Source organism: Peromyscus californicus, unplaced genomic scaffold, assembly GCF_007827085.1.
Source record: "Peromyscus californicus insignis strain IS unplaced genomic scaffold, ASM782708v3 Scaffold_9__1_contigs__length_137607984, whole genome shotgun sequence".
NCBI lineage: Eukaryota > Metazoa > Chordata > Mammalia > Rodentia > Cricetidae > Peromyscus > Peromyscus californicus.
Window position 1 is genome coordinate 38,156,621 of NW_026294617.1, and position 72,089 is coordinate 38,228,709.

The 72,089-nt window shown below is 43.6% G+C and overlaps 2 protein-coding genes across 2 annotated transcripts in view; both read right to left on the bottom strand.

The window, feature by feature from the left end:
• Positions 1 to 4,380: 4,380 nt before the first annotated feature.
• Positions 4,381 to 41,586, bottom strand: Mindy4b (MINDY family member 4B). The gene is made up of 12 exons (XM_052730952.1): positions 41,480 to 41,586; positions 41,218 to 41,251; positions 39,150 to 39,317; positions 30,567 to 30,686; positions 29,275 to 29,366; positions 27,104 to 27,269; positions 26,442 to 26,507; positions 22,751 to 22,821; positions 20,649 to 20,721; positions 19,819 to 19,980; positions 6,143 to 6,323; positions 4,381 to 4,523 (listed from the first exon to the last, which is right to left on the bottom strand). The coding sequence occupies exons 1-12, from the start codon at positions 41,584 to 41,586 to the stop codon at positions 4,381 to 4,383; spliced, it is 1,383 nt and encodes a 460-aa protein (XP_052586912.1).
• A 24,332-nt stretch (positions 41,587 to 65,918) lies between these two features.
• Positions 65,919 to 72,089, bottom strand: part of Clrn1 (clarin 1) — a 39,526-nt gene continuing 33,355 nt past the window's right edge. The window contains exon 3 of the mRNA XM_052731532.1: positions 65,919 to 66,502. Within this exon, the coding sequence (XP_052587492.1) occupies positions 66,237 to 66,502 (266 nt within the window). The 3' untranslated portion in view covers positions 65,919 to 66,236. The remainder of the gene's footprint in view (positions 66,503 to 72,089) is intronic.

Consider the following 72,089-nt stretch of genomic DNA (forward strand, 5'->3'; position numbering starts at 1 on the left):
GCAACCTTTCACCAGTTACCAAACCAGAAACTCAAAGTCACCCACTCTTCCATCTTTCACTCCTTCCCCTCCCCATGCAGCCTACCTCAGCTTACTCCTTCTCTGTGCATTCCTCAAGGGACCCACTTCAGTCTCCTGTGACTACCCTTAGTTGGCTCTAATCATCCTCACTCACGAAGCCCTAACCATCCAGCCAGTCTCCGCACGCACTCTGGGCTCTTGCCAGTCTGTGTTCACACCAAGGCATTTGTTCAAAATGTAAATGCTGCCAGGCCTATTAAAAATCCTTCAGGATTCTAATGCCCCCTAGTGTAGACTGCCGTTGGGTGGGCCCTCGCCTACCAGTCCAGCTGTTTCTCTCCCACTCTTCACCTTGTTCTCTGCCCTTCAGCCCTGCTGGCTTCTCTGTTCTTCTGGCAACCCCACCACGGAGCTTCATACCCACGTGTTCATCTTCCACTCACCCAGTTACCTCAGCTCAGCCTTGCCACCTCAGCCTAGCTGACTCTTCCTCAGAGATACCTTTCCCCCAGCTTCTTGTAAGACTGGCATACCAGACTCCCTTCCCTGTAAACACTGGCCTCAGTTTTCAACTTGGATTCATTATGGTGGGTTTTTGACTCATGCCACCTCCTCAGGGATGTCTCAGTCCTTGAGAGGTGGGAGGAAGGAGGTGGGAGGAGGGAGGAGGCTTGCTGATTTTGCTGTGTGTTTGGTGCTGCTATTTGGGGATGTTCTAGAAACTTTGGGATTTGAAGTCTAGGTAGATGGACTGGGTCACTGAGGATGTATCCTTGAAGCTACACATTGTCCTGTCCCCCTTCTGGTGTCCTGTTCACCATGATATGAACTGCTGTGCTCTGGTCCACTGCCCCCCCCCAGGATTGAAACCTATGAGCCAATAGAAAGAATTCCTTTAAGTTGTTATCAGATATTTTGGTCAAAGTGACAGGGATACTTAGAAAAGTTGAATGAATGAGTGAGTGAATGAATGAATGGATGGATGAATAAAAGATGATGTCTCAAAGGCAATTATGACAGGTAATAATATTGTTTGTCATTCATGTGTAAGTAAGGTCAGGTGCAGGTGTGACTGAAGGTTGCATGTGGTCGGGACAGCTCAACACAATTCTGATCCAGTTGCTTTGGGTTATTTCTGCAGGATAAGGTACAGGAAACCCAGGCCTGCCCACCCCTTGCCTAGTCCTAGCTGGTCTAGTGACATCAGTAAGCTTATACTTGAAAAAAAAATAACTGGTATTTCTCCTCTGATAATAAACTATTATGCTGAGGAATATACTAGGCTAGGTTTCTCTTAGTTAGGGTTTATATAGTTGTGATAAAATCATGAGCATAAGCAACTTGAGTATGAAAGGATTTATTTTCATTTACAGCTTGTAATCCATCACCAAGAAGTCTGGGCAGGAACTCAAGTAGGAACCTGGAGGCAGGAGCTGATGCAGAGGCCATGGAGGAGTGATGCTTATTGGCTTGTATCCCATGGCTTGCTCAGCCTGCTTTCACAGAGCACTCAATACTCCCTGTTCAGGGATGGCTCCACCCACAATGGGCGGGAGCCTCCCACATCAATCAGTAATGAAAAGAAGCCACTAATAAGTTGTGTACAGGCAAAGCTTAAAGAGATATTTTCTCAATTAAGGGACACTCTGCTCAAAAGATTTCAGCTTGTGTCACACTGACATAAAACTCGCCAGAACAAGGTTGATATTTCCAAAAGACAATATCTCCATCTCCTCATCATTTCATTCCCACTTAAAGGCATGGTCAGTTTAGGTCACTATTCAGAAAAGTTAATATATTCAACTTCATGGCAACAGCCTTTCCCCTGTTTGAGAAGCTCACGGGAAAACAACAAAGTCATTTCCTTCAAAACACAAGATGTTTAAAGGTAAACTGATAGCTCAGCAAATGTAGAGCTTGCGGGGAGTGTTAGAAGCCCTGAGTGAATGGAGTTCTGAGTCAGTGTGTGTTGTTGACATAGGCATGGTCATGTCAAGGACCACAGCTTTAGACCAGAAGAAAATGGCAGATCCTCCCGCCCCCTTAGGGTGAGGCTCAGAAAGATGGCAAAGTCTTTCTGTGGTTGGTGTGTGGATGTCAATAGTGTAGAAAATGTCCATCATGGTTTTTCTCCCCTGATACTTATGGCCTGAAACTGCTCCCCTACAGAGACTGCTCCTACCAAGATAGGCTAAACCTATCCCCTTGACCAGCCATATACCATACACCCCACCTTTTCATTTATCAGGGCACAATAACCCTGCCTCCTTATTCAGCTGTGTGTAATAACCCCACCTTGCTATTTCGCTGTATATAGCAAACATGCTGAACTTCCATGCTATTGGGGTTCCTCCATCCAAGAGCCCAGTCCACCCATCCCAGCTTTTCTGTGTGTCTGTGTGTCTGTCTTTTCTTCATTCCCTCACTACCACAGTCAAGTTCATCCCTGGAGCCATGCTGGGTGCAGCAATAGTTAATTCTCCATCTTAAAAACAAATCCAAATATGAGTGGGTGCTTCACTTCAAGATGAAATAAAAACTCATTTACACAGAATATTGACATGGCATACAAAGTGAAGAATACCTTTATGTATAACAATTGTTACCTTTATGTATAAACATAGGAACTTAATCTTTCCTTTGTTTATTTATTAAGAGAATTTTGTTCCAGAGATAATTTAACATAAATTATAACATATGAGACATGGCAAGCTAATATAGCTATAAAAAAGTAAAAATTCAAAGACCACGGGGGAAAATCAAAGGATAAATAAAGGCAGGAATAGAAAATAAAGGAATTGGGCTATTTCCAGCACGCTGTTGTAAGGAGCGCATCGGACGAGAGTTGCTGTATTTTCTCAGTTGTCATCACCGTTTTTTCCTTCTGCAGAACCCTGCATCTGTTTGTGTAGCAAGTGTACCTGTGCTCAGCCACACAGGAGGGACCACAGTTGATCTCAGAGAGTCATGAGCCCCTCGAGGACCTAGACTGTTCCTGGGACAAAAGAATGTCTTTATTGCTTGGGACTTAGTGGTATCTCTTGGACTGGCTGCTTCCTGACAGAATACTTTCTAACATGCCTCCAAGCTTTCTAGTCATCAACCTCCAAAGAGACAACTTAATACTCCTAGAACAAACTCAAATGTATTTTAGACCCCAACTTCCCCCCCAAATACAATGTCACTAATACCAAACGAGACTAGGGTCTGTAGGGCTCCACTCACTTGTCTGATGTATTTAAAATTCTGGATGAAAGCACCAATGATGAAGATACCATGATCAGCAATCTGAGCCATAGGCTTCCTCTTTAGACACAATTTATTGCTCACTTTGAAGCTTTCTTCTCCACATTCATCTCAGAGTATATACTATTCTTGAGCCAAATGAAAGGGCATTTAATAAATTAATGTGGACACTGAGTGCGGAGACATTGTTCCTTGGAATCTGACCTTTGGTTTCCATATCCAAAGCCCTAAATCTGTGAGTCAGCACATAGGGTGTGGGGTTGGGAAAATGTCTAGAGGCTTCTCCTGTACATCTTCTAGAAAGAATATATGGCTAGTCTGTGCATCTCTTCAGAAATGTGCAGGCATTTAGCATAAGGAAGAAAGATCACATTCTTTAAGGAAGTCTTTTCCTCCCTGAATGCTGAGATGAAATTTTATTTTTGTAGAATCTTATTTTGTGTAGGAGCAAGACTGTCTCAACCTATGTTTATTGCTATAATTTATATCTAGTTCAGGAGAAAGAAACAAGCAGAATGCTGGTAGGAAGAATGTGTCTCTCTGCCTGATGACTTGACCACTTGAGTCTTCAGCCCCCCCCCCCCCCAGCCCTGCCAGAGCTCCAGCCCACAGGGATTAGCCCCCTTTCCAAGCAGGAGGAAGCTCATTTCCACTTTCCTGAGAAGAATCAGCTAATGTGGCTATGTGAGGTATGTCCTTGGAAAGGAACACCACCCTTACCGGGAAGCCTTGAGGAGACTTGAGCTTTTGCCATTGCTAAAAGCTGATGATGTATTCCTGATGACTTCATCCCCAAATGAAAGTGAACTCCCAGCTTCGGTCTTAGTGAAGTCTCAGAAAAAGAGCAGTTTGGAAAACATGAAGAGGAGAGACCATGTTTTCTCTTCTGAATTAAATGAGGGAACCACTATTCAGACCCTGGGATAAAAACATTCTCAACAGCACTCATAATGACTGCAAAGGACAGCCAAGAGAAAAATGAGAAACTGCCAGTGGTATTTTTCAGTGGGGCTCCTGAAAGGGGAATGTAGGAATTAAATGCTCACCCCTGCACTGGATGGACCCTGTCATTCCATTTGTTCTGACCCTTCAGACAAGTTTCTAGTTTTCTTTTTAGAAAAAGGGAATCGTTCCGTTCCAGTTGACAGTAGCCTCTCTCCATTTAGTTCTGACAGCCATTTCCACTGGAGAAAACCGTCTTCCTGATCCATGTTTATCCTCACGGTGCTCCCCTTCCCAGTGATGGGAGTGAGTATCTGAGGATGGAATGGCAGCATTGACATCCAGGCCCATTGGTCTATTCCCAAAGACACCAGCACACAAGGAAAAGAGACAAGGTGGGTGGAGCCGGCCCAGGAAGCCTTAGGACTAAATGGAAGGGATTCTTGCAGCTGGTGTGTCGAAATACCTATTCAGAACTCATCTGTAGGAGCCAGGCTTGTTGTGTGTTGGGATGTGAATATTCATGTCCTTTAATGCAGCATGACGTGACACATAAGATCAGGCATTTGTCACTGATATTACCAGGAAAACAGGTGAAAGGGAAGCTCCTCGCTTTTTAAGAAGAGATGTTCACTTGGGGGTAGAGTCTAGGAAGGGAACCTGGAAGTTGTTTTCAAGGCCTAGGTTTGTCTCATGTGAGCCAAGTGACATTTGAGAAGTACTTCAAATACCATCGCCATGCTTCATTCATTCATTTAGTGGCTAAACATAGCAACTGTACAACTAAAAATAGATATTAGAGTACCCGCTTCATATGGCTATTTAATGCTTGTGTTACATACGCCCTAACACAGTACTCAGAATAGAACATGGGGGATGTTTGTAAGCTGAAAAAATGGAGCTTACTTCATAGGTAAGATAAAGTAAAAACGATAGTAGATATTATATGGCCAATGTCACACTCAAGTACGTGAGTTAATATGCATTTCCCATAATTAAAGAAAACACAGGAGCTGCACAGACATGTTCTCAGCGCCATTTCTAGATGCAGTGAGAACAGCAGGAAGTGAGTTGACCCCAGGCTTCTGATGCTAAATGCGAAGTCAGGTCATGGACAAAATCCCACAAAGGGAGCCAAAGTTGCTGGGCAGAAGTCAGGTTTGTCCACTGTTCCAATCTTGTCAGAGGTGCCAATGTTTAAAGACACCTTAATGTTAATCATTTTTCCTCATGAATTTAAGGAACGGGAGTTGTAATTGAGAAAAAAAAAACAAAAGCAAGCAAACAAACAAACAAACAACCAGCCTGCCTGTCTGTGTTTCTCCCAGGACCTGATAAAGGTTTGCTAGAACGTATGCGCAGGGGATTCCCTGCATCTGGCTCATAGTTTGCCCTCAGAAATGTCTTTTGAATTAATATGAGCAGAACTTCATTCTTTTTTCTTTCTCTTTTTTTTTAATTTGTATTTTTATTTAAGAATTGCATTCTTACTTCAGCTGCTCATGTTACTGGATGATCGCCTTGTGTTTGCTTGTGTACAGGATCGGCCAGCTGGAACTGTGTCTCCTTTGCCTTGGTTCACCTTTCCTGGGGCATTGGACACCTCAAACTTAAAGGCAGGGCCCTGGAGAAAGATTTCTGGAAATTTGACTCCTCAACCTTTATTATCTTATCTAGAATTTATTTTTCTGTGTTCTTTCTAAGGCTAACACATGTACACACACACACACACACACACACACACACACACACACACACACACATTTTTAAGCCCCCTGTGACAATAGATTTAGGCCTAGGCTGGGGCTTCATTCTGGAAACTGAGTCTAAGTATGTCTTGCAGTGGTAGTACAAATAACCACACAGCTGTTAAACAACGACAGCCACATCTCTGAGTGCACTAAAGCACACACTTGGAATCTCAAGTGCTCACCTATTGTAAGACGCACAGGCTTTTTCTGTGAGGGCTGCCCACTGTAAAAGTGCAGATCAAAGACACGCTCCATTTTCCAGTCTGATAAGAGCTGCCTGTTTGTGCAGAAAAGGATGCTGTAATTTCCACTGATGTTGCACAGCCAAATAGGAAATGTGGGAGTCTTCAGCATGCTGCCCACCTGGAACGGGAGAGGAGAATGCAGATGAGCATCTAGATCTTTCTGTATAATGAAAGATGCTGACACCTTCTCCTGGTTAAAAAGAAGTTCGGAGCTTCTTGTTGCACATGTAGCTTGCAGGCCATTGTATGTAGTCTAAAATTTAAAACCAAGGCTTTATGGAGAATGAATTTACACCTACAAATGGTTTGGAAGAAGAGCAATGCCTCACTTTGCTCTGAACGGACTGTACTTTTTAAAATGTAGTGGCCTCAGGGAGGAGGCCAAGCTTTTCTAGTTTGGCTTTAAGGTGAGGTAATGTAAAGTGAACTATAAATATAGATGTGGAAAATGAGAACGCCAATTCTGTCTGTGTCATTGGCTAGTGTAACTGCTCCCAGTATAATTCCCAAGACTGAGTGATGTTCCATGCAGCAGACATCAACTTTCTGGGAACACTAACCATTTATATTGGAGGAAAAATCTTCTAGGAAATGTAAGAAAGACACACTTGTGCACGTGTAGACCTGCGAGTTGGCATGTAGATTACTGGTGAAGACATAGATACAGTAGAGTATATTGTTGGTGGGTTGGAATGGAGAACAGTGAAGAATTCATCCAAGTTAGGTGAAAGTAGAAAAAGACAAGCGTAGAGCAGTGGCGGTGGGCAGAGCAGCGACAGAATGGCCTGACATAGGACAGTGGACTGGTCCTGTTTGTATGTGGGAGCTGCTCTCTTTTTCGTTTCTCCAGCTTCCTGCTATCCAAATGAGGGATCAAGCATGGGAGTTCTTTTTTTTTCCGAGACAGGGTTTCTCTGTGTAGCTTTGCGCCTTTCCTGGATCTCGCTCTGTAGACCAGGCTGGCCTCAAACTCACGGAGATCTGCCTGCCTCTGCCTCCTGAGTGCTGGGATTAAAGGCATGCGCCACCACTGCCCGGGCATGGCAGTTCTTATTGGTCAATTCTTGGCTCTAGGGTTTATAGGATAGCAACTCTGTTATCAGGACATGGTTGATTTTGATTGGTTTTTTAAAGTGGTAAGATGGATCCTCCAGAGGTTGATACCAGTTGTAATATACAGTTCAGTAGACCATGACACTGTAATATGTTGCACTGTTGATGGCCTAGAAAGTTTCTAGTTGTATTTTGTGAACTCAAGGGACTCCTATAGTGTCCCAGACTTGTTTGTTCCCCACATTTGTGCTTGATTGAGCAGGAAGGTCAATCTTGGGTGTTGGGACTGAGGGTCTTTTCTTAAGGTTGAATAGATTTGTATTATCACTGTTCTACCTACTGTAGCTGTTCTGTCAGGGCACTATGGGAGGCAGTCATGAAGGGGACTGGTCCACAAATAAATGCCTGCTGGCCTGTTCTAAAGGCCCTGTTGACAATGGATTGTCTGCTGGTATTGGCTGGAATCCATGCCAAAGCATCATTAAGACCTAGATTTGTTTGATTCTATAGAAGACAAATTTGACAATTCAGTTAAAACTTTGGGCACCAGACGCAGGGATCAGGTAGATGGCAGCCAGTGGTTTCAGAAGGAGTAGCCAGAGGAGCCATTCAAAGTGTTTTTCCCAAGACAGCCAGCCCTGGGAGGCTCTCTTTCAGATTTTGATGGCTTGGCTTTTGAGTCTTTTTCACTACGTCTTAAACCATTTTTTTAACTTGTGTGTACAGCCTAGAGCCAGACAGATGCCTCCTTGAGCAGCCATTATTAAATAATTACCATAGTAGTTTAGGGGGAGGATGGATCAACTCAGTCCTGTATGATTGAAGAACATTTGAGATGTAGTCTAGAGGTCAACTGAAGCCAAAGGCCAGAGACAGGGACCACAAACAGTTCCTAGGTCTAAGGTTCTGGACAGATAGATTACAGGATAGGTGGCTAGCCCCAGCACTGGGCAGTTCCTCTTCTTTCATGACCTGTAAGGAGAAGGGTTTTCTTAGGGCCAAGGGCAGTGGCTAAGGCCTGTTTGTGAGACTGTGAGCCTTTTATCCATACTGAGGTCTGATTTAGAGATTGCTCTTCTGGACCATGTAGGGTCTCAAAAAGAGGTTTAGCCACAAGTCCAAACAGAAGTACAGATCTAGCAGTCAGTACCTGCCATTACCAGAAAGGAACACAGTTGTTATTTATGCCCATGTCCGAGGTTGATTCTTTGAGGTAGTTGGACAAGTGTCACAGAACCGAGAATCAGGATGTACTTGGATAAAGAAGAAGGCATCCATTGAGTCTGGGACTAAACCAGGAAGTTCCTGGGTATTTGTCCTGAGAGAGTATAAGATTTGGTTCAACAAGATATGGAGCAGCCGTGATGGTGCTAGGTCTTATCCAAGTTGGTTGAGTATCATCAGGCCTTTGTCTATGGGTGTTTCCAGGATTTACAGTGGCAGTGTAGGTTGGTGGCCAAAAGTTATGAAAGGAGGCTGTAGCCATCACTGGGCCTCAGTGATGGGCTATTGGGAGCACCTAGGAAAGGAATTAAGAACTTTGAGAAAAACTTTCAGGGGTTTCAGATAGCATCATCCAGGCATAAGGATATCCCAGACCTCAGGGGAAACTTTTGAAAACAACTGTATTGCTGTTTCTGAGAAACTTCACATTTAAGATTATTAAAGTAACTTGGAGTACTTGTAGAATCCAGGAAACTAGAAAGGGGTCACTGGTGCAGGGGAGTGAAGCTGAAAAGGGGAATAATGGGGACGCAGGTTTAGGTGGGGAGAGGGATGGAAGGATGTGGTAGAAGAGGGGGTGAAGGGGGAATAATTAGGGATATTTGAAAAGATCCATATGGAAACTATTTTATAATATATGCCGATATATATGTACGCTATTACAAATTGCTATTGGATATCCACCATAAGTTAATGGTGAGAGCCTATTGCTTGAAGACACCACATACTTTGATCACAGGACGTGAAAAAAATTAAGTTAGAACTGACAATAAAGCTTCCTCCCTGATGACTAGCTTTTATAGTATTGGAAGGTGTTATGGAGGCTTCCAGTGGGATAGGGGTGGTCATTAACAGTTTTACCTAGATGTGAACCTGTGGGTTTCAGTAATGACTCCGGTGGCAAGATATCTCATGGGTATAATAGTGGCATGAGTGTTATAGGGCTAACTAACCACTTTCTGATAGGATTTAAGGTCTGCTCACAGGAGGAAACACATGCCTGGTACTTTAAATATCATCAAGAACCCATGGTTGGAAGCTCAAAGGCCATGGAGTGACCCAACTGCTATTATTTTGCTAAATGGTCATAGTATCAAACTGTCTTCTAAATTCGTAACTCTACACTCATAGACGAGCACAGATCTCAAACATCATCTGAGAATTTCTTTGCGCAGTGGTTGGTGGTTAATGCAAAAACTCACAACTTACCAAAGTATAGAAAATAAATGTCACTGGAGTGCTCAGCCACCAATGGGACGTCTGTATCACCCCTCCCCAGCCAAGGCTCAGGGACCTTCTTTGAGGAAGGGGTGGAAAGATTGTAAGAGCCAGAGGTCAGGGAGGGCTCGATGGAAACAGTGTCTTCTGGACATGACAGGACTTCTGCACTTATGAACTGTCAGCAGCAGTAGTTGCCTGGAAAAGATCTGCTGAAGATCAAGCCAGTCAACATTATAGCAGAGAGGAGCTCACAAGCCCCTGCTCCTTACTGAGAAGCTATTGATAGTTGATGGCTTCTGGGGGAGGGACAGTCAACTTTCTTTAAGGGTTTGGCCCCTAGTAGGTTGGCCATACTTCAGTGGGATTAATCAAAAACAATATCAAAAAAAAAATGTTTCCAAGGGCATAATTTTTGGAAAGTAAAAGTAAGTATGCTGTGGAATAATTCTTCTGTACACTGTAAAGATTTGTCACTGGAATTGGTTTAATAAAAAGCTGACTGGCCAGTAGCCAGGCAGGAAGTATAGGTGGGACAACCAAACTAAGGATGCTGGGATGAAGAAGATGGAGTCAGAGGAGACGCCACCACATGCAGAGGAAGCAGGACATGTAAAAAATGAGGTAACAAGCCGTGAGCCATGTGGCAGAGGGTAGATAAGAAATATGAGTTAATTTAAAGTGTAAGCATTAGCTAGTAACAAGTCTGAGCTATCGCCTGAGCATTTACAATTAATATAAAGTTTCTGAGTGATTATTTCGGAGCAGCTGCTGGCACAGGAAAACTCCACCTACATAAGTATACCCTCACATGTTTTCCCACTATCCAAACTTAGTTGTAGATTAGGTAACTTCATGGCCTTACAATTACATACACAGCTTCTGCAGAGATGCATAGTTGTGTTTAAGAACCTGGCTGCATCTGAGTCAGGCCTTCAAGTTACATAACCTGCTGGTGGTGACCCTGCACCTTCAACAGCCCCTGGGTGTCATAATATTATAGTGCATTTCATCAATGATGTCTATCATTTTTTAAAGACAGGGAAGCATATTTTTCAAAAGAAAGTTTTCCATCATTAAGATTTAAATATTAAGGATGATTTTCTTTTAACTTGAGGTGGTGGCTCATCAAGTTATAATTGTAGTACTCAGGAGGCAGAGACTGGAGGATCACACGTTCAAGATCAGCCTGGGCTGCACAGTAAGTCCTAGACTAACCTGAACCACAGAACCTTGTTCTTAAAATAAGAACAAGGAAACAACAACAAAGCACCAAAGCATCTTTTTTTTTCCTATTTAAAGAGATAAACATGAGCTACTAAGAAAACACCATGATTTCTGCATGAAGTTGGGAAGAGCAACTGGCCTCAGAGCTTGTGTTCCTGGAGTGGAACAGTCCCACATTACCCTTCCCTTCAATCCTTCAGTGCTGTTTGTTCAGGAACCAACTCTATTTTCTGGAAAAGCAAGCTTTGAAAGATAATTACATGTGTTATAGACCCAAGTATTACAGGCTAATAACTCGACACCTTTCCCCACTCAATAGTTCTATTCAAATTGCTTCATTTTCTTTAAATTCTTCAGTTGTGAGCAAACTGGAGTTAATTTTGTCTTTACGTGTTTCACTTTTGGTTACCTAGAAAAATTTTATTATTGTTCTTAAAGTGAGGTTCCTTCCAGTTAATAGGTTAAGGACGACACATCCCTAACCCAGCCAGGACACACTCACAGCACACACTCTTCTATCGGCATGAGAATTGGTGCCTCTAATATAAGGGTAACCTGAACGTGCTGGCTAGTTTTATGTCAATTTGACACAAGCTAAAGTCATCTGAGATGAGGGAAATGCCTCCATAAGGACTAGCTGAGAAAATGCCTCCATAAGATGGGCTGTAGGCAGGCCTGTAGGCATTCTCTTAATTAGTGATTGATGTGGAAGGATCCAGCCCATTGTGAGTGGGGCCACCCTGGGTTGGTAGTCCTGGGTTCTACAAGAAAGCAGCCTGAGCAAGCCATGGGAAGCAAGCTAGTAAGCAGCTTCCCTCCATGGCCTCTGCATCGGCTCCTGCCTCCAGGTTCCTGCCCTGCTTGAGTTCTTGTCTCGACTTCCTTTGGAACTGTGATGTGGAGGTGTAAGCCACACTGAATAAATCTCCCTGTCTGCTTTCCCTGCCCATTTGGCTCTTTTAATGGGCTTACTGAGGATGGGTGGCTGAACCTGGCTTGAGCCACAGCTGGCTGTGACCCCCAAGTTTGAAAACAGCAAGGCCTGCAAAAAATTAAAACAAAGCACCTTCTGGTTGAGTCTAGTCAGCCCTCACCCCAACCCCTGCCCTGTTCTTGGCACTCCACATGCCCATTTGACTGACATTTTTCAGTTCAAGCATTTTAATTGTTTTTGAATAGACATGGTTTACCAGTCACCCCTCCCCCTTCACAGGATTCTAACTATATTTTATTGGTGAGATTCCACCAGTTCTGAATTTGTGCATGTCGCCATGGTAAGAAGGAAATTACATTTGATACAGTGGTACTATAAATAAAAGACCTTTCTCCTTAGGTTCACTCATGGTGTAAGAAGCCCAGTCGCTTGAGTATTACCTTCGGCAACCAAACCCTCTGTAACTCAACCCTTTCTTTAATCCAGTGAAAAATGATAAGGACAGGAAAGATGGACACATGCTGACACCAGAGAGCAAGAATTGAGTCCATGTAGGTTTTCTTTTTGTGCCACTGGTACAGTGGTACTTAGGAAGTGCCTTTGCATAAGGAGCTTAACATTGCAAGGCCCAAGGCCCCAGGTTGGTAATATGAGTAGGAGCACAGTGTCAGAAATGTTGCGCGTTCTTCATTGAGCCCTGGTGACTTCATTGAGCCCGTGTATAACTGTTAATGGCCTGGCTTTCCTCTCTGCCACCTGGAACCCACAGTTGATCTAACTTCTCTGGCAGGGTTTGCAGGTATGTTGTAAAAACAAATTAGATCATGCTTGCAGGGTGTAACCTCGGTGACTTAGTGGCAGAGCGTAGTGAGCATCGCTTCATTGGTTATTTTCAAGGTTGGATTTCTTCCCATCAGGCTCTCCAAAGGGAAGACGTAAAGAGAGAAAAGGGTACCATTGGGATGGAAGCAGGCGCTGCCAGGGCTGCTGTGGGAACGATTCTGGCAAGATCCAAATGACTTTAGTCCCTTCTAAAACTCAGAGTTGATTTCTCTTCCCACTGGCAGGTGTAACGATCACGTGAGCCTCCTAAGGCTTTCCAGATGGTGTTAAACTCAAACTGCTTTATGTTCTCACTTAGGTATTGGAGCCTCACACTAAAACTTGTACCTTCAAATAGAAAAGTAACAGGGAGGCTTCAAAATAGTGCCTCGCCTCGTGGGTAGCTGGCTGCTTCCTGCAGGAACTGTCAGTCTGGTGGGCTCTAGGGGGCTTGCCGTGTCGTCTGATGAGAGCGCCACCCTTTTTTCTTTTTAAATCTCACCCACTGAGCTGTGACACTGGGACAGAAAGATGTGTGTGTGTTTGCAATCTCTGCAATTTTATCACAGAGGAAGAAAAGACTGACTTGGGAAGACAAAGGCAGAGCTACAGAATGGGTTTCTCCTCAGCCACAGAACCCAGCTGTCAGGCGGCATGCAGGTTGCCTTCTGAACTTAGAAGCCTTTTTTCTGCTAGGTTCTCCTCCTCGGTGTGTAGAAATACTATTCAGATCTACTGCATCCACCCTGGACAGGACCCACCAGATGCCCTGAAAGCAATACACACTCAGTTGCACAAATATGGGTCTCATGCAGTGCCATCGTGCCTTGGAGCAGAAAGGAAGGGCCCTGGCCGTGAAGGGTCTTTGAGTCAGCAGCATGTGTAACATTATCCTGAAACCTTTTCATTTCCTTTTTCAAGCAAATGGCTGCTTTGCAAGGCGTTTCCATTCCAGGCTAGCATGTTGTGAAATATTTGGCTTCAGGGTTGACTGAAGTCAGAGCAGATGGGTACTTGGTAAGCACACGTCTAAGCACCACTGAGCTTGTCCTAATGAGGGGGAAAAGTGTTGATACCTGGTAGCTGTGATCTACCTGTCCAGAAGTTGGATGGGGGCAAACACTGTAGAAGGCATATGATTCATAAACTCATAACCTGTGATTCATAAACTCATAACAGCTTTAGCTTTAAACTACTCAACTGTCATACATTTTAAACCCCCTGCCACTGTCAAAATGTTAGAGCCCACCACAGTGCATCTGTAGCAAATACTCAAGGTTGTGTAAGATCAATCTGCATTTCTAGTTGATTTTGAAAGTGCTAATTATAGCATACAGTTCCAAGAACTAGTATTTCTATATTTATAATTTATTGGAAAATGACTAGTATGAAACAGCAGAGACCGTGAGCTTTGAGTGTAGATAGAACAGGACTCACAACCCTACTCTGACATGTAACTAATCAAGGCTTTGGGGCAAGGTCCTCTAACTCCCTCTGGCCTTTCTAATCTCTTAACCGAATGACCGTGCAACCAACTGGAGTTAGGATTATAGTTTTGAGTTATAAGTGGAACAAGACGTCATTGCTAGGAGAAAGTCTGGCAAAACTAGGAGCTCTCTGCCCATGGCTCTCAGCACTATAGAGAATGAAGCCACTCCATAATACACCCCCTAACTACTATCCACCAGGGGTAGTGAGAAATATACATGAGTATGTTTGCAAAATTATGTCAATGCTTCATGAGCTGGGAATTGTTTTTTGTCCTGATACAGGGAGATGCTATGGAAAGAATGGAAAAAAAAAAACCACTTCATGGAAAATCAACTGTGTAATGTGCGTGTTTTGTATATCCATGTTTCAGAAGCTTAAGTAAGATGACTGTTAGCCTGTAGCTGCTCTATAACACATTTTTTAAAAAACCAAACGCAAAGTGCATGACAGCAACATCATCATAAACGTCCTCAGGGTTTCAAGCCATTAGTGTACAATTTGAGGCAATTTTCACTGAGGGCACATTTGCAGGCATCTCCCTGGGGAGAGAACACTGAGTCCAAAAACGAAGGATGAAAAGTCACATTAGTCACTTTCCCCAAAGCTGGAAGCATTTTAGATTTGATTTCAATGTAGATCTTAAAGTGACCCCAGGCAGCCTCCAGCCTCTGCCCTACTTGGAATTGGCAAGCAAGCCTTTGGATGGCGCCCTGTGGTCTCCTACATCGTGCCCTCTCCCCAGCAGGAAAGCTCTTATTTTTTTTCCCTATGTGCTGTGTGTGCTCAACTACCTTTAAGGTCCTTGAAAACATCCCCTTCTTATTAGAGGATATTTTAGGCTCTGCAGGTAATTTTCTTTAGAGCATAGTTTAGTGCTGGATCCCTGCAAATTCTTGACTCTGATGCACTCTACCTCTTCGTGGTGGCATTTTCTCTGATGTGGTCCTGTTCCTCAGACCAGCTTAGCAGCTGCTTTGCAAACACCTGTTCAATTTTAGCCTCAGATATAGCCAGCTGCTTGTTCCCAAAGCCTTGTAAACGTTAAAAGGGAACAAAAGGCTGCCTACCTCGCCAGCACTGACGAGGCGAGGATATGCTGTTTCTTGTAGGTTCTGTTGAAATAGCTGACTTCCCAGTTCTCCTCACAGCATGAATTTAATCACAAAGCCAGAAGATTTTATTTAATTCCCTCCTTCCTTTAGAATAGTAATTCTCATCTAGGGACAATTCTGCCCCCACCACCCCCAGGGGACATCTGCAAATGTTTTGGGGTATCAAAATGGGGGTAGAGCAACTGGCATCTAGTGGGTGCCGCACAAGAACTTGCAATGTACAGCACAGCTCTACAACCATAGACAAATATTCACAGTACCCAAAGATGAGAAGCGCTATCTGGGACAGAGGTTTCTAGCCCTCACTGACTGTTAGAATCACCTGTGAGATTTGACTTCACGTGTCCAGTGTCCCTCAGACGAAGAACACTATTTGGGGTCAAAATGGCTTTTCACTTACAGAACTCCATGCAAAATGAAAAGGCAGGTACTCTTGTTAAAAACTTAGCAACGTAGAGCTCTGTGTGACAGTACAAGTGCCTTACTCATGAAGTTAGTGCTCATGAAGAAGTTTGAGGATGTCCCAGGCATCGATAGTTTCCAGAGCTTTCTGAATGGGCTTAGTATGCAGTCAGGTTGATATCATTGCTAACTAGCATTTATCACTTGTATTGTTCTAAAACAGCAGTTCTCAACCTGTGAGTCAACACCCCTCTGGAGGTCAAACAACCCTTTCACAGGGGTCACCTAAGACCATCGAAAAACAGATATTTACATTATGATTCATAACAGTAACAAAATTACAGTTATGAATTAGCAATGAAAATAATTTTATGGTTGGGATCACAACATGAGGAACTGTATTAAAGGGTCACAGCATCAGGAAGGTTGAGAAGCACCGCTGTAGAATAATCAGCATATGCTTCCTGTGGTCCACACAGGACTCATTTTTGTATCGGGACACAGATCCTCCCAACTAAGTGATACTGAGCAAGCCTAGCTGATGGAAGCATTAGAATGCCATTCATTGTCATCTGCCAAAAATCTCATATGTGCACAGAACATTTTGGCTTTCCATAGAGATTAAGATTCACGATTCTGTTTGCTTCCCACCATCTTAGAGCTCAGAGATCGGGAGAGAGTCATCAGTCATCAGCTCAGAAGGATAAGGCTGGGCAGGTCATGCCCCTGCTGAAGGGTCCAATATCTGTTATTTTTCTACCTCTGTAGGAACTACCTTGCCTTTGTGCCAAGGCTTCTAAACATGGGAGGGGTTGTCCATTGCTGGCATGTGACATAGAAGCCAGTGGCATGAGAGGAAACTTTTAAAACGAACCTTTATTTATTTAAATGTATACAGGGTCAAGCAATTGCTTCGTTTGTATCACCACAGCAGTAAAGGTTAAAAACGATCTTAAAACTGGGTTGATTTAAGGAAAAATAGCAATAGTAGCACAAGCAATGTAGGGGCATGATGCAAGTTATAAACTACAATACTGTGAAAGAGCTTTGTCATAAAAGACGAAGCACAAAAATTATTGTCATTTTTGTGTTCCACCCTTGGAACTTGATCTAGCAAAATTTCTCCATGTTTTGCAAAACAGAATCTTAGCACATTGCTGAGATCTGAGACATACAGAATGTTAGACCATAGACATGCAGTGATTATGTATGGCTAACAGAAAGGCAAAATACATAAAATGAACCCTCACTTCCGCCTGAGTTTTCTTCATTATATTTACTGAAGTCTAAAGTGAACCCCCAGTTTTTCTAGAAAATGTGATTAGGGACTTTATGACTATAATCCATCTGTTCTCATCCAGGATGTACCAAAGTTTAGTCTTTACCATTCATGTAGTGGTATTCTTTGCAGCCATTAAATGCACTAAAAGCTGGATTCTTACTATGTTGTGGATGATTGATTGATAAATAAAACACTGATTGGCCAGTAGCCAGGCAGGAAGTATAGGCGGGACTAGCAGAGAGGAAAATTGAGAGAACAGGATGGTAGAGAGGAGAGGCCAGCCTGCCGTCTAGGGAGCATCATGTAAAGGCAGCAGGTAAAGCCACAGAACACGTGGTGACATATAGATTAACAGAAATGGGCTGAGTATAAGAGTAAGAGGTAGACAATGGTAGACCTGAGCTAATGGCTGAGCAGTTTAAATAGTATAAGCATCTGTATGTTTATTTTATAAGTGGGCTAGGGACTGCCGGGCTTGGCGAGACCTGGAGAGAAAAACTCTAGTTACAAATGGCGCCCAATGTGGGGCAAGAGTTTCCACCTAAAACCTGAGAAAAAAGATTCTAAAACGGAGCTAAAAACAGCTTCCTAGTTATCTCTCTCAAATTGATGGGTTCCTGGTGTGTGCGTTTGACTGGCAGTATGGCAGGAACGAGGCAACTACAAGTGACACATTATGCTGTATGGTAGATTTAGTCTTTGCTAGTACAAACAACAACAACAACAAAAAAAAAGTTTCTGGGCTGCATGCTGCTTTGATAGAAGCATAGAACCACTGTTTCTAAGAGTTGATGGCTCCCAGAGCTGGTGGTGGCCCAGAGCTGGTGGTAAACGTACCACTGTCATGTTGGGAAGCTGAGGTGGGTGGAGCCAGCAGCCAAAGCTGCTATTTTAGTCCTAGTAATGCTGCAGTTTAAAACAATAGATTCACAATAAGACAAATTCAGATGGAATAAGACTTTAAATGTTTTACAATGTGTGTAAAAATGTATGTAGGCTTGAAAGAGGAAAAAAAGAAATATATACAGTTATATAAAGAAATATATAGTTTTTACAAATAAAGTCTTTAAAGAGACAGTAAAGATAGTATAAAAATAAGCCACGTAAAGATGGATATTACACAGAGAATCTGAATTGTGTTGTCTTTGTGATTTTTAACTGCAGAAAAACATTTGATCATAAAAGCTGTTGAGTTAAACAAATATGTATATTTTAAAGGTACCTTGACTTTAAAATTTGGATGTAAGGATATGTTGCTTTGGAAAGGAGGCTCTGCTTTTGTTTCCACAGAAAGCCAGAGGCTATGGATTTGTTCCAGATTAAGATACATCAGGTTTGACCAGCCAAGACCCCCAGAAAGGTCTCTGATGACACCATGGCCCAGATGATCCAACATCCAGAATGGTTTCAAGGCAACTGGCTCAGACGATACACCCTCATGGACTACTCCATGATCCTAAAATTTTCTTTGTGTCCCCATAAGATACAGGGACCCCCTCCAGCAGGAAGTAGTAATAGAAGCTATGCTCAAATTCCCAAATATACCAAGCTGGCTTTCTGTTTAAAATTTTACATTGCTATGGATTTTAGTTTATTGATACAAGTTTAAACTTAATTTTGTTATACTGTATATATATATATTTCTATTCTTGTTTGAGGTATTACATTTATGTAACTCATTTAAATTGTAATGAATAATTAAGAAATACAGATTAATAATTAGTCTTCTATGATCGTCAAACTTATAGTCATATTGTTTTCTAGGTATATATAGATATAATTCAATTAGGTAGGTAATCTTCAAACACTTCAAAGACCTACAGAATATGTCATTTAAAATGTTTTAAAAATTTAGACTCTCTGGACAATGAGACATGTCTGCTCCTGGCAGCACCAGATTTACTTCAGAGAGGAGGATGGGCATTGAAGACACTCCATATGGAGTTTATCTTCACCTTGACAAAAATAGCCATTTGGGCAAGCAACTGTTCTTGCCTGGACTGCTTGATCAACTGGACATGCAGGACCCATAGGAAGGTGACCACTGAACTTTGCTTGGTGAAATGGTCCTTCAGGTTCCTGCTTTGCAGAGGAAACTGCCAGACTTTCTACAGGACACAGAGAGAAGTGACTGAGAGACTCTAGACCTGTGGGCTGAAGACAGATGCCCCAACTTTACAGAGGAACTTTGGATGACTGTCCAGGCTGCCAGCTGTCTCTGTCTACCCTGCAAGACTCCCGAAAGTTGCTTACATCCTTCTTCCATTTCTCAGGTAATAGTATATCCTTCTGGGGTCTTTGATGTAGTTGAAGACTAAATAGTTATAATTTCCTCAGTTATGATAAAAGATAAGTTAGATATAAAACCTTAGACTCACAAATATAAGACAGATAAGATATCTTCTTTAATATTTTAACTATAATTCTTGCTTGATAATTGTTTTGTTATATGTAATTTTACTATGTTAAAGTTAAAACCTTCCTCTTTGAAAAAAAGAAAAAGCTGTGGATGATTGACTGATAAATAAAACACTGACTGGCCAGTAGCCAGGCAGGAAGTATAGGTGGGACTAGCAGACAGGATAATTGAGAGAATAGGAAGACAGAGAGGAGAGGCCAGCCTGCCATCCAGGGAGCGTCATGTAAAGGCAACAGGTAAAGCCACGGAACATGTAAAGCCACGGACATATAGATTAACAGAAATGGGCTGAGTGTGTGTGTTGGGAGGGAGTTATACCAAAGGTACCAAAAGGGAAAAGAGGTTCAGATTTGAATTAACATAGACACTTTTAAACATGGCAAAATACTTGCATTCTGGTTATAGAGTTGAGAGTCAAAATACACTAACCTGCAGGAGTCGGTCACCCTCAGAAGTGTCCTTACCCCACTGCAAGTAGCCGACATCACTGCGGGTCAGGACTCCGTGTAATGTCTCCTCAGACCTTCCTTTCTCATCGCCGTTGAAGACATTTGGACTTGCTCTCCCAGTCAAAATCATGTTTATAACTGCCTAGATCGAATGTTTTGTTAATATTTATACTTTAGTAGCAATGAAATGAAGACCATTTTCTTTAAAAGGTATTACAGAAATGGTCTGGGATGCAGCTCAGTGACAGAGTGCTTGCCTGTCAGGCCTAAGGGCCTAGATTCAACCCTCAGCACAAAAAAGATAAAAAAAATCATTTTAAATGCCCATGTTTTACTAAAAGAAATGCAGCTATGTAAGCACAGTTCTGGAAAAGCATATGTGTGATATGAAATTGGTAGAATTATAAACACATTTTTTAAAAAACATTTTTCCTGAGTCTTAACCTAGAACTCATCCCTCCCACCTACTTACTAGTCAGGTTTTCTTCCTTTATATTTGTTTTAAATGTTTCCATTGTTGTGACTTAGGAACATGGAGCTAAAATGTTGTTTTGTTTTGTTTTAAAATGCCTTTTGTTTTGTCAGATCTTAGGGATACCTGGTGAGTCTTGTCAAGGCATCTCTGTTTCTGAGATCTCTGGCTTTTGTGGGTAATCTGGGAAGGACTGTGGAAACCAGAAGGCAGGGTCTGATAGCAGTATTTCATCTTTCAAAGACAGTGTGACCAGGTTTTGCTCAAGAAGAAAATGGACTTACTTAGAAAGCAAGCCTGATTCAGAGTCTACAAAAGAAACACAGTCTTCCACCTACCTGCCTGCACAGGATGCTTCCAGCACGGGACTGCAGGAGATGAGTGGTGGTGACATCCAGGTCCTTCTGAAGCCTGCAGGATGAGGGGAGCTGTCAGCATCTGGCCAGAAACAGTGATCATATCAGGGAATACAGCAGGAACAAGGCCACTGTCCCTTGCTCATGTCCTTCATGTTTTTACATGTCCAAGGACTAGGACCAGGGTTGCAGAGGTGATGGAGAAGCTATGGTTTGGATGGTGAAGTAAGGAATAAGCGGTAAGGAAGGAAGAAGAAGACACATACAGACACATACATGTCCTACAATAGAATTCCTGTGTATGCTGTATGTAGATGGATTCCAGGCTTACTACAGAAGAGGCTTGTCCTATACGACCGATGTTTCCTGACAGTATGACACATGACCACACCATAGAGTGTTGGCTTAAAGCAGGGCTGAACAGACTCATCAAGTGGAAACCAGAGTGGCTACAACTTCGTTCCTTGGCTTAAAGATCAGAGACCAGGGGTTGGTCCTACCCTTGACCATTGGTCTGTGGTTCTTGACAACCAAGAGAAACACAGTGCTGAGATGGAAACAGTTTGTGTTCTTGAGTTGACTTATTCAGAGATTGGAGGGCATGTCCTCTGTAAATGACATGTAACTGAGGATAGTGCTATTCAAAGTACAGCATAAGAGAAGGTGGTATAGATTTGAGCATTTACATTTTAGTAGTAGCTAAGCACAGTGGCAGAGTGCTATAATCCCACCTATCTGGGAGACTAAGGCAGAAGGATGAGGGCAAATCTGAGTTCAACTTGGATAATTTTACAAGAACACGCCTCAAAAAATAAAATGAAACGTTTTTAAGTGGCTGGGCATTGTAGCTCAGTAGTAGACTTTGTCTAGTGTTTGTGATGCCCTGTGTTCTAATTTCAGCATGCACACATGTGTGTGCGCGCACACACACACAGTTTATGGTAATGCATTTATTTAAACACATGGTTTTAGTTGTTAATCTTGGGGTTAAACCTTAGGCCTCATACTTGCGGGTCAAGTGCTCTAGCATTGAGGTAGATCCTTAGTCCCCTTTTGATAAAACCATGACACACCTATGGAGTCAGAGGACAACTTGTGAGGATCCATTCTCTCTCATACTCTGAGTTCTGTGGCTCACATTCAGATCCCAAGGCTTGGGGACAAGTGTCTCTTACCTGTTGGCCCATTTTGCCAGCTCCCTAGCCCCCCTTCACGCCTTATTTTGAATTAAAATCACACTAAGTTGTCCATTCTAGCCTTAAACTCATCCTGTAATCCAGGCAGACCTTGAACTTGTGGTTCCCTTGACTCAGCCTCCTGAGTGACTGGGTTTACAGGCCTGGGAAGGCCTGTCTACTACATCTTTATCACAGTAAATGACTTAAAGAATTTGCTTATTTATTAATGTTGAAGATACTAATGGGAAGAACATTAATGTTTAGAAACAGGTTCACACTTAGATACGTGTTGATTTAAATGAACTCACTAATCAAATAATGACACAGCCCATACAAACATGATTGTCACAAAAGACAGAAATACTGCTGCAGGTCTTGTAATTCTTCCTTCCCAGGAGCCCCTACGCCTTGTCTGACTCTCAAAATCCTGTGTTTCTTTGAGAGTCTGGAAAAAAGCCTACCTCTTCCATGAAACTACTGTGCATTCTGGAGGACCCTTCCTCCTCTGGAATCCACCAGGACTCATTTTCTCTATGCCACTTTGGGATGTCAGGTGCTGCCTGGATTTCGTCCACTATTTCTGGGTATATCTGCTATCTTCTCCAGAGTGGAACCCACAGAAGATGAGCCCCTCTTCGTCTCTTATTATACTTTCCGTGGTGCCAAGAAGAGAACTTTGCATAGCATAGACAAAAATTAGACATCTAAGGGGTTTTTGTGGATAATAAGATATTCACAAAAGATACCTTGCCTACTCATATGGATGAATCAACTAAAGAAAAAGACATGTGGGCAGAAGACTAACCATTGGATAAAACAGGGAATGAGAATAGTTTCCTACCAAGTTCACATCTATGTGATCCCAATCCTGTTGGCAATGCCCACGTGGACGTTTGTGAAATTTACCTCTCAAACGTTCTGGAGAAGACCAGGCTGTAGAGGAACATGATGACACCGTGACTTCTTTCCCCTTGGAACTGTGAAAACCAAGACCGACACCTTTGTGTAGATGTAACCAACCGTCTTATTAAATAAGAAACACAGAGCCGATTCAGAGAAGAAAGCCAAGAGGTCAGAACTAAGAGTCGTACCCTTCCTGCTTCAGCCAAGAGAGCTCTCTGAAAGGGAGCTACTTCCTGTGTGTTTGTCTTTATAAAGACTTTCAGTTCTTCCTTCTCATTGGTTGTAGACCCATGCTTCGTCACTGCCTGTCTGTAAAGACTTCCAGGTCTTCTATGGTTGGGATTGAGATTAAAGGCGTGTGTCTACAATGCTGGCTGGATCTTTTTACACACAGAGATCTACCCAGCTCTGTCTACCAAGTGCTGGGATTAAAGGCGTGTGCCACCACTGCCACACTCTTGCTATGGCTCTAATAGCTCTGACCCCCAGGCAACTTTATTTATTAACATACAATTAAAATCACATTTCAGTACAAATAAAATACCACCATACCTTTGCTTAAAAGCACTGTGGATAGAGGGCACACATGTGGGTATGACTTCAAGGTCTAAGAAAAGCCCGCCCCCCTTCCTAGTTACTGGAAGAGCGGAGGCTCTCTTCTTCCCAGTCACTCCCTTCTTCTTCACTTGAAGGCCTCCCATGGGCCAACATTCTCTCGGTCTTCAACTTAGCCTTTCTTTCTTCTCCTTCTATTTAGTGATTCTCTTTAAATCACGGCTAAGATGGAGTCTGTTCCCTAGCAGGACCCTTGGAGCCACACTGAGCTGACCTGCTTTGCTGAACATGTCTTTTCTAGTTACCCCACTGAGTTCAGAAGAAGCAGGGGACTCACAGAAAGAGCTTTGGCACTGACAGGTGTACAAAGACAGTTTTCTTCATCGGCTTCTTTAGTTTTATCTGCAACTTTCACAACTACTACGTTCTCTTCCCCCAACCCCTGGGATTTATTGCAAAGGTTAAATGGAATAATGTAAAGTACACATCTTGGTTCTTGGAACATTCTGGGTCCATAGACTCTGTCCCTCTTTAAGGCTGTCCTACCTAGAACTTTCAAAAGGCAATTTGTGACTCCGTGGATCATATCCAAATTGTCTGATCAAATCCAATCCTCTCTGGGGCTAGCTTTACCTTAGCTTTCTGTCAGCTTTCTCCTCACTGCAAAGCAGCCCCTTTGTCTTCCAGGTGTCCAGGGCTAAAGCCTCCTTTGAAGGCACAGCAACAAGAAGGCTTTTGACAAGACACATTTCATTTTCTTCATGGATTAGTGTGTCTACATGTATATCTGTATCCTGGTAGAGCACAGAACCCTCAGGCCTGAGAACGGGTTCTAGAGACAAAGGCAGAAGACAGGACTTCAAATGAGTGTTCTTCGGGGTATAAGAAATGTAGGAGGTGGGGTCTGAGGCTAGTTGGAAAGCTGTTGTGTATTAGTTACCTCAATGCTGCTACAACAATACCACAGACTTGGTGGCTGAAAACAACACTGAATGATCATCTAAGGCTCCAAACCCGGCATGGGCACAGCGGAAGTTCTAATGGAGTTCCTAGCCTAATCCATGGAGTGTGACTTTTTCCAACTTGAAGGACCTGCCCTCATCTCTTCTTCATGGCCACCACCTAGCCTTTTCTCTATCCTTACACCTCCCTAGCTTTCCTACCTCCTTCTTCCAATTGGTAAGGACACTGTGGTTAATTAGGCACACAGTGCAATCCAGAGTCTTCCCCCATCTCAAGATCCTGAGTCACACCTGCCAAGTCCCTTTACCAGGTATGACTCTCCATCACCCCATCAGCTCATCTGTTGGGATTAGCAGCCTGTCAGTTAAATGAAGACGTAAAAGAACGTAAGTTCAGGGTTGCCATCTTTTCTGGGACAAATTCTGATTCCACGATTCTGTTGTGAAATTTCCCGATTTTTTTTTGACATGTACAGATTCAGATGTGAAGAGCTGTACCACTATGCAGGCTGGCGCTCTGCTCATATGAGACGATGTATTTGATTTCCTAGGGTGGCTCTCACACTTTATCAGAAAATTGAATGTCCTGAAATAATAGGAATCCATATCCTAACAATTCTGAGACCTGGAAATTTGAAACCAAGGTTCAGAGTCGGGCAGTGCTTTCTCTGAAGGCCCTGGGACAGGGTCCTTCCTGAATCTTCACACGTTGCTTGCTGAAGTCGTTGGCACTCGTCGGATCGCAGGCCTATTACCCAGACCTCTCTCCATCTTAGCTATGTCTCATGGCACGCTTCCCATGAAGCAGCCTGCAGATTTCCCCTTTACAAACTATTAGCTGTTGAATTCCAGCTCACCCGATCCAGTCTGACCCCTTCCGAACTTGACCACATCTTTAAATGACTACATTTTCAATCAAGGTCGCATTCCTGGGAACTTCAATCTGTGTTTTTGCAGGGCAGGAGGAAGGGGCCTAGGACCTCAGCACTTCACTTGATTGAGGAAGTGGGGTGGGGGGTGTCAGCTGACATCGGTAGTTCTCCTGCCCACAAGCAGCCCTCAGAGCTCTACGTTGAAACCCCTGTCTAAATAAAACGGGGTGCAGGACAGATGCAATTGACAGTAGGTAGAATTTGATTAAGGTCTGTTGATTACAGTGTTGTAGCCGGAAGGTTTCTCTGGTTCCACCTGGAAGGGATACTCCCCTCACTCAGGAAATCGTGCCTGCTCCTCCTTAGTGGGGCTGTGGTAATAGCCAGCTTGGGTTGGCTGACTCGGTGGCCCTCATTCCTCCCCACCAGTACTGCTTAGTCCTCACGGACTTAAGACATTTTCTAATCATGCCTACCCAATTCTTAGTTTTGGACGGGGGAACCTGTTTGTAGCCTCAGCTCAGATCTCTGACCAAAACCCTGTCTCCATTACTTTAACCAAGATAACCTACAGTGTGGATGTAAGTACCCATGCCTAAGTTCTCCGCCTCTATTGCCTTTGCAAGGGGTTTTATAAATCTCAGTTCTGCCCATGTACTCTGCAGCTCCTGGCTTCATGGTTAACCTGCTAATTATCCTCTGCTTACACCGGAGGTCTTTAGTTCTTTAGAAAATCCTGTTTCATTTCCTTCTCCTCTATAGAAGAGCCTTAAAAAACACCTTCCACTTTTCTGCCATTCTTATCCACTACTTTGTCCCCTCTTTACCCAGACTGCAGAAGAGGCAGTGCAGTGGAGGATGTTGTGAAGGTGCCCTCAGAAGAGGTGAACGGAAGCTGCCTTTGCAAGGCCCTAAGTCACTCACTTGAAGTCAGTGTGACCCGTCTTTGACACAGATTAGTTTGCCTCCACTTTTGTTTGTTATTCACGAGATGAGGTAAGCCTGCTTTAACATTTTCCTCCCCTCCAAAGAAATCCTGGTATCTGGCCTGAAAGGTGCTGTTTTCTAGGACTGATTAGCTGAAGAAAGGAGGTGTCCATGAGTGGCTTCTGTGTGATCTGGCCTCTGTCCAGGCTGTGAGGAGGGAAAGGCAGGCTTGTCTGTCTCTTGTTCTGCCCTTCCTCAGCCCTCAAAATGACCTGGTTTTCTTAACAAGCACCACTAGAAATATGCTTTTTAAAAGAATGAAGATTGCGGTAAGATCAGTTCCACATAAAGGGATTACCTCAACATTTAAACACTTACACATTGTAAATGATCATAGATGAATTTCTCAGCGGCTTCTTTCTCTGAAAATTCAAACAGCCGGAGCTATAGATCGGGAATTGAAGATAAAATGAAAAGGAAGATGAAAGGCCTCTCTCTCTAAGAGATCTCATTTCACTGTTATTACCTAAAGGGAGGTTTTTGTTTCATTATAAAATCACATTGCGGAAAAACTGACATCAAACACAAGGCCACATAAAACATACATGGTAAAGCTGGGTGGTGATGGCATCCCTGCTATATCCCTCAATTTTGAGTCACTATGATATCTCAAATAAAACAACTATGAGCAGGTTTTGTTTCCCCTGATAGAGTTTAACTGTCTTTATGATAACAGATAGAGAAATGCAGCTAATGCTTTTCTTTTTGTTGGTATGCCTCAAACCCAGGGCTTAGCAGTACATTTTACCACTGAGATAGTCTAAAGTCCACCAGACCAACTGCAGTAGATTCTTGATTCAAGTGAACTTTGGGAGAAACTTGCCATTTTGGCCACCAGTCACTTACAGCCCTTGGTGACTGCATCCTCTGAAGGTGTCTTTGGCTCGTTCAGGTCCTCAGTGGGGCTGGGCTTCCACGACCATGTGCACACTCAAGCTTCACTGGCTCTTTAGCTAACACAATGGCTGGTGTGCACTTACCCTCTCAAGGAAATTGTTGCTGGAGTAGTCAAGAATTGGAGTGCTACGGATGGCTCTGGTGACAAAACAGATGACGGCCTTCTGAGCTGCTCCTGCAGTCCATAGGATGTCGGCCAGCACGGCAGCGAGAGCTTGCTCCTGCTCACGCTGGCTCAGGTTGCATAAGCTGCAATGCGGGCAGGGGCGAGGGAATTCAACAATGGCATGAGCAACCTGGCCTCCGACGTTTATGTCCTTTTCTGAGTACGGGGGACAGCCTACGGGCTTCCCTCTTGGCCTGCAGTGTGAGGGTGTTGCAGGACAGTATGACCTTCCTGCTTGGGCTATAACTTCAGTCTTCACGGCAGCACATTAATTCTCTCAGCGACACCAGCCTGTCTCATCCTATACACTCTCCTGTTGTGTCTCTGAACTCCAAAATGGCTCACCCTGAACTGCTGCCAACTAACACAGTCATTTTTCAAGTCCAGTCCCAAACTATCCTTGCAGTTTCACCTCCCACATGTCCACTTTGCAAAACCTGTTCCCAGATGGAACCCCAAGGACCCCCTGCACATTTCATTCCCGTGCCTTTCCCTCAGGCACGTGCACATTCAGTTTTCCCAATGCCCCCTTTCTACCTGCTCATGTCTTAAAGAGGTCCACGTCAGCTCACCCTTAGCCATTGCTCACCTCACTCAGTACTTTGCACGTATTACCTAATTTAACCCACGAAAGTGCTCTGTCACAATACTAGATTTGTTCCTGTTTTAGAGGTGAGGGAGTGACAAACAGAGGCTGAGTAACTCAGGCCACCTGGGTCCTGAGTCTCTGCTCTTTACTACACAACTCAGGGCACTATGTGCCCTGAGGACCTCCAGCTTCTCAGGGAAGAGGGAACAATCTTTATTCTGCCTTTTTTTTTTTTTCAAATTTTAACATTTGGCTCACAGAGAAACCCTGACAAGGGTTAGCAGTCTTGGTATTGTTTGTCTAGCTCTATGACGGGACAGAATAACTGCAAAGCTCGCACAGACAGAATGACAGAAAGACAAGGTGCTCACAGGGAGGAGAGGGGACTTGTGACAGGGAAGGTTCAGGAAGGCTACATGGAGCAGGGCTCCCAGAGCAGTGACTTATTCACATGTATTCAATGTTCTAGCCCAGCCAACGCCTAGGCTGTGTGCTTATGCAGTCAATGGCTGTGTGTTTTAGCTCAGCTCTCTTATACTCTCACACGACGGGTGTGTCCCCCATCTTCTTTGGGTCCTGCTCATTGTCACTCCTACTTTTCAACTTTTCTAATGGCTTGGAGTCACTTTGCCCAGAAATGACTAAATGATGTAGTTTCCCTTGGGGGGGCCCTGGCCAATGACTGGCTGGCGTGGGAAGTAGAGAAGCCCTGCCTCTCCACTGAAGGTGGGCAGACCGAAGAGCAATGTGTGTTCCCCAGCTCTGCCCCCCATCTCACTGAGATGTCTGGGGACCACCGCCCCCCTTCAGAGCTTCTCCCTTCTTGTGCTGTTTCCTTGCCCTCTTATAGAGGTCTCCTGAGGGCACCCCCTTCATAAATCGCTTGCACAAAGAATTTACATCCTGGGCTCTGTTTCTACTGCTCGTGGCTATTCCTGGTCTTAGAATGTATTGCACATTGAACTCCTGTTTTAGGTGATAACTTATCTTGCTGGAGGATGATGCCTTTTTGATTTATATCTAATATCTAACATAGGGCTCATGAGAGAGGTTTGCTCGTTTCTAAGTGTCAGCTGATTCTGTAAGAAAAGGGCAAGTACACAACATTGTTCCATTCCCGCCGGTTGAGTAGGAAGATGGCCCCTCATTTGCCAGTTTCTTACATGACGGCTTGAGTCTCCGTAGGGATGGGAGGTTGGCCCTTCCCATCTCATCTGGAAACATGAGCACACCTGAAACCTGGGGTTTCACCTTACTTGGCAGGTGGTCTGCAGTGGAACATGGAATCTGCCAAGTTTATTCTGTGGTAAACACTGAATGTGACCTCAGGAGAGCCCTCCCGGGGGGAACCCCGCCCCTCTGGGAGAACCTCAGCCATTTCTCTCTTCAGGGACGGACATTGTTCCTGAAGCAACCTGAGAATTTCATTGCGACTGTTTAGCATATGAAGATTCTAGGTCATTAGGCCACCTTTTATGTGCTAACCACAGTCCTCTTACCTGTGCAGGTTGCAGTCTTTTCGCTCTCTAGAAAACAGCAAGTGTTTGATGATGGATCCTTGCACAGCCATCTGAATGCTCTGGGCGCCTCCCTGAAGTGGGTAAAAAGAACGGGGAAGCAGGAAGGCTGGAGCTAGGCGCTACCACTCTAGAGGCATCCTTACAAGAAGTAAATCTTAGAACTGGACGCTGTCCTTGCCTGTGCCTCTCTGCAACTTCCCTTCCTGCTGTCTCCTGGGGCTTAGCAAAGGGACCCGCTCCTCCGTGTCCCCTTCTCCGTGGGCTATGGCTGGATGCTGTCACCAAGCTAGAATCTACAGTGACGAGCTTCCTGCCCTCAGCCTGATACCTGGGGATCAAAGTTCTCTCCTACCTGCCGTCACTGTGCCTGGCTTACATGGGAAGGAGGCAAGAAACCAGTTGGCTGGCTACTGAAATTTAGGTGTGACTAGTGACTTCTGACATGGATTACTGTATTTCGAGCAAGCTGGAAAGTTTCTAGATTTCCTTCTGCCTTGTAAATCTTTTCTGGGGGCTTGAAATTTGGAGAAAAGCAGCATAATGAGAATGAGCATGTTATATTTTAAAAACAGCAGGCGAGAGGCCTTGGTGGGTTGGAGCCAAGGTGCCCCATGGCAGGTAAGAGACAGAGACACGCCATGCAGACAGCGCTCATGTGGAGCACAACTGCCTCATGGGGGGGAAAGGGAGGGGGAGGAGGGAGGGAGGAAGAGGGTGGGCCTGAGGAGAGAAGAAGAGAAGACGAGAGAAGGTGGTAGGTCCCCAACTTTTATGAGGGGACTTCACGCATGTGCAGAGAGACCACGTAGCAATGAGTGCTTGAGATTGTCAGGACCCTGAGCCGGCCAAGGCACTGCCTGTATATTGGCCAGATCCTCAAGGGGAGGTCTGAATGCTAACAGAGAAGGGTTGGAGGAATAAAGAGATGCTGACTTGGTTTGAGCCTAAGAAATATTTGGTAACATTAAAAAGTCTTTTATCAGCCGGGCGGTGGTGGCGCACGCCTTTAATCCCAGCACTCGGGAGGCAGAGCCAGGCGGATCTCTGTGAGTTCGAGGCCAGCCTGGGCTACCAAGTGAGTCCCAGGAAAGGCGTAAAGCTGCACAGAGAAACCCTGTCTCGAAAAACCAAAATAAAGTCTTTTATCCTTTATAGTTACACATTCATTTCTACATTTGATTATAATGACACATGCACCCATAAAGAAGCATAGACCAGCAAGATAGGATTAGGAACCGGAAATGACTGAGCCAGCTGTCGCCAGCTGTCACCTTTTCTACTTGTAAAGCAAAAGCCAGATCAGAGAAGGGACGGTGAAACTTGAAATGTGCCTTCCTCCAGTCTCTGCCCAGGACATCGACGGTATTTCCAAAGAGACTTCTTTGCAACATCTGAGAAAGGGGGTAGAAAGAACAGCGAAATAAATGATTCAGCCAGAGGTAATTCGTCCTGGACACAGCCCTCTTGGTGAAGTCATCCAGCCCTGTTCTCATCCATGTGCAGATTCGCCTCAGACTTGAGGTCCAGTTTTCATTGGGTAAAGTCCTGGGCAGAACTTTCACATCAGGTTTCCCTAGGCCACTGTCCTGGAAATTTGGTATGTCTGGTTGTGTCTCTGTGTCTCATTTCCTCTGTCAGCCAGCTCTAGCGTGTGGTCCAACACAGGCCACTGCTGTGTTCTATGCCTCTTGCCCCATTATCTGACTCTGTAATGTCTATTTCTCCCATCACTGAGATCTCCTTTCTTCATCCAGGGGAGGATATGAAACAGGCAGGACCCCATATTCCTGTCCTTAGTACAATAGTAAGTGATTTCAATGATATTCACCAAGAAATCTTGGCTGTTTTCCTGGATACTTTATAGTACACTGAGATCTGTGAGGGACTTTCCAGAAAACAAAAAACAAGCTGCTATTAAAACCCATGAAGCAAAAGGGGAGGGGTCCATTTTGTAGTCACTGTGACAAACTATCATTTTGACTCATGGGTCCAGGAGGTTTGATTGTATTTGTTTATCTGTTTAATCCCATATTTGTGGGGGAGAGACATGACAGAGCAGAACAGGAAGTGTGGACAGGGGAATGTTGGAGGTTGGCTCTTTCCTATTTACCCTCTTACTCTGTCAGGGCCTCCAGCACATGAGATAGTGTCATTCACATTCAGGAAAGGTCTTTTATCACAATATATTCTCGGAGGAAGCCCTCACAGGCATATTGCAAGGTCTACCTCAGTCTCTTAGGTGATTCTAAATTGAGTCATATTGATTATGAAAATTAACTATCTCACTATTCATATTCAAAAGCTTAACAGTCACAGCATGTACTTAATATGGCATGAAGTTTAATTACATTAGGAGCCTAACACTCCAAAACTATGCATAGGCTACAATATGTGACATTCCACAGGATGGTAAAAGTGCCATGAAATAAAAAAGGGAGGAAAGAATATTGAAGTTGCATTACTCAGAAAGGCTTTGTGGCAGAGGCCGGATTTGAACTGGGCTGATAGATGCATGTGTTGAGAATTTTATGTGTTCCAAGCACAGAACTAAGTTTGGAGCAAGTTAGAATAACTATACTAATTTAATTCTGGGTGTAGGTACTGTTACTTGGCAGGATCTGTAAATACCTGGGAGGCAAGCCTGTGAGAGACCATATCGATTGTGTTAACCGAGGCAAGAACGCCCACTAAAAGTGGCTGGGATCCTGGGCTGTGTAAAGAGGAGAAAGTGAGCTGACCATGAGCAGTCACGCTTCTGCTTCTCAGTTTGGGGCAGGTTATGGCCAGCGGCTTCAAGCTCCTGATGTTTTGACTTCTGCACCATGATGTGCTGCCCTGGTGAGTGGAAACAAACCAACTCTTTCTCCTTGAGCGGCTTCTGTCAGGGTTTGTTTGTTTGTTTTTAAATCACAGTCCATGCTTCCTGGCTGTTTTGCTCTGTCATGATGTCTCTACCATGCTAGAATAAAACTCTGATGCTATGAGCCAAACTTAATCAAAGAAACTAAGACACTTAGTATCCTCCTTTTTTTTTTTTTTTGGTTTTTCGAGACAGGGTTTCTCTGTGTAGTTTTGTGCCTTTCCTGGAACTCACTTTGGAGACCGGGCTGGCCTCGAACTCACAGAGATCCGCCTGGTTCTGCCTCCCGAGTGCTGGGATTAAAGGCGTGAGCCACCACTGCCCGGCAGTATCCTCCTTTTATCTAGATTGGGGAGCTGGAGGAAGAGAAGGGGGGCATTTGCAGTCACCAAGCTAGCAGAAACAATGGGGTTGCACCCGTTCCTCTAATATGTCCCCCTCTTTGATTCTGCATGTTCCGTCTTCATGCTTTCTTTTGTTTTTGTGTGAAGATCACTGCTCAATTAATATTTTCATTAGATTAGGCTGCTTTTGGTAATTCAGCGAAGGCTTATTGTAAAAAGATGCTTTTACCATTTCCTCTAGTGAAAAGCAAAATCGCTATACCATCAAAGAAATAAAATGGAAGTTGAACAGTGTTAAGGGCTGTAGCTGGAGTGTGCTACTGTGTCTTGGCTCTGCATCATTAGAGAGGGGGGAGGTTTCAAAGAGGAGTGATATATATTGTCCTTTGCAAAGTCTGTCCCCCTGGCCTGCAGAGTAGGGAAGGGGATAACTTCCTCCAGGACAACAACTCTGTAGTATATTATTGATGCACATTCCTAGGAGCAGAGGTACTCATCCACACTCAAAGATAGAGTCTGACCAGAGAGGAAGATAGGCTCACGTCAAAGGCGTCCTGGATGGAGGGGTGAGACACTGGGAGGGGCCGGGGGTGGACACTGAGAATGGAAAGCACCTGTGGCCGGATCCCAGAGGGCTTTAAATTTCATACTGAGGTGCTTGGTGCCAGTTACAGAATATGAACAAACAGTCTGGTCCAGAGCCATGGTACCTTTTCCTAGCTTTGCACAGAGCAGGTCTCTTGGGTTTGCAGAAGAATCAGGAGAAGCATGAATCTGACATGCTCTTCCCCATGCCAGCCCATGGGCTGGTTTCACAGCTGGAGTTGATTTCTGTCCATCTATGTGCCTACCTTCAAGGAAAGATTATCTTTATAGAGACTAGAAGTGTGTACTTTTCCTTGGGAGCCAGAGCCAAGTAGTATCTTAAAGAAAAACTCTCTGAGCTGGTTCTCAGGGCAAGGATCTGGCAAGGAAAAAGTAGCGAACATGCCCAGCAACTGCTCTTGGAGATACAGGACAGGGTGCATACTGTGGCAAAGAGGCCACTGGCCCACTGTGTGTGCAGGAGAAGCATCACGAACCAATAAGAAGTCTTTCCCCCAGACACAGAGCTTAAATAGCCCAGAAGAAAGACTTTGATAAGCCTACCTCCATCTTAGACTTGAAAGCCGTCTTAGAGTAAAGACAAACTAGGCTCATTCCTGTTTGTGGTTAAATCTCTATTTCTCAAAGATTGAGCTACAACCCACCTGTAACCTTAACTACAAATTGTTCTGTTCTGCCTGTTGCAGGAATGTCAAGCATGTCTTTGTTTCAAAAGGTTGTTATGACCACCTGTTGTTAAGACTGCCTTGTTATGACCACCTGTTGTTATAACCACGTTGTCATGAATACCTCATTATGACCACCTTGCAACCATGTCTTTGTTTCAGGGGGTTGTTATCACCAACTTGTTATGCTTGTGTTCTACTCCTGTGACCCCCGCTTATTTGCCTGCCAATCCCCCATTTGGAAACCCCCTAATCCTGAACTATAAAAACCCTTATCTCATCCATGTCCAATGCTGATCTCTTGAATCTGCCTTTAGACAGAGAAAAGGAACCTGTGTATACAAATTTTAAAAAAGCTTGCTTTAACTAATCATTTGCTTTAATTAATTTGGCCATGACTTGGGTCAGCAGTCTTTCTCCTCGAATCTGTGGGATTAACAGTTTCCAACCCAAGGACTGAGAAGATCCAACTGACTCGACCTCACTGACCGTGGAAACATTCTTATTTCCGTAATAAGAAGTAGGACAGCTGCTCTCATCCCATGCCATGCCACTTGTTGAAGGAGAGGAATGGGAAGGGGCACTGAGTACCATGAGTGATACGTAAATGCAGCATGTCGCCATCCACATGGAAACACCGCCCTCCAATGTGCAGTTGTCTATGCAGTGTGGAAGAAAGCCCCAACACAGATGGGAAGATGCCAGGGGCTGGCGAGAAGAGGGAGGAATGAATAGGAAAAGTTGGGACTAAGAGGGCTCAAGAGTCACATTCAATTTCAAACTGTCCGTGAGCTCAGCCAGATTTCCTGTTGCTGTTGCTGGCTGCCACCCTCAACTTGGCATCACCTTTTAGTTGTACCTCTGTGGTACCCAGGAGCAGGGAGCTGGAGGCCCTCCTAGTCAGTGTGACAAAGATGACCTGTCTCACTCGCATAGTATTTATTTTCACATCAGATATAACTTCTAATAAAATTACTCTGACACACCCTTAAGGATATTCATATGCTGCACTGCCTGGGAACTAGATAAATGGCTGTAAAAGATGACGCTAATGGTTATTAATACTCAACACAATAAAGCACAGTTTAGAGTGTTTCCGTCTTTCCTTGCTAGTTTTCTAGTGTTTGTAACATACACATTCAAACAGGTGCTCAATCATTCTCCCAATATCCAATATCTGATTCAATCAATCAATATCCTTTCCTGTTTGAATGTGTCTGTGTGGCACTTGTGTGAATGATGATTACTGTCATTGCCACAACCATCATCCGTCGTATGGCACACGGAGCCAGGAGCAAGAGGACTTTGTTACAAATACAAGACTATTTACAAACATGTAGGCATGGGGTCAACCACAGTGGTTTGTACTTGTATGAGGTCTCAGGGCAAGTGACTGTAACAGGGCAAGACAGTGCAAAAATTCCTCCATCTTGTCTTCTTGCTGAAGCCCTTTCAAGTTTAACTGGAATCTGACCTCCTTGCTGGAGAATCCCATGGGAAATTACCCATTCTAGTCTAGGAGCCCAAGGTCAGGATATCCTAGCTAATTTAGCCTTTTTTTTGTGCAGAACTTCCTACAGATAACCACTCTTAGCTCCTGCAAAGCTCCTTACACCACCTCCACAGCTGCCAAGCAAGATGCCAGGATGTAGGTTTTGCCATCAAAACCCTGTGCTCTGGACACTCGGGGTCCCATCTAACTAGATCCCGGAATACCTGGGTGTGATCTCAACTGGCTCGAATAAGACTTTCAGTTGGCTGTAAACTGTGTCTTAAGTGGCCGTTTCTGGTGGGCTCCTCCTAACACAGAGCGGGAGTCATAATGTATGACCTCTAGGTGGGAGGCAGTGGGGTCTTGAGCTAGGAAAAGGAGCATTCTCACCTTGCTTGACTTTCTTCTTTCCCTCCCACTAGTCTCAGCATAGGGATCCCCATTGCTCAAACCCAGAAGAAGCCAGAGTAAAGGTTTCACTATTGATAGGGCGTGCCCCATTTATAGAAACCCTACAGTTTAGGTTCACGGGCAGAGAGCATGACAGAAGGTTCATAGCAGATTTCACTAATGGGTCCTAAGATGCGTCAGAGGGATATGCAGAGGCAGAAAATCAAGAACCCCCTGTCTATGAAGCAGACCTCATGCTGGTGCACCAGGCTCTCCCTTCTTACACCAAAGGACACACCTGCTATCCCTCTAACAGAGTCCAATGCTAATATCTTGTTATCACTTTTTTACCATGAGATTTATAGAGAGTATTGCAGCTGTATTAGGGGTTTGTTTATCGTTGCCAATAAGTGGTCACCAGAATGTGTTCCAAGCTGGGTGTGGGAAAAGGGTCTGGCCGAGGAAGAGGATGGGGATCTGGGACCGCAGGGATGGAAGACTATTGGACAGGACTGGGTAAGAGCCCAGTAATCACAACTCTTTCTGTTTCGTCAGGGGTTGTTAACTCATCTCATCCACCAAGCCTACCATAGAAGTCAGGAAGGAAAAAAAAAAAAACCTCTAGTCTGAGACAAAAGGTGAGAAACAGGAGAGGTGAAATACAGCTGGTGGGCAGGTTGCTGTAACCAACCCCCATTTCCTAGGGGGATTCCCAGCCAAGAGACAGCCTGTGCCCTGTCAGAAAGCATCATGCATCAAGAGCAGCAGAGCCACACAAAAGACATTCAGAGAGTGTTTTGACTCAGAGGCTCTGATAATCTGCCAGGCGGCTGCACTCCCGAAATGCTGATTAGAACTGGTCAAGCTTCCAAGACTCCTCCCTGGAACAGGCACATCCAGAATCCCAACTGTGGCCAAGTCCCAAGGTGTGTTTAATGAATGCTGCCCTTATTCAGAGGACACACTAGCATCTGGGCCACATAATGGGAATAAATCCAAATTCATTTTTTAAAGAAAAATCAATTCTCTCTACTTCTGGGACTTCCTTAACAGTCCATCAACTGTGTTTCCACTGCACTGGGCTGAATCTTTTGTTTTACAGCCTTTTCCAAAGGGAAAGAACTGCCTTGGGGAAGGTGGGGAGAGTTCCCTCGGCCTCTGTTTGTTTTTGCTAGTGAGAGGAACTTCTAGATCTGCGCTCTCCTGCCTCCCCAACAAAAGGCTTCCAAACATCTGTGAGTGCTTTTTTTTATTTTTAAAATATGTGTGTGTGTTTTTAAAAATAGACAGTACATTGTGTGGCTCGAAAACCAGAGTACAAAATGTGTACTGTGAAAAAAAAAGGATTCCTCCCATTTGTCTCCCCACCCCACCCCTGCCTTTGTGGCCTAGGAAGCCTTGCAGAATTTACCTCTTTATTTACAGGCAAATACCAATATAGAATCACAATTTTCTCTCTTTTTCACATAACAGAGATGGTCTATTTTTCAGACACGTAAATTTTAAAATGATAATCTACATAGAAATTTCTTACAGATGTCAAGAACATTATGTTTATCGTATCAAGTAAAATGCATATGCAAGCTGGGTGACCGTCATCCAGAATGCTTGGGATGTCATGGGTTTCAGATTTTGGAATATTATGTGTGTATACTCACATGTGTGTGTCTGTCGTGTGTGTGTGTGTGTGTGTGTGTGTGTGTGTGTGTGTGTGTGTGTGTGTGTTGGTAGGATACCTTGGTAACAGGGCTCAGTTATGAATTTGAAGCTAGTTACAGTTTATATAAATCTTAAGCCCATCACACAAAGGCATTTGATATAACATTTAGTGTGCCTGTTTTTTTTACTGCAACATGAGGTCAGGTATGGGACTTTCCTCCTGTCACATGAGTGCTCAAAACAGTTTTGGGCTTTGGAACATTTTAGGCACCAGGTGAATTCGCTGTGACTTCTGAACTATATCACAGTATGGGCTTCATAACCTCTGAGGCCTACAGCACTCCCAGGATTACTCACTACGGTCCATTCCTTAGAAAGAGAACAGCTTCCTGGAGATGTAAGGTGCAAGTTGAGACTCCATTTCAGGCTTCACAGCCAGCCATGAAGTAGAGCATCTTGGGTCTTATGAAAACTCTGCTCCCTGCCTGTTCTCTTGTGAGCCAGGGAGAGAAACGAGGGTGTGAGGGAGATGGATCTGCCTGTGAAAAAGTACACCCAACCTTAGTGCCCAAGAAGTGCAATGAAGATTTTCTATGATGTTCTGTGTGACATTTCCAGAAGATGTTGTAGTTCCCTGCTCATTGCTCTTAGTGGGCCCTGCCAGAGTGCGTAAGCTGCAGCTTCACGTATGTGGTGGGTCTGACCACACAGCACATGCTCCTGCTCTTTGCCAAAATGCTTAGGCTGGTTTTGGTTGTCTTTGCAACTGTCCAGGTGCCCATGCCTTTGAAGGAAGTGCTTCTGCTAACGCTAATCCTTACCCTTTGAGGTTCTACAATGTGGCACAGACATTCAGAGGATGGGGAGAGTGTGGGACGTTGTCTTGGAGGCCCCAGCGTCAATATGATTTAAAGGACTGTGCTGGAGGACAACCTAATCAGAGAGAGCTCTCACCCCAGCTGGCACTTTTTCCAACTTAACCTCACCTCACTTACCAGCTTTCAGTTGTGTCTTTTGACTATGATAGAAGCTCCTTCGGACACTTGCCAGGACCTTGCCTCCAACCCTGGCTTGTTTGGCCCTATAGAGGGACTCTGTTTTTATTCCCTGGTTAAGCTTCTGCCAAAACCCTCACTTTCATGAGGGTCAAGACTTGAATTCAATAAATACATGGTCTCTGAGGTCAGAAGCTTCCAGGTCACCTCAGAGCCGCGAATGTCAGTTTCTTTTTTGTTTGCTTTGAGACATGGATCCTCTGTGTAGTGCTGGCTGTCCTGAACTCACTATGTAGACCAGGCTGGCCTCAGACTCACAGAGGTCCTCCTGCCTCTGTCTCCTGAGTGCTAGTATTAAAGATGTGGGCTGCCATGCCTGGTCTGTGGAGTTCTTTTTAAGTCTATATATTAACTGATAGCTCCCCAAACTGTTTCCTTCTGAGATCAATGCCTTGTTCTAAGACCAGACCTAGCAAACTTCTCTCTCTCTCTCCCGCCTGTCCTTTTCACACATCTGTAGCACTCATCTGTCACTTAGAGGGCCTGTCCTAGTGTAAGCTAAATAACAAATCATTAGAATGTAACTCTTGCCCGCCCTCAGATAGAACTGTCAGACTGAGGAAGTAAAGAAACAGAGTCTGTGAGGAAAAGACAGTCACCACCAGTGTCCTTGACAAATACCCTAAGTAAGTCATTTTAATTATATACTCCTTTTACCAATAGCAGCCATCTGTGGCCTCATCTCAGTAATGCCCTTACGCGACAGGAGATCCAATTCCCCAGGGTTGGTGGCCGGGGGAAGATCGCCTTTCATTTCATGTTTAATTGACAAGCTATACTTACTGTGGCCATGGCTGGGGAGATGGGGAAACCATTCAGTTCTGAAGAGATGGTGGAGAGTTTGGGGAGAGAACAAGAACTACTGGATGGCAACTGTCCTTGTCCTTTGGGCCGAAGCATTCCAGATCCGTCTCCAGTTTCCTCAGCACATGTATGGTTGCCATCGTGATTCTGTATGAAATGACACCCACAAGTACAAACAGCTAGTGAAGAGGCAGCCTTAAGTCTCCCAGTGCTCAGAAAACGTTGTCTCCCTTTTAAAGATGTCTAAAACTGTGATAAACAGTAGCAGAAGGGCTGGAAAGGTCCAATGTCTGTGTCAAGGGGGTTTCTCCTGAGCTTTATGGGACTGGGAAGGTGAAATGTAACTATGGAAACATAATTAATGCTATCAAGACCTTGACTTGAAATTATGTTTAGAGAAGAAAACAAATGTCACCATGTCTCATTTGGGGAGGACAACATTCTGTAAGTGCTGATGAGTCATCAGTCTAGGCCAGGTTATCCTTGTTATCTTGTTAACTGGACAGTCAAAGAATTGGGTTACCACCCCCTTTAATTCTTTCTGATTTTTATTCCCCCTCAAGGGACTGTGATACTCAAAACACCCCTATCTCTTTAAAAAATCTATTTTTACACTTGCTGATTGATGCTTGTGGCATTTCTGTGTTAGTTAACATCAACTCTTTCAATGTACTCATTCCTATACCAGTGTTATGAAAACAGCTTTCCGACCATGAAGGGCATGCCTTCTTAGTGTTTCTGTACTCCTCGAGGTGAGGATGCTTTCTTATCTCATGAACACAGCATCTGAATCACAGACACTGATGGGCTGAGATGAATTTTGTAACCCAAATGGAAAATCGTCACATTCATACCAATGGGATAACCCATCCTCTGTAAAACCGTACCTCGAGATTTATTTCCTCCGTCCTTTCAAAAATCATCTTATCTTTGGAGTGTCCTATCTCCCCAGTGGTAACTATCAAAATTTAATATTTCCAGAACTAAAGTAGAATCATTATCTCCCTGATTCTAATTTAGACTATGGCTAAGGGGGCTTTAGAAAAAAAATAAGGCTTTTGCTCACAAGTTACTCACAAGAAGGAAAGTGCTTTAGCCATGTAGTTAAAATATTGACAATTCCAGCACTTGGGAGGCAGAGCCAGGCGGATCTCTGTGAGTTCGAGGCCAGTCTGGGCTACCAAGTGAGTTCCAGGAAAGGCGCAAAGCTACACAGAGAAACCCTGTCTCGAAAAACCAAAAAAAAAAAAAAAAAAAAAAAAAAAAAATATTGACAATTCAATTGCTTGATCACATGTGTTAGTACCAGGAAAAATCACCTTAACGGTTTGTGCTGTGTTGGTTCAGAGATTGAAGTACATCCTGAAATTCAAAGTCATTTACCTTCTTACGTTTTTAGGCTATACAGATTATAAACATCTTTCATTTTACATTGTATGAGAAACTGAAGTAGCCTTTCAGCACCCAAATATACTTTTATTTCCATTATTTAAAAATGGCAAGGGAAAACAAGAAGCCACTGAAGATAATTATTTTTAAAGCTACTCTTCTTTAGGGACGTGACCACCCTCAGTTTTCACAATGCAGGTTTGCTGTTACAAGTGTAGGAACTTTGTATTCTAATATCACACTTCCTAAAATAATAGCGATATAGTGTGCTGGTGAACAACGGCTCTGAAAAGTAGGAAGAGGTCGGGCGGTGGTGGCGGCGGCGGCGGCGGTGGTGGCGCACCCCTTTAATCCCAGCACTCGGGAGGCAGAGGCAGGCGGATCTCTGTGAGTTCGAGGCCAGCCTGGTCTACAGAGTGAGTTCCAGGACAGCCATAGCTACACAAGTGAAACCTTGTCTCACAAAACAAACAAACAAACAAGCAAACAGGAAAAAGAAGTAGGGAGAGAAATTTATGAAGAAAAAAGTCTTCCCACGTTAAATGGCAGTGCCTGAGTGACATTATGTGCATGGAGTAAATGCAAATCATGCTGCTTAATGTGACTGTTTGAAGAAGCAACTAGAGAAACCACACATTGGCTTTGAGAAAGTCATTACCTGAGGATTTGTGTTATTGGTTCCCAACCTGTAAGTGAAAGAGAAAACATCAGGTAAATTACTCAGTCCATTCAAACCTCACATCCTCACACCTCCCCAGACCCTGCCTTGCTAGGGAGTCTCTGTCAACAAGTACATTTGTGGGAAGCATTTTAAATGTAAGTCTATAATGAAAATGTGTCACACGGCGAGCATAGGTGACTTAAACACCTAGAATCCTTATTTTGGAGATGTAAGACAACAGCACCTTACCTATGATTCTTACCTGAAGATGCCTCTCCATTTGTCAAGAAATACAATTTTCCTAGTAATTTCATTTAAATCCAGCTCTAGAGGACTTTGTTCCTGGACTGAGATCTCTGTATCCATTTAGATAAAGTGAGGACTTGGAATAAGGAGGCTGTTCAGATGGGAAAAACAGCCTGACAGTGGAGAGGAGAGGTGTCTGGAACACAGCCCAGAGCTCAGGCCACACAATTGCGGCTCTGAGCAGATTCCATTAAACTTTCATTAGAGGTGGAGTCCGTGTTCGTATTTTTGTCCACTGTATAGGTGCCATGAATGTTTAATCCAAGATAGATTTATAAACAAAGGGATTTCAATTACCTGTATCAAATCATTGGAGATAATGTAATTGATGAGATGGTATGCAGGTGTAATGTCATTGTTCCTTGTGCTACGGTATCTCCTGAAAAGAGTTTGTGGAGCAGAAATATACAGACACTAGAACTGAAAACCACCATAATCACATAAAGAAATGTTTGTATAGTCCAAGGACAACATTAGCTAACAAACAGATATCTGGTGTAGAATTTAGTGGACAGAAATCAGGTGCAAATGCAGAAGGGCTATATAAAGGAGAAATCTAAAAGACCTGTCTCTCCCTGTTGGTTGGATGCATTGTCCTTATAATAACTGGCATAATAAAAAATATTAGTGGTCATGACCATGCAGTTTGGCTGCTGATGCAAAGACAGGGATAAGGTACCAACAAGTTTTATTCCCTCTTTTGACTGCTGAGTGTTAAAACTGAATGTGTTTAGGAGATCATTTTCTCTGTAGACTTTTCTGGACATCAGTTCCATAAAATCCTAGGCATCCAAAGAGGTCACTTAGATTTATTGTAACCAAAGTGGTCAGGCCTGAGAAGATTGGTGAATGATATTAATGAAAAGACCTTGAAGCATAGCAAGGCACTAAATGAACAGGAAATTTAGACTTCCACAATCCAACTTAGGAGCACTCCAGCACTGTTTCTTAGACTAATTTTGGGTGATGCTAACCATTTCATATTCACATACCCTGTAAATGTCTACCAGATTTAGTATTCTGTTGTAAACCTAAGAGGTATAAATAAATCCTCTCTTATTGCCCCTCTTTAACCATAAATTTTATTCCAAAAAATAAAAGGCCTTTGTGCTTTCCTCTTTATAATTTTACAGTTTCAATGATGGCATCAGTGTTTAATATTTATTAAGCACCCCTAACACAAAAAAAGAAATAAATTGCATAATTCTTGTTCTCAACTAATATAATAATGAGAAATGTTCTCAAAATTCCTATTTAGAAAACCGTATTAAAAAAATAAATTCTAGATCTGCCATTTAAATTATTTAAAGACTCAAAAACCAGGAAAGGAGAATAAATCAGAAGGCCATTTTTCTTAAGAATCATTATTAAATCTGTGTGTCTGGGGCCATGTTTTTGTTCTAACTTGCATAGAATGCTTTAAAGATAGACACATAAATCCCAGTGATTGGACAAGTTACCAGGAAACCTGAGGGACACTTGCAGACACCAAGGTGAATAAGATGCTCTTTTTCTCTATCATGGAGGAGGCACACACACAGAAGAAAGGCTGTGAGGTAGCACAGAGCATGAGCCAGAGAAAAGGAAGGCTAGTTGCACAGCCTCTTGGCTAGGCTACTTATTTGTGGGTCATAGGTTTACCTACCAAAAGCTATCTTGGACAAATTATTTAATCTTTTTTTTTTGTACATTAGTTTTTCATCTTGGAAATACAAATGGTTTGCTTTCTCTGTCTATTGAGATGTCTAATCTATGAACATGGTATAGCCTCTTGTTTAGAGCGTATTTATCTTTCAAATGCTCTATAGACTTAATCTAAGAATTGATTAAATCAAATGATGGTGGTCATTTAAGAAGACTCATCATTTATGATCATCTCTTGCTTAGCCTCTTTTACTACTTCTATGCCCAAGATGGATACTTGGGGATAGCTGGATAGTTCATACTCTTATGCTTTCCCAATCCTTCTTTTTCCTTTTCAGTTAGGTAATATGGAATATTAGTTGAAGATGTATTACATTCATTTATACTGTGGAACATTTGTTTAATGATGCAAAGATGTGTTGCATTTGTTTAACTCTGTGAAACTATGTTACTTTGCCAGTCTAAAACTCCTGATTGGTCGAATAAAGAGCTGAATGGCCAATAGCTAGGCAGGAGAGAGATAGGCGGGGCTGCCAAGCAGAGAGAATAAATAGAAGAAGAAAAAGAGAAGAAGGAGGAACGAGGAAAGGAGACAGAGTGGAGGATGCCTGGGGCCAGCCACCCAGCCACACAGTCAGACATGGAGTAAGAAGTAAAGAAAAGATAATTTAAGAAAATCTGGCTAGAAACAAGCCAAGCTAAAGCTGGGCATTCATAAGAAAGAATAAATCTCCATATATCTATTTGGGAGCTGGGTGTAAAGAGTGGGGGGAAAAAACCTATAGTTAGAAGCTGGCAAGGATTCCACAGGTGGAAAGGGCTGATTCTGGATGCCAAGAGTTAGAAATGAGACTTAGCCACATCAGCAGAAACCACCAGTCTTTAGTACATTTGGTCAAAATCCATAGAGTGGAAGGACTGGATATAAAAAGTGGAGTGAAATGAGATGTGACTGTGGGGTCCTGGACCGGGGCTGGAGGGCTAGGGCAATGGAAGGCACAGGACTACGGTTCTTTCTTTTATATATATACACCTTTTCCCTACCCACAGCAGACAGTCACCCAGTGTTCCTGCCCCAAGATTGCTTTTGATGCAATGAAGAAATATGAGTAATTTGAGTATGAAATATAGAATTTCAACCATGAGAAAAGCCAGTGTGGATTCCAAGTGTAGAAGTGGGAGTGCATGAGATTGTAATGTAGATGAATTTCTCAATGATCTTATTAAATAAAAAACATGGAGCCAGAAATTTGGGTTAAAGCCTTAGAGAGATCAAGGAAATAAGGAAAGCCACCAGCCAACCTTACCTTACCAACTCTGCAGCTTCCAAATGGTGCGACTTCCTGTCTACCCAGACTTTATATGCCTTGCTTTTCTGCCTTCTCATTGGCTCTCTTAGCCCAGCTACCTCACCTCCTCTTCCTACACAGCTCTGTCACTTTCTGTCTGTCTGTACAGACCTCCAGGTCTCTATGGTTGGAACTGGAATTAGAGGTGTGTGTCACTACACTTGGCTTGGTTACCTAGTGTGGCCTTGAACACACAGAGATTCTGCCTGCTAAGTGTGCTATCACTGCCTGACTTCTTTGTTTACTTATAGTGGCTTTCTTTTTCCTGTGATTCTCCAGGCAAGCTTTGTTTATCAAAGCACAAATAAGATATCACCACATTGTAACGGCATCAAGATTTGCTTTACTCCTTTGGAAAACAATGGTTAATCTTAATAATCAGCCTTCAGGTCAAATCTGTAAGCCTTGGACTTGCACAAGCATTTTCATTGGCTTGCAAAACTAGCCCCAAACTTTTTCTTTTGCTGTTTTCATATAACATTTCACAAACAGAAAGATGGAAGCAAGATTTTAGAGGCTTTGGATTTTATTTTGAAAGTCTTGTTAGTGTTGTGACAGTTAGTGAGCAGGTTAAAGACTATTGGTGTTGTTATTCATTTTCTTTGGGTCTGCTTTCTGACATGGAATATTCTAGATCTATTCCTTCCTAAAACAACTTTGCTAATCTGCATTTTCTAGGAGATGGCTGATGTAGTCTCCTTTTGTTCTTTGGAGGTATTGTGGGGAGGGGGAGGATAGGGTTAGGTCCAGGGTCAGATTTCTGCTCTTGTAACAATATAACCAGAGGAAAGTTACTTAGACTCTTACTTCCTTTTCCATACTCCCTTTGTCTCAGAAAATAGAACCCTAATAAATATGATTCATCAGAAAACTAACTTTTAATCTGTTTTCTCGTCTTTTCAGTGTTAAAATTCCCCTTTTTTTTGCTATTTGTGTTTTATTTATTTATTTAATTTCATTTTCCGAGTGGCAGCGAGAGACTTGGGCACACAGAACTCCAAAGTCCTGGGAGAGTAAATGGACATTGGTCCTAACTCAGTCCATCGGCTATTAACCTTTGACCACTCAATAATGGCTGTGGGTCTCAGTCATTATCTAAAAGGCTTTTAAAACTGGGGTAGTTTTGGAAGATACATGTTGGGTTTTGCACTTGATTCCTAAAAATTTGGAAATTCCTGAATAACAAGGAGAGAGATGATCCTTCCCACAAGCTAGCAGTTTTAGAACAGAGGCTTATCACTGGGAAGACTAAGCCTGGATTAGAAGTTTGGAACTTTTAGCTGAAACCTCTGACCTCTGGGGAGTCAAAAGTGTTTATCACCATATCTAATGGCTCAATTTGTCAGTAATGCCAATGTAAGAACATCCCTAAGAAACAGGATCTAGGGAACTTCTCAGCTGATAATCGTGCCCAAGCACCAGAAGGGAGGTGTGCCTCCTCCCCTGGGGACAGAGGCTTCTGCCCTTGGGAACCTAACCAGATCTCCCCCTTATGAATGTCTTCATCTTGTTCCTTATTTGCATCTTTTATGATAAATATAAGTAAATAGGCTTTGTGAGTTCTGTGATCCATTATGTCAAATTACCAAGGTGTCTTGGGGATCACTGTTTTAGACCTAGTGGGTCAAACGTAGGAGGAACCATTACAGATGGGTTGAAAATGTTGGAAGGTAAAAATGGAGAGGGGGATGGTAGCTCAACGTTGAGGAGTTTCCTTGTGTGTCAGGTCCTTTTCACTGTAATCGAATACCAGTCAGAAGTGACTCAAATGGGATATTTATTTTGGATCACAGTTTCATGGTAGAAAAGGCACAGTGGCTAACCTGGTTAGATCTTCTACAGCAGAAGCTTGGGGGGCAGATTGTTCACATTCTTGGTAGACGGGATACAGTGAAGCACTAACCTAATTAATCTTTATCAATAAAAAGTCAGGAGTCAGATATTGGGGTAAGAGCCTGAAAGATCAGAGAACAGGGAATAGCCACCAGTTGCTTCCTACTCTTCCATTCCTCCATCCAAAAGGGCTGAGATCCTCTCTCAGTCCCGCCTTTTTACTTCCTGTATGCTATCTGTCCTCAGTCCTCCAAATCTCTATGGTCAGCTAGTGGCTAGCTCCGCCCTCTGACTCCAGGCAAGCTTTATTTGTCAGAACACAGTCAAAATATCACCCAACAATACAGTGCTCAAGACCAGGAATGAGCCAGGCTATAAACCCTCCCACACTCACAGTGCTCTAATGTCTGCCAGCTAGACCCAATGTCAAAAGGGTTCCACCATTTATAAAGCAGCGCCACCAGCTGGGGACCAAGTGCTCAGACATATGCCCCTGTCCAGGATAGTTCACTTTCAACCCTGGATTCAATGCAACCACTGCAAACAAAAAATGTATCTAATACGCTTAGCCTATCATCACAGGTCAGTCTCGCCTGTCTTAGACATGCTCAGGGCACTTAATCACCAGACAGTGAAGCCAAAATCACCCGATCCAAAGCCTGTCTTACATCAGTGTCCAATATCTCCTACAGTTTATTGAATACCAGAATGGCCATATGGATAAGCTTTCCTTTGGTGCCCCACATAATATCACAGAGGATCCAACAATCGACACTTACAGCACAAGTCCTAAAGCCCGACTTTCTTATTGGGAACCCTTACTTCTGTCTGTGTTAGTGAAGTACAAGTTACCATAGACACGACAGCTTCAAATAGCACACATTTACTATCTTCCTGTGGGTCAGGAATCTGGGCATGGCTTAGCAGGAACCCTGCTAAGAGTCTCACAAGCCAGTGGGCCAGGCTGGGTCTCCATCCTTGTTTAGACTTGGTAGACTAATTCTGAGTCTTACATAGTTGATATCAGAACTTCCTTTCTTTTTGGTTTTGAAAGAAGGTCTCACTATATAGCCTTGGCTGGCCTGGACCTTGCTATGTAGAACAGGCTAGTCTCAAACTCATAAGAGATCTGCCTGCCTATGCTTCCTGAGTGCCAGGATTAAACACCACCAAACCTGGCCCAGAACCTATTTCTTTGTAGTGATAGAATTGGTTGCTTCAAGACTATGGCAAGAGAAGGGAATTTGTGTCTAAAGCCTCTGACCCTAGGGAGAAGTTATGCATGTATCAAGGATGCATAGGCATGGATTTGTGGTCTTACTACCTAGGAGGCTGTGGTGAAGTTCCAAGCTAGCCTCAGCTATATAGTAACACCCTGCTTTAAAAATAAAATAAATAAATAAAACAAGGAATAGTCAAACAAAAACCAACAGGGACAACCCTCCCCTCAAACCACATTACTTCTTGAATGAATGATAGGCAAATAGGACACCCGTCATTTCAAAGCACACCACATTTCTGAGAGATTGCTCACCTCTCTCCACTTCTGAATACTAAGCCATCAAACCTAAGGACCACATGATGGCATTGAATTTATCACTGGATGGCTCCAACAATGTGGCACACCCTGTTCTTTTTGTTCCTTATTGTGTTAACAAATGTTTGTTCTGTTTTTTTGACCTGCAGTAACAGACATGTGGGTGTTTGCACTGATAGACTGGAGACACAAAGGCTCTGCCCGACTCATCAGGTTGGTGGTTCCTGTCTACTCATTTTTCAGCTCTGAGCTATTCTCTGTCTGGTTTTAGGGGCCACTCCAGCATCTCAGAGGTGGTGAGGAAGCAAGACAAGACAATCCCTATGTAATATGCTCCTAGCGTACAGACTCTGAATTCTACCAAATTTCCCAGTTGAGTCTAGCTCTCCCGAAGTCCCTTGACTTGGGGCCCAAGGCCTCTTCTGGTCCTGATCTGTTTGTGGTTAGGTTTTGTCGCACTCTGTACTTCTTTCATGGACATAAAAGCATTCTATTTTCTTTGGAAACAGAAAGCTCCTTTGGCAGCAACAGAATTGTAATTCTGAGAGCTGAATGCCTCAGGTACTGCTAACAAAATCAGAAAGTGGGGGAGGGCAGGATAGCTGATGTGCCCAATAAGAAATAACATGTATCAAGGCTCCTCAAGCCTCCATGCAGGTGGGGGGAGGCCACCTCTCCCACCTCTTACACCATCTGCTACATGTGTCCAGCCCACAATGACCACTTAGGTGACCCTTCTTAGCGATGGGGACAACACTGCACGTAGCTTCCCCCCATTCCCTGGCAGCTGTGACTGTAAGGTTGTGCCTATCCTAAGATGGTAGATCAGGATTCTCCTGGCTCTTGTAACTAAATGTAATCAGATCACTTGCCTTCTCTACTGGGAAATAAGTTATAAATAACAAATCAGAGCGCTCTTTCATCAGAGGCTGTGGTTACTAGGAGACAGGCACTGCAGTCAGGTCCTCTGTTGTCACTGAACATCCTATTGCAGTGTATGCTTGGTTCTTGCCCTTGGCCTTTCGAGCAGTTCTTAAATAGACATTCTTGCATAGTGAATGACTCTTGTGTGGCTTTTAAGGAATGAAGACGGATTCTAATCTGAACTACTGCAAAACTTTGGATGAATTCATTCACCTCTCTGGTCCTCCGTTTAATGCTAATTAAAGATATGAGATGGTTGGGTTACATTAATGAGTGGCAAACTATAGCCCACAGTCCAAATTTATTCATCTACCAGTTTTGATACATCTTGTAATTTAAGAATGATTTTTGTGTCTTAACTTGTTATTACTATTTTGATTTCTTGAGACAAGGTTTCCCTGTGTTGCCCAGGGTGGTCACCTTCCTCAGCCTCCTTCGAGCTGAGATGACAGGCACAGGCCATCGTGACTGCATGATTTTTATGTGTTTATATGATTAAAGAACTGAAATAAGAACATTTATGACAGAGAATATTACACTATTTTATAGTATACTATACAGGATACAATTATAGGCGGTATGATAACATAAGTACATACTGTATGACAACATAAAACTTTATAACTGAAAATCTGTGTCTATAAATAAAGTTTTATTGGAACACAGACACACTCTGGGTTTCTGTACTGTCAATGAGCACTTTTGCACACAATACCAAGAATGAAGAGCGGCAACAGAGACGGTAGGGTCTGCAAAGCCTAACATGTCTTCTATTTAACACCATCTAGAGACTTTGGCAACCCCAGAGCTAGACAGGCTCTTAAATTCTTGCAGTTTCACTTTACACATTGCCTAATTCTCACCGCAACTCATCGTCTACCTTGAAAGAAATGGTAGGCTCTTGGTGACTCAGGCCTGGGACAGTGGTGGAGGGTGTCTATTACTTTGGCAGGTCCTGTAAAGGACTAGGACATATGTTGCCCAGGGAAAAGGCTGGATGCTGAACTCAGGCTGCCTTGCTTGCTATCAGTCCAGGCCTCAGACAGGCTAAGGACACCCAAGTTTTACCTGAGAGTCAGAGGCTGTAGTGGTTTTGGAATTAGGGTACCCTGGTGTGGCAGAGATCCCCAAATATGCAACTGAAACACATTCGAGGCTCAAGAATCCTTCCCATAAAAGCTCAAGCCACTGCTTGTCAAAAGACATGTGGCAACTAATTATAATGAATTGAGTATATTTGAAGTCTAAAAACAAAAAGACAATTAGCAAAAATTAAGCACTGCATGTTTGACAATAAAAAAGTATTATTTTTTATGTGTGATGTTGGTATTGTGATAATATTTTTAAAAAGAGTTCTGGATTTTTAGAGTAGTTATGAATAAAATATATGATGTCTAGAACTTGCCACAAACAATCCTGCTTGTCTCCTGCCATTAGCTCTGCTTTCCAGAGCAGAGAAAAGGGAAAAAGAGGAAGGGTATGCACCTTAAGAGCATGACAGGGAATTTGCATATGACAGTTTTGCTCATTCTGTAGACCAGAATCATGCCGCCACTAGTGTCAGGGGAGGTTGGTAGAGCAGCCCAGTGGAGCAGCTATCCATTTCAGTCAGAATGTTATTACTTCCCAGAAAGGGGAGGGTAGACATTGAGGGACCCTGAACAGGTCCTTCCATGAATGTCTTAAGTGTTTTCTATAGACTGATCCTGTTTCTTGCCTTTTCCTCTCCTGCTGTTCTGTGCCCTGTTTCCTGTCCCCTTCTTCATGCCTTGTTGGCAATGACTTGGTTCACAGCTCATCCAGTCCTGGGAGCTGTCCTCTCATTGACTGCTCCTGTACTCTACTCATTCCTCTGCTGTCTCCCCAACCACAGTCTGACAGTCACAATAACTTCATAGCCCTGGCTTAAGTCATCTTTAGGACAGCTGTGGCCATTGTAAGCCTCATCTTCCTCTCCTTGAAGAAGGCTTTATTGCCTCACAGAGTAGACTGCTTTACCTATCTTAAAACACAGTTGTGGAGATCCTGCCTGAGCCATGGAGAAGAAGGGTAAAGAACCGAGTAGTGGAAGTGATGGGAGTGTGGAGGAAGTGTGGTGTACTGCAAGTGCCCAGCATGTGGTCACACTGCCCTTTGCACTGAGGCATTCTCCAGCAGCTGGTGCATGCCACCTCACACCTTCATCCAGCCATAGCTACCTGATTCAGATGTAGAAGCCTGTTCTGAACATACTAGATGTTTCTTTAGGGAATGCAGTATTTTGACCTCAGTGTCAGATGATGATGATGGTGATGGTGATGGTGATGATGATGGTGATGGTGGTGGTGAAGGTGATGATGCCCCTGCCTGAGGTCTGCAGGATCACCTCAAACCTGCCTTTGCTTATATCTGTTAGAGTATTCTCTCTCTCTCTCTCTCTCTCTCTCTCTCTCTCTCTCTCAATCTCTCTCTCTCTCTCCCTCTCTCCATTCTTCTGTTTTATCCTCCTCCTCCCTTCCATCCCCTCCTTGAGATAGGGTATGGATGCTGTGAAACTTACTATGTAGCCCCATTTGATCCTTAAGTTGGGGTCTTCTTGCCATAGCCTCTCCAACCTGAAGACACAATCTCTCTATAAGAACCTTAACTAAGAGGGGCCTGAGAGGTGGTTCAGCAGTTGAGAGCACTCTTTGCTCTTCCAGAAGTCCCTGGTTCAATTCCCAGTACCTATATGGCCGCTTGTACCTGTCTGTAACTCCAGTTCCAGGGCTTCTAACACCCTTACACAGACATACATGCAGACAAAACACCAATGAAAATAAAAATAAATTATATATATATGAACCTTAACTAAGCAACTGTTTTATTGACAGAAGAAGGAGAAGAGGAGAACAGCTGAAACAGTAGCTTAGACATACAAATCTGTGCCCTTTTCACATGCTCGAGGTTAAACGGAAATTGTGATTTCTTACATTCCATGTTCTGGCAGCAGTCAGAGCTAGCCATTAGAAAAGGCCCCACCAGGAAGCTGGAGAGTTGGCTCGGAGGTTTGGAGCACTTGCTGTTACTATAAAGGCCCAGAGTTCAGTTACCAGTAGCTTACAACCACGGACAGCTCCAGCTCCGGGCATGCACACACACACACACACACACATATGCACACAAAGGAAAATAAAACAGGAAGAACAAAAGACCCTGCCAGCAATCACTGGCAATGATGGGGAAATGTGAGTTTATAGATGTGTGTGTTTACCAGACTGACTATGGAGTAATTATTCCATAACTAGTTCTGATTATGTAATGAAATGTATTTTGCCTTGATAAAGGAATTTTGTGTATTATGATCGAGATGAGCAGGTAGGCTTTCTGAAGAGGGTCTGTAGCAGGAATCTTAAAAGTTCTTATTAATAAAGGCAAACCCACGGCCAGTTATTGGGGTGAATGCTGGAAGATCAGAGAAGCAGAACAAGCCACAGCTACCTCACCTCACCAGTTCCTCAGCTGATCCTTTTTCCTCAGACTGGAAGCCTCTGTGTCCTCATCCAGAATGAATCTCAGCTGAACTGCTTCTAGAAGCCTAAAAGCTTAACCAGCTAAAAGCTTCTAGTTTCTGGTCTTCACGCCTTATATACCTTTCTGCTTTCTGCCATCACTCCCTGGGATTAAAGGCTCACTTTCTGGGATTAAAGGCATGAGTCACTATGCTTGGCTGCATCCTTGAACACACAGAGATCCAGGTAGATCTCTGCCTTGGGAATGCTAGGATTAAAGGTGTGTGCAACCACTGCCTATCCTCTATGTTTAATATTGTGGCTGTTCTGTTCTCTGACCCCAGATAAGTTTATTAGCGTGCACAATATTTCGGGGAACACAATACCACCACAAGGGTCTACCCTGTGCTTCTCCTCTTTACAACATTTGAGATGTCCTCATCTCTATCATAATCCTTCACTTGTGTGTCTGTGTGCCTATGTGTGAGCACATACTTTCCAATACCATGTTGGGTACGTGGTGATTTGGAAAGCCCCAAAACGTTCCACACTGAAACTTCCGAGTTCAAAGTAGTTTTAAAAAATTTCAGATAAACTTTACACTGATTTTTAACAAAAATGAGATGTTGCATTTATAAAAATAAAGGAAAGCAGAGGATGAGGGCAAAAGATTAGAGAGGGATAGGGAACAGAGGTTTGAGGTGTGTCTTCATGTCTCTTTGTTCATCTTGGGGGACTATGTGCAGAGCCCAAATATCACTGACCTGAGATTGCCTGGGTAAGGCAGGCCTGACACCTCATACCCCTGTGTGGCAGAAATAAATGCTCCCTGGGAAGCATACACCATCATAGTACAGCTTCTTGAGGCATCATTAGCCATGTCAACTCTGACAGTGGATCATCTTGTATGTTGTGGATAATTCAGTCAAGGACTGACTCCTAACTATACAGAATATGGGCTGAAGAACCTTCTAGATGTATTAACCAGATGTAAATGAAAACTGATGAGATTGAGGCTTCTCCTTCTTGTCAGAAAAGAAATGTTTGCACCTGCGTTTGGAGAAGAGAAAATGGACTTGTCAGGAGAGGCTGTAAGAAGACATACGGCATCCCAGAGGCTAGCAAGGCAGGTTAGGACACTGGTCAGAAAGTACCTTAGTGCCAGGAGGGCTCTTCTGCCTGGCTCCACCCCATCACAGGTCTCAGCACTTTCAGAATGGGGAGGTAGCACAGCATTCCCTGGGAACAGTTCCTTTGTTGTGGTTGTGTAGGTTTTTTTTTTTTTTCCCACAGAGATCTAAGGCTGGCTGTGAGCTGTGCTGATGTAGAAACTGGAGTAACAGACTTATTTCTCAGGACCCAGAAGGACTTAAAATCTTGCAGAATGAAATGTGGGGGACTTGAGGGAGAGGGAATGGGTGAGGAGCAATGAGTCCATTCTCTGTTGGGAGAGGTTATTTAGAGCCATGAAAGGCTACTATGATTGTTTTCTGTGTTCACATCCTACAGAAGCCAGGTGTGATGGCTATTCTTGGTTGTCAACTTGACTGCATATGGAATGAACTAAAACTCCAAAATGGAGGAGAACAGATGTGAGGGATTTTTGGCTTAATTTGAAGTGGAAAGATCCACTTCTAACCTGGATCTTTGGGGTGTAAAGACACACCTCTAATCCAGATCTTTGAGTTTAGAAGACATGGCTTTAATCCAGATCTTTTGAGGTAAGAGGGCCTAGCTCTGGGCAATGCCTTCTGCTGGAAGCCTATATAAGGACATGGAAGAAGGAAGATTTTGCTCTTTGACTGCTTGTTCTTGCCTTGTTAGCAAGTCCATTACTTTCATTGGTATTAGAGCCTACTTCTTTAGGATTCCAGTGTATATGGAAGATCAACTGAGACATCCAACCTCATGAACTGAATAATTACTGGATTCTTTGAACTTCTATAGATAGGCAACCATTATTGGGTTAGCTGGACCATGGCCTATATATCATTTTCATAAATCCCCTATGTATGTATGTACATATGTATGTATGTGTGTATGTATCTACCTACCTACCTACCTACCTACCTACTTACCTAGAAATTCATTCTTTTAAGTTCTGATACTGTAAAGAACCATAACTAATAAAGATCTAGAGTAACAGAAATATAAGGATGGATCTTTTAAGTATCTGGAATATGCTGTCCAATTTGCCAACATTTACAGTTACCCGAGACTCTCCAGTTACTGAAGCCTCTTCTTACAGCTCAGAGATTACTGAAAAACCATGGTGTGAGCTTACAAACCTAAGGAAATAAATGCATTTGCTTATCCTTATTCAACAATTGTGAGTGGCAAAGGATTTGGTGATTGTGTATATAAAACTTTTGACAATTTGTGGGAAAATTATGATGCTGGTTGGTTGATCCTAGCATCTCTGGATAAATTGACAAAGAAAAAGAATGAGTTCTGTGATAAAATTAATCAACTTTTACGATCTGAGAATATGATAAAGGACAACAAAAGAATCTAGTGATGAAATTGACAGGACCCAGATGTCTAGAAACAGTCTAAATGTTTCTAAGTATCTCTGGAAGAGAATCATCTCTCTAGCAGCCATAAGCTCAAGTTGTGGGAAGTCAAACCGAAACTTTTGTTATAAGGTTGGCTTAATTACAGCAAAAATCAAGTCCCAGTCTCAGAGAGTGTTGGCATTAAGGGCATTAATTGGTGAAGAATGGGATCCTGTAATGTGGGATGGGGATGTGTGAGAAGTCCCTATTGAAGCTGAGAACTTCGAACCCTCAGGTTCTCAAGGGTTTATCTCACCCGAGGAAGTAGTTGCTCCCTCCCCAGCAGAAGAGGTACTCTCCCAAGCCCAACCCCTGAAATATTGCCTTTTGCACCTTTGATTGAGGAAATTAATCCTTCTTTCTCTACTAAGCCAGCAGTGATTTTATCTGAAGGAGATGATGGGCAAGGCAATACTGATATCCCTCCAAGCCACCAATAGTTGCCTCTAGACCTACATCCAGGCTTTAGGCAGACAAACTCCTAGGCTTTAGGCAAAATAAGCTCCTAGAGGAGAAGTAGAGAGTGTAGTCCATGAGGAGGTGTGCTACACTACTAAAGAACTTAATGCATTTGCTGGTTCATTCAAGCAGAAGTCTGGGGAATATGTGTGGGAACGGATTTTAAGGTGTAAAACAATGGTGGCAGGAACATAAACCTGCAGGCTAAGTTTATTGATATGGGCCCACTGAATGGAGATATTAGGTTTAATATGGAAGTTCACACAGCTTAAAAAAGGTGTCAAAGGTCTGAATAGTTGGCTGAAGCATTTGTCAAAAGATGATCTACTGAAAGGTAATTGGAGATGCTTGATATCCCTTGGCTTAGTGTTGATGAAGGGATTTTAGGGCTCAGTGAAATCTCAGTGCTGGAATGGGTATGCTGTGTAAAACCTAATCTTTCACAATGGGAAGGTGCAAAAGACATGCCCTACACTAATCCTATAAAACACAAAACTGTGAAAGGGGCACCAGCATACTTGAAGATCTTTGTTGTCACCCTTTTGCTTATCCCAGTCCTTAGGGTTGGAGATGCTGCAGCTCAATTTGATTAATTACACATAGTGGGTTTAATTAGGTCCCAACATAGCAGGGCCCAGATGGCATCACTGAAGCATCAAAAGCAAGGTGATTGTAGTTAACATAGTGGGCAACATAGACAAAGCAGTGTTCATAATGGCACAGGCAAAGTGATTTTATGGTAGCATGACTCATATGGACCTGTGGTACTAGCTAATCATAGTGTTTCCATGTACAAAGTAGATAAGAAGCCTATTGAATTTTTTTTTTTTTGATCTGTATGAGCAGAAAAATTCTCAAACTAATGGTAGAAAAGGCTACACTGGATTGTAACAAAATAAAATTTCAGCTCATGAACCAATTTCCATACTTGAGCCAGTCTGCAAACCCAGAATGAAAGGATGGCCAGGTTACTCTGAGGAAGGACCTTGATAAAATACCTAAGAGTTTTACTGTTAGCCTTTCTCCAGTCCTTCCCCACAGAGCCCTACAGCATTTTACAAGGGTAACTGTGCACTGGGGGGAAAGGAAATAATCACACTTTCCAGAGTGTGTTGGATACTGGTTCTGAATTGAAGCTGATTCTGGAAGGTCCCAAGAAACATTGTGGCCCTCCAGTTAAAATAGGGGCTTATGGAGGTCAGGTGATTATGGAGTTTTGTCTGAAGTATGACTCACAGTAGGTCCAGTGGATTCCTGAACTCATCCTGTGGTTATTTTCCCAGTCTCAGAATGTTTATCAATAGATATACTTAGAAGTTGGCAGAATTCTCTCACATTGGTTCCCTGCCCTATGAAGCGAGGGCTATTTTGACTGAAAAGGTCAAGTGGAAGCCTTTAGTGTTATGTCTGCCAAAGAAAAAAGTGAATCAAAAATAGTATTGCTTCCCTGGAGGAAGTGCAGAAACTGTTGCCACCATCAAGAACTTGAAAGATGCAGGAGTGGTGTTTCCCACCATATCTCCCTTTAACTCTCCAATTGGGCCAGTGTAGAAGACAGATGGATCATGGAGAATGACAGTTGACTATTGAAAACATTCCAGTAGTGACTCTGACTGCAGCTGCTGTACCAGATGTGGTGTCCTTACTTGAGCATATTAACACATCTCCCAGTAAATGATGTAAATCCCTTTTTCTTGGTACCTGTCCGTAAGTACCACCAGAAACAGTTTGCTTTCAGGTGGGAAGGTGAGCAATACCTTTACAGATTTACCTCTCCATTCCCGTGTCATAAGTTAGTTAGATCTTGGTCGTCTGTCTCTTCCACAGAATATTTCGTTGTTCCACTATATGGATGATATTATGTTGATTGGATCAAGTGAGTAGGATGTAGCAATCACTTTAGACTCATTGGTAGCACCTATGCACATCAGAGGATGGGAAATAAATCTAAGCAAAATTCAAGGACCTTCGATCTCAGTGAAATTCTTAGGAGTCCAGTGGTGTGGGGCATGCAAAGAAATTTCTTCTAACATGAAGGATAAGTTATTTCACCTGACCCCTCCCACCACTAAGAAAGAAGCACAGTCTTTAGTGGGCCTATTTGGATTCTGGAGACAGCACATTCCTGGCTTGGATGTGTTACTCCAGTCTATATACCAAGTGACTCGGAAAACTGCTAGTTCTGTGTGGGGCCTGGAACAGGAGAAGACTCTTCAATAGGTCCAGGCTGCTGTGTAGGCTGCTCTATGGCCTTATGATCCAGGAGACCTGATGGTACTTGAGGTGTCAGTCGCAGACAGGAATGCTGTATGGAGCCTTTGGTAGGACTCCATAGGTGAATCACAGAGGAGATATTTGGAATTTTGGAGCAAGGCTCTACTATCATCTGCAGACAGCTCTTCTCCATTTGAAAGACAGCTCTTGTTCTGCTATTGGGCTGTAGTGGGAACTACATTGACAATTGACAATGGGCCACCAAGTTACCAAAAGACCTGAGCTATCCACCATGACCTGGGTGTTATCTGACTCACCAAATCATGATGCACAGCAGCAATATATTTTCAAATGGAAGTGCTGTACAATGGGCCAATTGAGCAGATCCCAAAGGCATAAGAAAGTTACATGAAGAAGGTATCCAAATGCCTATGTTTTTATTTCCCATTACAATACTACTAAGCACGCAACTACAGCCTCTTGGAGTGTGCCCCGTGATCAGTTCACTAAGGAAGAAAAGAATAGGGTCTAGTTTACTGATGGTTCTGTGCATTAAACACGCAACACCAAATGGACAGCTGCAGCATTACCACCCCGGGACAACCCTGAAAGATACCAGTGAAGGGAAATCTTCACAGTGGGCAAAACTTCAGGCAGTGCACATGCTCATACATTTTGCTTGGAAGGAGAAGTGGCCAGATGTGTGATTGTTTACTGATTCATGGACTGCAGCCAAGTATTGGTTGGATAGTCATTGACTTGGCTAGAGCATGATTGAAAAATTGGTGAGAAAGACATCTGGTGTCTTAGAGTTTCTATTGCTGTGAAGAGACACCATTACCACATCAACTCTTATAAAGGAAAATGTTTAATTGGGGCTAGCTTGCAGTTCTGAGGTTTAGTCTGTGATCACCATGATAGGAAGCACGAAGGCACACTGGCAGGCATGGTGCTGGAGAGGTAGCTGAGAGTTCTATATCCAGATCAGCAGGCAGCAGGAAGAGAGAGGGACACTTGGTCTGGATTGGGTTTTTGAAACCCCAAGACCCACTCCCCAGTGACACACTTCCTCCAACAAGATCACACCTACTCCAACAAGGCCACACCTCCTAATAGTGCCATTCCCTATGTGCCTAGGGGGGTAATTTTCATTAAAACCACTACATTCCACTCCCTGGTACTCATAGGCTTGTAGACATATCATAACACAAAAAGACATTCAGTCTGACTTCAAAAGTCCTTATAGTGGGGGGCTGGAGAGATGGCTCAGTGGTTGAGACCACTGACTGCTCTTCCAGAGGACCCAGGTTCAATTCCCAGCACCCATGTGGCTGCTCACACCTGTCTGTAACTCCAGTTCTAGGGAACCTGGCACTCTTGTACAGACATACATGCAGTCTAAACACCAATTAGCATAAAATAAAATTTTTTTCAAAGTCCTCATAGTCTACCATAGTATCACCACTGTTAAAAGTCCAAAGTTCAAAGTTTCTTCTGAGATCCATCCAATCTCTTAACTAATTACCTGTAAAAAACAAAATAAAAAAGCAGATTACATACCTCTAAAATACAGTGCCATTCTAAAAGGGAGAAAAGGGAGCATAGTGAGGAAATACTAGACCAAAGCAAGACTGAAAACCATCAGGGAAAACTCCAAACTTTGCATCTCCATGTTTGATGTCAAAATGCTGTTCAGATCTCTAACTCCTTTCAGCTTGTTGACTGCAATACACTTCTTTCTCTTGGGCTGGTTCCACTCCTTGTTAGCAGCTTTCTTTGGCAGGTATCCCATGACTCTGGCATCTCCAACATCTTGGGGTCTCCAATGCAATCCAGGCTTCACCTTCACAGCTTCACGGAATGGCCTCTCTAGGCCTCCATGCAGAGACACTCCTGATGCATGCCTAGCCTTAGTCACTATCTTCAGTCATGGAGGGAGAATTCATAACTCTTTTCCTGTATCCTTGACTCTAAAGCCCAAACCATGTGGCCAAAGCTGCCAAGTTCTGCTGCTTTCTGGGGATAGAACATGGCCCCTTCATTCAAATACATTTCATCAGCTTTCGGTTTTTGATTGCTTCCTTTACTGCCTAAGCTTGGATGTCCTTGAACTCACTTTGTAGATCAGGCTGGCCATGAACTCTGAAATTCACGTGTCTCTACCTGAGTGCTGGGATTAAAGGCAGTCACCACCACACCTGGACCTAAACTTTCCTTTACTTTGTTTTTACAAGTTGGAATCTTAGCTGGATGGGGTCTTGCCCTGAGGTCCCATTTAACACCCCGGTTTTTCTTTAATCTGTTTATCTCCTTGAACACAGGACTTAGCTCCTTTTTACTCCCTGGTGCCCTCTTTATCCTCAGCATGCTCCTTTTCATTATAAATCTGCCCAAGTGTGGCCACTAATAACCACACAACCCAGTCAATACGAGGCTGTCTGGAAATCTCCTCTGACAAACTGTTAATCCATAACTCTTCATTTTAGCCTTGGGTAGATTTTCTGGATAAGGGCATAAAGCATCCACATTCTTAGCTAAAATATCATAAGATTGGACTCTAGGCCCCATAATAATATTATTCTGCTCAGAAACCACTTGAGCCAGCAACCCCCCCCCCCCCAGTTCAAATCACCGTCAGCACCACTGTCTTCCATGCTCCTACTGGTATAGCCCATTAAGCCCCACTTAAAGCATTCAACTGCTTTTCTAGTCCAAAGTTCCAAAGTGTTCCATATTCCTCCAAACAAAAGCATGATCTGGTCTATCACAGCAGTATCCCTGTCCCTAGTACCAACTTCTGTCTTAGTTAGGGTTTCTATTGCCGTGAAGAGACACTATGACCATACCAGCTCTTATAAAAGAAAACATTTAATTGGGACTAGCTTACAGTTCAGAGGCTTAGTCCATCATTGTCATGGCAGGAAGCATGGAGGCACGCAGGCAGACACATGTAATGAAGAAATTGAAGAGATAGCTGAGAGTTCTACATCTAGATTGGCAGGCAGCAGGAAGAGAGAGTAACACTGGGGTCTGGCTTGAGTACTCGAAACCCCAAAGCCCACACCCAGTGACACATTTTCTCCAACAAGGTCATACCTACTCCAACAAGGCCACACCTCCTAATAGCACCACTCCCTATGGGCTTATGGAGGCAATTTTCTTTCAAACCTCCACATCTGGGGAAGAAGCATGTGGACAAATATCTCCAAATGAGTGAATTATGTGAAGATATTTATGTCCCATGTAAAAGCTCATCAAAAGATGACTGCAGCTGATGTGGAGTTCTGTAGACAGTCAGCCTCTTTCCCCAGCCATTCCTATCATTGCCCAATGGGCCCATAAACAAAGTGGCCATGGTGGCAGAGATGAGTGTTACACATGGATTTAACAACATGGACTGCATTCACCGAGGCTGATCTGGCTACAGTTACTGCAGAGTCCCAGATATGCCAACAGCAGAGACAACAGCAGATATGGCACTATTCCCTATGGGTGACCAGCAAACAACCTGGTGGCAGGTTGACTACATTGGGCCACTTCCTCCATAGTAAGGACAATGCTTTGTCCTTACTGGAGTAGATACTTATTCTGTTTGTAGAGTTACCTTTCCTGTACATAATGCTTCTGCCAAAACCACCATCCATGGGCTTATAGAATGCCTTATCCATCACCATGATATTCTACATAGTATTGCTTCTGACCAAATAACTTACTTCATAGCCAGAGAAGTATAACAGTGGGCCCATGATCATGGAATCCACTGGTCTCACCATGTTCCCTGCCATCCAAAAGCAGTTGGGCTGATAGGAAGGTGGAATGGTTTCTTAAAGATACAGTCAGAGCACCAGTTAGGTGGTGGCAGCCTGGAGGGCTGGGGCAGGGTTCCCCAGAAGGTGGTATATACTTTAAACTAGTTCCAATATATGGCATGCTTTCTGTCATAGCCAGGATCCATGGGTTCAGGAATCAAGGGGTGGAAAAAAGAATAATTCCACTCAACTATCACCCCTAGTGACACACTACAAAAATTTTTGCTTCCTGTTTCCATGACCTTACATTCTGCTGGCCTAGAAGTTTTGATTTTATTGGGGAAGCACTTTTGCCAGGAGCCACAATAAACATTCCATTGAACTGGAAGTTCAGATTTCCTCTTGGCCACTTTGGGCTTGTGATGCCTTTAAACCAACAGGCTAAGAAAGGAATAACAGTGTTGGGAGGGGTGATTGATCCAGATTACCATGGGGAGATTGGATTGTTTCTCCACAAAGGTGGTAAAAAGAATTATGTCTGGAGTTCAAGAGATCCTTTAGGGCTTCTCTTGGTGCTACCATGTCCTGTAGCATGATTAAGGTCAATGAGAAACTACAATAGCCAATCCAGGCAGGATGACAAAGGGCACAGACCCATCAGGAAAGAAGGTATGGGTCACTTCTCCAGGAAATGAGCTAAGATCTGTTGAGGTGCTTACTGAAGGTGGAGAAAATACTAAATGGGTAGTAGAGGAAGGTAGTTACAAATGCCAGCTAAGACCATGTGACCAGTTGCAGAAACAAGGATTATAATTGACCCGTATCTGTCATATTTTGTTAAGAATGCATTTGTATAGATATTTGTATTTTCTTTCCTCACTTTCTTTATTGTGTGATATAACATCAATTAAGAAAATATCAATGGTTGCCATATTTAAGTTTGAAATACTAAAAGAATGCCCCACCTATTCTAAATTTATAATGTATTTGAAGTTGTATGAGGGATAGTTATATCATGTTAGGTATAATTATACTCTGGTTAAATATGTAGTGTATCTGCAGTTTTCCCATGGGATAGTTATACCATGTGTAGGCATAATTATGACCTGATTACTGTTTTTATTTAGAAATTAATCATGAAATAAGGAGATATGATTGTATGCCAAGTTGGCAAGGAGTGAGTTTGTGATTGCTATTCTTGGTTGTCAACTCGACTATATCTTGAACTAATTAAAACCTCAAAATGCTTGTTCTTGCCTCGCTAGCAAGTCCAATTCCTTCAGTATTGAGCCTACTTCTTTATGATGTCTATGTATACAGAAGATGAGCTGATACATCCAGCCTCACAAACTGAACAATTACTGGATTCTTGGACCTACCATACATAGGCAGCCATATTGGATTAGCTGGACCACATCCTATAGCCTATTAGTCATTCTAACGAATCTCCTCTCTCTCTCTCTCTCTCTCTCTCTCTCTCTCTCTCTCTCTCTCTCTCTCTCTGTGTGTGTGTGTGTGTGTGTGAATGAGAGAGATATTAATTCTATAAATTCTGTTACTCTAGAGAACCTTGATTAATAAACCAGGTGTCCTGTGAACTAGTTTCAAATAAGCAAAGGAAGTTGAGGAGAAGTCAGGTGACAGCCAGTGTGGAGGAAGAATCTGGGCATAAACCTAGTTCCCTTCTCACTTTATCAAGCCAGTTCATTTTTAATTTAGTTCCTGAGAGGAAGATCTGCAGTTTCAGAGGGAATGTAGTCTCTGTGACCTTTGGAACTGATTTAAGAGCAGGTGGGAGGCCTGCACTCCCCTGTCATGCAGGACATGTAGCTGAAGCTCCACCACCAATATCTTAGAGCTGTTTGATTCATTTATTAGAACGAGCATCAGCATGTTCCTCTGAGTGCTGTATGCAGCTACAGCCCTGGGAAGGTCTGGTAGTGTTGAAATGCAGTCTCAAAATAGTTCCACTCCTTCAAAATTCCAAGGCCTGGTTAGAGGTGGAATGAGATGGAAATTGAGGACAATGAAACGGTCAGATGGTAGGAAAGTGACCCGTTTTAGGGTCGTTTAGCCATGGTGAGAAGCAGTCAGTTCTCTGGAATAGAAAGGACTGAGACTGACAAAGAGTCATTCAAGAAATAATTACACAGGGCCTGGGATTCTGAACTGGCTACAAGTTGATACATTTGAGCACCTGGTTGCATTTTATGTTTACGTTGACCTTAGTTCTGTGTAGGCCTTGTATAGTGACAAGGTTTGGATTGGTTAAAGGTACATCATACCTTTTTCCAAAAACAAAGCCAAGTTAAAAAAAAAAAAAGCTAAAGCAACTTACAAAGGTGTGGTTCACAGAAATACTGTAAGTCAGCAGTCAAAAAGGATAGAGGAAGGAGTAGACATGGTGGTTCAGTCTGTGATCCTGATTCAAGAAACCAAGGCAATGTCGACACCATGGTCAATAATAAGAAGGACAAGAGCTCCAAGTGGAGTTGGGAGTGAAGTTAGTCCTTTGTATACAAGATGCGCCCTTGTGATCCTCAACCCTGGCTTTACATTTCCGGTTACTAAGCTACAGTGGCACTCATCCGTTAAAACAAGCAGCGGCACTAAAAGCAGTTATTGGGAAGAACTAATCCTGGTAACAATCTACGAGTGTTGGACATTTCTTCTACTCGAAGGAACACCCCAGGACTCTTCCCTAGACACTTATGGCAACTCCCTCCAGGCAGTGTCACAGCCTTGATATTCTGGTGTCTGGTAACCGGTGAAGTGGGTCCTAACCTTGGCAGGGTGCTTGCCAGCCCAGGGCCAGCAGGGGGCCCTGAGTCCTCATGAGAATGATAGCTACCAACAGCGAGAGAGGCCTAGCTCAGCAAAATAGAATGGCAACTTCAAGGCCTTTGATCCTTAGGAAGGAGCAGACAGGAGAGCATCACACCAGAGGCCCCCCTCAGGGCAACCCCAGGCATTTCATCTGTTGGAAGAGGGACAGAGAGTGTGAACTGTGTGTTCAGAGTGATTGTGTATGTGTGTGACAGGATTTTCATGGACGTTCTGGTGTCTTTAAGGAACCTGGTTCTTGCTTCTGTCCAGGCAGAGGGACTATTGTTAATCTGTCTGTGAGGGTCTCATTAGATTTCAGTGCCTGTCTGAAGCCTTCCTTTTTACAGAACAGAGAGCAGCCAAATACTTGTTTTCTAAAAAGAAAGGAAAAAAAGAAAGGAAGAAAGAAAGAAAGAGAGAAAGAAAAAAAAGAAAGAAAGAAAAGAGTTTGGTGCTACAGGAAGTTTTCCAGGCCTGAGCAGAGAAAAGAGGTGGAAAGAGAGCCCTGGGGTGGGGGTGGAGGTGGGGATTCACTCCATCCTCTGGCCCTCAGGTCCCCTCCCTTCCCCTCCTAACACAGCTTGAGGATTTCAGCTGATGACTTCCAGGCCTGGGCATTACTAGCCCATCACCAAAGCAAGTGTCTGCTCCTTGACAGTCTAGCTGGTGGGCTTCTAGAAACTTTCAGGTATCGTGATTTAAGGTGCAAGGACTCTGTCCTAAAAACGCAGTGTGTTCCTGATGTCTGGATATAAACAGCACTCCACTACCGGAGGTAATTATTTCAGGTATACAGTAGCTCCTTCCTTGTAAATTATTTAAAAAGGAAAGTGTGTGTGTGTGTGTGTGTGTGTGTGTGTGTGTGTGTGTGTGTGTGTGTGTGCGCGCGTGTATGTGTGTGTGTGTGTGCGCGCGCGCGCACCTTTGTGTGTATGGGGAGGTTCGTAGAGGCTGGAGGTGGACTTGGGTGTCTTCTCAATCACTCCCACCTTATTTTAGGGTCTCTCACTGACCTTGAAGCTCACTGATTAGGTTTGACGGGCTAGCCAGTGAGCTCCGAGATCTCTACCTTCCCAGTGCTGGGATTACAGGCATGTGCCACAAGGCTTTTTGTGCAGGTGCTAGGGATCTGAACTCAGGTACCCATGCATCTGAGGCCAGTAAGCTATCAACTGAGCTGTCTTCCTAGTTCCCAGGTTTGTTTTGCTGAGCATTGCCAAACCCTTTATGGGCTCTAGTGTTTGTGGCCAGGGCACAGGCATTTCTCTGTTCTTGGCTCATTGCTGAGTGCTTTCCTCGGGATAACCCACTGAGAGTTAAGAAGGGTAACTTTCAAGTTCACTTGTAGCCTTTGGTCACCAACAGATTAATTTGGTGGGTAATTAAGGGGAAAGAATTCACTTGGATCATGCTTCATGATGGCCCTGAAACAGTGCAATACTACCTCAATTCTGGGGTTATATGCTTTTCATAATTTGGACTTCATTAGTGCTGAAGACAAGTAGGCTGGAAAGAGTCTCTGTGGGGTGCTTTCACCAAGTTATCTAATAGGGATCATTTTCGACCATGCCTGTGTGGCTGCAGCAATGCTATCCACTGTAAGCACTCAGATGAAGAAGGGGGAAAACCTTTGATTCCCCCCCCTCTTTCTCTCTTTCTCTCGCTCGCTCGCTTATAAAGTTTTTCTAGTTTTAACCATCATAGTAACTATACCATGCCTTAACCAAACTGACAGAGAGTCCTTTCAAAGATTCAGTGCACTGTCACTTTAGGACATCAGTTTCACCTCTGCTTTCTGGGATCCATGACAACAAATGCGTGGACAATTAGAAATAACATCTGTTTTATTAAAATATATTCTGTGTGCCTGTGGAGTTCTCCTTGGTAGACCATGCGTCTTATCCTTCAGCGAGTTACATGGAGTAACCATCTGTCCATCTAGTCATTTTCCCACCAGGCAAAACAACTTTCTGAAACCACCCTCTGCCTCCTCCACTGTTTTCCAGCCGGAATCCTGTAAACATAGCTTAAGGGAGGAGGGGCAGGCTTGGTGCTTAAGGAGTCCAAACGCATCAATGAAATTAACCATCTCTAAATGTGGCCAAAGCAAGTCCCTTCCCTTACTGAGAAATTATGGAGACATTTGCTTTTCAGTACATCAAGTCTGCGGCCACATTAGTAGTCTCTGTATCTTTAGATTTTGTGAAAGGGAACTGGAACCCAGCAAGTCGGATCAGGAGCCCATTCAAAAAATGAACAAAAAAGCAAATGAAAACAACCCAGAATGAGGTGGTGTAGTTTTCGTTTTGCGTTTTGTAGGCGTAGGTCCCTTCTTTAAAATTTGCAATTTTTTCTGAGAGGTGGTGGATTTTCACTTCAGAGGCAAACAATATCATGACAAGACAGCCACAGGAGCCTGCAACACAAGGAACAAACAACATGTTAGGACAAATATCACCTGATTGCAGGAGTCAAAGAGTACACCAACGAGCAAACCAGAGTATGTCACCACCACCCTCATTTGCATTCTTCTCCAAAATCACACTATTGAAAAATTTCAGTCATGAGCTTGATTCTCCAACCTGCGTTTGGTAGCACTTGGGGTGTGGCTGTGAACAAGGAAGGTTCGTGCAGGGAGGGGACATTGATGGCTTGACTAGGGCAGTTAGAATCAAGCTGACCTCATTGCAGCCTGAATTGCTGGGTACCTTCAAAGCACAATGATAAACTCGATGGTTAAGCAGCCACCGTGGCTTCAAGAGAACACAGTTCTCTGTACTTCCCAGGTGATACAGGATAAATGTCAGTTATGCAAACCCTAGTGAAAAGCCCCGGGTTTCCCCCACAGAAGGGTACCATGACCCTTCCAACTTTCAACTGGCCACTGCTGTCCAGAGGAGTACCTGGGGCAAAGGTAGCTGTGGATAAAATGTTGTTAACCAGGAGCAAAATCTCTTCTCTCTGTAACCAAATTCAGGTTTTTTTCAGCCGGGCATGTGCCCGCCCTTTTTATAAACTTAGCATTATTCGGGTGAGACGAGGGGAGCTGAGGTGGAGAAGCAGGAAGTTCCCACCTCACTCCCTCCTTCGCATAGCTGAACTATGGATGCAATGTCTTCTGGGGATATTTTGGTCCAGGTGGCATCAGAAATGGAAGCCATGGGGCAGGAGAGAGAGAGCTCTCTGGTTAAAGTACTCACTGTGTAAGTGTGAGGACCAGGATTCAGATCCCCAGAACACACATAAATGCAGGGTGGATGTGGTGGTTACCTTTAATTCCTGCTTAGAAGGTAAAGCCAGGGCATCCCAAGCTTGCCAACAAGACTAGCCATATCTGTGAGCCTTGAACTTAATTGACAGGCCTTACCTCAAAGACTAAGATGGAATCGAGATCAAAGTTGATTCCCACCATCAATCTCGAGCCTCCACACACATGCATGCACACATACTCAATTGAAAAGAAATAGAAGCCATGTACTATTGCAAAATAAGAAAGGCAAAATCTGGATCCCAGACACATGAAGCCACCAGGCTACCCCTGGATTTTAACCTCTAAATGTCAATGTGTGAAGAAATTTTCTGTTTCTTTTGCTCACCTCATTTCTATGATTTCCCCATCACTTATCACTGATTGTAGCCTAGTTTAAAGGACATGGCTGTAGGCTGGCTGAGACCTCTGCAGGAGAGGGCTGCTCCATTCTAACTGGGTTCTGAAAACCGGTCCATGGTCATCTTTTGTCCTGAGGATGAAGAATTGGAACCTGCCTCCCTATCCTCTTCCCCCTCCCTCCTTCAGCTGGATGGCCACAGGAACAGAAGCAGGTAGCCAGTGGGGCTGGGCCTGGAGCAGGATGGATGGCCAGAACTCCTGAGAGCTTCTATAGCTGCTGCTCTACTCAGGCCACCACCATGCAGTTCTTACTAGCAGGTGACTGGCTGTGATGGATTTCTGATTTTGTTCAAACCAGTTGGGTTCAAAGCCAAATTCCCTCCTTTAATATATGAGAAATTAGGTGATTTGAATCCCCACACTGCATCTTAAGTTACATAATCTGTAACAGGTAGAGATTTCATGATTACCTTTTGACATTAAAATTGATATATACAAATGATCAATTAATAGCTTGTTCTATGGTGTTTATGTATTCCTTTTTGTTTCTTGCAAGCTTTTTAAAGATTATTTATGTCTTATTTTTATGTGTATGACTGTTTTGCTCACATATATGTCTGTTCACCAAGAACATATCTGGTGCCCAGGAAGGTCAGATGAGGGTGTCAGATTCCCAAGGACCAGAGTTCCAAACAGTTGTGAGCCACCACGTGGGTGCTGGGTATTGAATCCAGGTCCTCTGCAAGAACAGGAAGCACGCTTAACCACTGAGGCACCTCTCCAGCCCCTCTTGTTCTTAACCATAAGCTGCTGCCCTGTCCTATCTCACACCACATCCAAAACTATAATAAAGTGTCTTATTCCCTCAAATAAGATTATTGTCAATTTAACATATGACTCTTTTTATTCTTTAATTTCAGTTACTGCAAATACTATGGGAACAGCAACACAGTGGTCTCAGTTCCCACTCATTCATTCATTCATTCATTCATTCATTTTTTTTTCAGCTAGACATATTATAAGCCAGGTACAGGGATAACAATGAAGATCCAAACTTGAAAGAAACCATACATAGTCTCTGCTCTCAAAGAGAATACGATGAGTTAGGTGGCCTAGCCGTAATTGTAAACTCACTCAGTGAGTGTCACAGTAGGGAATGCAGGGCACTATTACTGAGGGGGTGGGCAGCATCCTCAGAGGTATTATAGGAAAAAGTGAGCTCACAAAGACTGTGTAGGAGAATCCAGTGAGTGTGAGCACAGGTCCCCATGCCTTCTCCAAAAGCAGGACTGGATTGCTGCAGAGATAGAGACTGAGAACTGATGGCGAGGAAGGGGAGCAGGCACTAACAGGAAAGGTGAAGTCCTGTTTCTGCTTTGGGACTTCACAGAAACACATCTGTCATCCTAGCACTTGTGAAGTTGAGACAGGAGGATTTCATGAAAAATAAGAATAAAAAAGAAATTTTTAAAAGGCAGGAAGACAGGAGGAGAGAGGGGGAAAAAAAGAGAAAGAGAAAGAATTCCACCCAGGCTGGCCCCATCACATCGGTCATCATCATACAGCAACACAAATAGCCAATGGTATCGCTTTCCTGACACTTCACTTCCCACCCGCCCCAGCCTAGCCGCCGAGAAGATTCCTTTGTGAGGTCTGTCAGCCTAACTATTTTTGTATTCCAAGCTTCAAACCAGAGCTCTCCCCTCGAAAGCCATATTACTCCTTTATTGTTAGATGCTAACAAAAAGGCCGCAATGTTGTTTTCTCTTTATCTTTTATTTGAAAATTGTAGAGAAAATGCCATTGCTGTTACCATAAGAGCTTTCTTTGTCTGAGGAGATGGTGAGTTTCAGACAGGAGAGAAACACTATTTCCTCAGTGACTGAAAGGAAAATTCAAGCTCAGTTTCCTTTTCAAGTCGTTAAATATTTTAAAGGGATCCTTTGTTAAAGCGACAGCATCTTGGTGAGCCTGCATTTCAGATTTCTCAAGTCAAGTCACCTGCACATCGTGAGACACAAACAGTAGCTCATCATGGAGATCATCAGCAGCTGGGCCAGAGGAAGTGGCTAGTAACATGGTCTGGCACTCCCCCTCGAGATTCCAGGGTTGACCACAGTCAGCTTTCTTATCTTGAAGTCAGAGGACAGAAACCAAGCCCGAGACCCAGCCAACCTGCCTGCGACCGCTTAAGGCAAACAACTCAGTGTGAACTGGAGATATTTTGGCTTCTCTTTGTCCCTATCCATAAAAGAGATGTGGGATCAAGGATAACTATTTATGACTTACCGACCAAAAGATACACATGAAGGCTTTCGTGCTGTGACCTGGCTGCTTGGGATGTGGAGGAAGGTGGGCTGAGAGACATGAGAGACCAAACAGGGCTTGTCAGGTTTCCAAAATGAGTCTCTATTCCGGCAAGAAGGGCTTCTACACCTTGTCCCCTATTTAGAGGGGCTTGTTCCATTCCCCTTTTGAAAGTTCTCCCTCCCACAAAGAGTGGCGTGCTCGAAGTCAGTAGAACACATCGACCTGGAGAACTTGCCTGAATTAGAGACTATACTGCTGGGACCCTAGAATTCTTGTCCCCATAGACCTGAGCCCATATCCAGGGCTGCATGGCCATCTGGCCAGGGTTAGTCCTCCCAAGAGTGTGTTGATGGCTGCTGTTATGTATCCCCAGCACTGTGTCTCACGCATAGCCATTTGATAGGCAGCTCAATGACACCCCCTCAATATATATATACTCAAAGCTTTCCCTGAATGGGATGAAGCTGAATTAGGAAGAGAAGTAGACTAAATGGGAACCTATGATGCTTCTGTCTCTTACTCACGTACAGAGTTCATAGCAGTCAAGAATTTTAAATTGAAAACCCCTCCTAGGTCCTTCTGGAGGGAGCCTTCTTGGGGCAGAAAATTTCAACATATTGTATTAAATGGTTTAATTCGCTTCAAACTTAAACCTTTAAACATATGACATACGGATTTTCATTTGTATGCTCCCAGGGCCTCACAAATGTTAGCATTAGGCCTGCATGTCTCTCTCCTCTTTTATCCTAGTGAACAGGTAGGTACCTCAAACTCCCTAGCTCAGCTGGAGCGACTGGGACAGGTCCCCCACATGTCTGTCCATCTGACCCTCATGGCCGTACTTACAGAAAGTTAGAATGCAGCAGACTTTGGAAGCCTGCTGAGCCTCACTCACATCTGGAAAAGAACCAGGCACAAGGCCCACACTTGCAGCCCAGCGTCACACTTGGTGACCACAGCCTCTTTCCTGTCGTCTGTCTGATTTCCCCACCATCTGGATGGCGCTGCTGTTGTGCTCTCTGCCTTTAATGGCTTTGATTACTGAGGTAATTTCTGACTCAATGAGATAGCTGAGTTATAGGGCTGTCACACCGTGAATGATCAGACATTAACAAACGTTTGTGATGTGCTAGATAGACCCTGCGCACTTGCGACTCTCATCTGGCAGCTGCCCAGGTGTACCGACTTAGGTGTCTGTCTCCTCAGGTCCAACAACACAGGGAAGTTAGGGTTTCTATTGCTGCAACAAAACACCATGACCTAAAAGCAAGTTGGGGAGGAGAGGGTTTATTTGGCTTACACTTCCAGATCGTAGACTATCATTGAAGGAAGTCAGGATAGAAACTCAAGCAGGTCTGATTCCTGGAGGGAGGAGCTGAGGTCATGGAGGAGGGCTGCCTACTGACTTGCTTTCTCCGGCTTGCTCAGTCTGCTTTCTTATAGAACCATTGACCAGCAGCAGGAATGGCACCACCTACAATGAGCTGGGCCCTCCCCTGTTGATCACTAATTGAGAAAATACCTTACAGCTGGATCTTATGGAGGCATTTCCTCAACCAAGGCTCCTTCCTCTCTGATGACTCTAGCTTGTGTCAAGTTGACATACAAAACCAGCCAGTACAACAGGTCATAGGCAGTAAGAAAGTTGTTTTTTTCTGTCCTGGTTGGCCCTGAGCTTAACTATGCTTTTGGGTGAGAACACCTGCCGGGGTGTGTAGGCCTCCAATGTGCTGAGGGGTGAAGTCTTTGTGGGGGAAGAAATTCTGAAATTAGCACTAAGTTCATATTTTAGAAAATAATAAATTAGAATGCCAGTTCCTTTGAAAGTAATAGCCAACATCTTCAGAATGAAAACACATTTCTCAAGTCTCTCTTAGGTGACAAATGGTAGAGGCATTCTCTGTCTGACATAGAATGACAAACGGTCTTTGCTTCTTTAGAATATTGAAAGATGAAAATCAGGGTGGGGAACTCACAACTTCATAGGTGAGGTGTTGATCTCCTGTGACTTTCTACAAACTCACTCACTGAAGATGAGATCCCAGGGATGGTTTCCTTCCCGGGTCAAAGTTCTCTGATTCCA

What these genes read in the sequence shown, in the direction of transcription:
- Mindy4b (XM_052730952.1), bottom strand. Translation starts at nt 41,586, where the DNA reads ATGGATACAGAGATCTCAGTCCAGGAACAAAGTCCTCTAGAGCTGGAT. An exon ending in TCTCCCCAGCCATGGCCACA is followed by an intron (nt 30,687 to 39,149) that starts GTAAGTATAGCT and finishes CCCCTTTCTCAG; the next exon opens with ATGTTGCAAAGAAGTCTCTT. An exon ending in GCAACAATTTCCTTGAGAGG is followed by an intron (nt 26,508 to 27,103) that starts GTAAGTGCACAC and finishes CCCGATCTATAG; the next exon opens with CTCCGGCTGTTTGAATTTTC.